Below are 72,089 nucleotides of genomic sequence, written 5' to 3'. Positions count from 1 at the left end.
GCCACTAAGCCACTTAAATGTATTTTATTTGTATTTGTCCTTTTACTTCTATTTCATTTTATTCAAAAAAGGAAAAAAAAAGAAAAAAAGAAATTATTCTCAGAGCCATTTACCGTAAATGTACAGTGAAGGTACTGAACCCACTAGCGTTTTGTTGGGTGAGGAGTGGGGAGTCACTTATAAACTTCGAGATTTCAATAGACTTTTGGAGAAATGAAAAGATTATGTACATTTATGATGCCATTTTTATATTGATTAGGAGTTTATTTTTCTCTCTATTTTAACTTTGAAATTTGGAGCCAGACTAAGTTGAGAGGTGATTATTTGCTTTGATTGAATGGAAATTGCTCTTCTTGTGGATGTGAAGTTTACTGGTGGTTGTGGTCAGACTGAAGCAGGTTGGCATCTTCACCATGCCTTCTGTCACCCTGACTTTTGGTTTCCATGAAGACAGGCGGACGACCGACTTCACATAAACTCTGAGCCAAAGAGTTGTGGTTGCCATGGCATTGGATCACTGCCTTTATCTGTGTCTCTGTCTCTCTGCCAGAGTTGTGCCTTGTCCCTCTCAGCCACAGTTTGACTGTTATACTGTTTTCCAGCCAACACTCCAAAGGCCTCCTCTCTTCAGGCCTCCTCTACCTTCCACTAGAGGGCGCACTGCCAAGCAAACTACACTGGGAAAACTGGCGTTCTGGTTTTACTGAGGATATAAAATGTTTTACCAGAATCCACTCAGTGGCTCTTGTGTTCTTCTTTTTTTTAAGTTACTATTACTTGATGAAATGATGTGTGTGTGTGTGTGTGTGTGTGTGTGTGTGTGTGTGTGTGTGTGTGTGGTGTGTGTGAGGTGAGTGAGAGAAAGAAAGAAAGGGTGAGAGAGTGAGAAAGGGTTAGAGTTGAAAAGACCTCACAAGAAAAGATGAATTCCTCATATCTTGGGTAAAAGAAAAACATTTTGTAATTTTTAATTGTTTGATTCATTGCTGTTAGAGTTTGAATGAAAACAAGGCTTGAATTGGTGTATAGTTTAAGGTTAAGTTTGAACTGGTTGCTGGTTAAATGTCAAGTTCATTCATCACAAACATGTAAAGAAAAAAGGAAAATGAATCTACCTGAAATTAATTAGTCAATGATGAGTGAGACAAAACAAAGACAGGAAAAAACAAAACAAACACATGACACACTGGCCCTCCTATCCTACATGGTCTGGCTTACATGGCACCTCAAGAGTTACATTACACTCACTGCACTACAGCATACAAGTTAAAATGGCTGAAACCCTGGGTGAGCCAAAGGCGGAGAGGGATCCTCCACCGGGATGACTTAAGAGAGCAATAGGTGTGAGGACAGCTGGTCAAACAATAACATGGACAAAGGCAAGAGAACATACTGTAAATCCCCCTGTATTTAGGCAGGGGACAGATTAGAGAAACCCACTGGATGTAATTGCACCTTATGTCCACCAGGGAGCACCAGTGATCCATGTACGTGGTTCTGCTGTCTCCTTGAGCACTGCTCTCTCTCAAATCTGCCACCAGTTACAGAGAGAATGCAAACTGCAATGCAATTAACCTATTTTAAATACTCCTTTATTATCTCAGTTTTCCCTTAACCATGAAACAAGGTGGGGAGCCGTGATTACGCTGCCTCTGCAATCCTGTCTCTTATTTCCTTATACATGCAGCTGGGAAATATAGCAATATTATAGCAATACTGTGACGTGAGATGAGATTGTCTGGGCTTTTTGACATGATAATATTGTGTTATGGCAGTTTCATGGGCTTATTAGTCTAACTCTTCTATTATTTGCCTCTGCCTGCTTGATCATCACATCCACTAATGACTGTTTATCAGAAATCTCACATGTGTAAATATCTTATCAAAGCATCCCTGCAATATCTACATAATATCAACACTGAGGTATTTGATCTGAAATTTCATATTTGTCCATATTGCAAAATGCCACTCACAGGTGCAGAGATTTGTAGTATAGACCCTCACTATCTTTTCTTCTATTATAAATCAGAACCAACTGTTGGAGATGTTGATGCTTTTTTTTTTTTTTTTTTTTTTTTGTTCTGATCTCAACCTTTAGCTGGAATCCAAACACAGCAAGATGTAAAGTTTGACTTATAAGCCTACGAGTGAAAAATATGACATCTGGTATTTGTTGGTGCTGATTCGGCAAAGTCACCCTCTTGTCTCAGAGCTGATTATCTGCACAGTTCACCCTCTTCCTCCTTTCATTTGCCTCTCCCCCTCGTTTGCCGCTCTTTCCATCTTCTCCTGATGTATTAGTTCGAGGCCGCTTCGGGATGATCCATATCTACCGTTAAACAGCCTTTCTTAACTTAAATCAGGGTAATCTTATTCCTTATCCACACACACACACACTCTCTCTCTCTCTGTCTCACACACACACACACACACACTGATGCTGGAGCATGTGTAAGTGTAGTGGTGGTGTCTGCAGCCCATCCAAAGACCCATTCTCCCAGGGCTTTATGATGCTAATGTACTCCACAGTCTAATAAATCCCTGTAGAGCTGCAAAGAGGAGATCTTATGGCTCACACCGATCACCACCTTTTCGCCCATATCCCCCGCATCACACACACACACACACACTGCTATTAACGCAGTAGAAGTGCCTGCCTTGCACTTCCGCGAATACTTGGGTGGCTGTTTAGCGAAGAGAGAGCGAGAGAGGGGTTGAGACAAATCAAACATGAAGGTGCAATTTAAGAGATGTTGGCAAGCTACTGCGGAGTTTGGCCCCGGCGTGGAGTGTGTGTGTGTGTGAGTGAGAGAGGAAAAGAGTGAGAATGAAAGAAATGAAGAAAAAGAAAGAAAGAAAAGAGAGCTGCACAGAACAGTAGAGCCATCCTGCCGGAGCAGAGGGAGCTTCATCGCCTCTTTTCTCAGTGGTTGGGCCTCCTGAACTGGGATTGGCAGTAGCACAGCACCCTGACCACCACCACCACCCCGTTCCACAGAGAGGAGGAGGAAGAGGGAAATGTGGAACAGGGCAAAGCAAAATAATCACTGAGGTTCTTTTACATGTTCAACAAACAGTGAACAAGGAGCTCCATTCAGGGCCGAGGATGGCTCTATCGGAGCAGGGGTGAAATTAAGGTTTTCTCCTTCTCCTTCTCCTTCTCCGCCCTCTGCTTCCTTCTCTTCCTCCTTTATCTCTGTCTGTCTATCTACCCCAACTTCTCCCCCGCACCCCCCATATCTCCTCCCGTAGTCTTCTTCTGGCCGCTGGGCTCGCAGTGTATATGAGCCCTCCCTCCCTCCCAGGGGAGCAGTGTGTCACTCAGCTTGAAGCCCAAGGAAGGGAGGTGAAAGGGGGCTGATTGAGCTAATTTAGCCCCTGGATGTGAGAGCAGGAAAGGCCTCACCCTGCGCTAATAGACAGACATCAAAATGGAGATGAGGGGGAGATGAAAGGAGGGGAGAGGAGTGGAGGAGGAAGGACTATAAAATTGAGACGACTTTTTGATGGATTTATCTCTTTTGTCCGAGGGGATGTAGAGAAAACTTTTATGAACACTCAGTGACATTGTGAAGTTGGTAAAGGTTTATGTGTGTTGCCTTGAATTAAAACCTGCTGATATTACTTATTGATCCATCCTCCTCCATTAAGATACCGTCAATCACAGCCTGCTTTATGATCTCTTCTGGCCCGGGCCACTTGCCGTACATCCTGCCTGACAGGCAGTCTGAGCCCACACCAAAAATACTGGCTTTTACCACATGGCTGAAGGTTGGAGACACTTTTTATGGCTTTTGCAGGCATACCTCTGTGGGACCTGCTGACCCACCATCAAAAAACCACTAATGAAGATGGCACGCTGACACAACATTGATCTCAGCTCAATAATTCATCAGCGCTTGAGTTTAAAGATCATTCTAAAGTTTTTGGGACATGTCTGAAACACTGACGACATTTTGTTTCTCACTTTTATTTCCGAAGTAACTATTTTTTCTTTTCTTTTTTAAAAATTTTTATTTTGTTTGTACACTGGGTTCAACTACATATTATTAAAGGTGTAATAATTTATCTTCTTGAACTGATCAGTTATAAATTTTACTGATTCAACTGCATTGATTTTCTGAAAGAAATAAACAGAATGAACCACTCTGACTTTGGTGTGAACTGATATGAAACCACTGTGCTTTGAATCATATTGCTGATCATTGTTTAAAAAAGAAAAATCTACAGAACACTATGACTTACAACTTTTTTGGTCAATAATATTCTTAAAATAAATAATAAATCCCCAAATATTTTTTGTATGATTTTTCTCACATTTCAGAACAAAAAAAGGAGAGTCTTACATTGCTGCACATTTATTTAGTTAAGGGATGTACCATTTTGGCTACATGACGCTTAATGAATCAGCTTTTACAAACTTGAAAAAGAAAAGAATTATGCATTAAATCATCACCTTGTGAACTGTAAATCACAAGATTCACAGCCACATATATAACCATATATTTACAGTCTCAAGTTGCCTCTTTTTCAGTCTGTAGAGCCATTCTCTCGATGGACAGGGCTGATCTATACCTGATCTCTGGAAGGATGCAAATAAAGGTTGTCACATGTTACTTTGGTGTGGCCTTTCTCTCAAAGGTCAAAACTGTGAACTGACAATTCCCCCTCAGACAGACAAGGCAACTCTCTGCTCCTGTCCTTCTTCCTGCCTGCCGTACACTCTCCCGCTAACTAACTTGGTGTCTGCGTCGTCGCCACATGCCTCCTGCCTGTCTTCATTCCCACCTCTCTGCCCCTCTTTATTCCGCCTTTCCTTTGTCCATCTTCCTCTACATATTTAATACTCGTCCCTGACTCCTCTCAACCCCTCATGCCGCTATTCCTGAAAGAAAGGAGCTCAAATTGGCTGGAGAGATGAATAATGTCCCCGCCATTAACTGTGGCATGGAAGGATCACTCTTTTCATGTGTGGTGAGGAGACGGAGAGATGAGCTTGTGAGAGGTGAGGCAGGTGGAGGTGGGGTGGGCTCTGGTGGGGGTCTTTATGCTCTTTTTCCAACTTTACTCAGGCTGCAGCTTACAATCCTACTGGGGAGGAACCGGTTGGGAGGAAGAAAAGAGATGAGATGGAGCTTGGGAGTGTTTGCAGATAGAGATTTGTAGAGCCAGCCGCGGGGTCAGACAGTAAGATCGTTGCTGAACAATGTGTAGCCGTGCATGTGACTTAAATTAGTTTTATTTGGCTGGTGAGCGTCCTTGATTTGCAGGTGAGTGCACAGAAACAATTTCCATGGAAGATTTCAAAAGTCATAAACTCAAGCTTTTAATCAACACTGGACTTTCGTTGTACAGATGAAGTACATTTTGGAGAAAACAATGAATGAGACTGAACGATCACTTGATTTCCCAAAAATAAAAAACAGATCAATTTCATCAAAACTGCATGCTAATTCTTTGTAAATAAAATTTGATTTATGAACAAAAAGTAAGTCTGCATTCTTTTATGTTTCCCCATGATACCCGTGTGAAAAGATCATTTCCCCCCCTTCTACATGACCAGTAGGGGGAGTGAGTGGTCCATAACAAAGCCCACCCCCATAGGGAGACAAGACAAGGCAGGCCTGACTGACACATTTCTTAGCACTGCTGCAAATTAAGATATTGTTTGAAACTGCTGTGAATTTCATCCATTGACAGAGGGTGTATCTGGTGCAAGGTGTGTAGAATAAAGATATGGTGGTATCTCTACAGTTGGAACATAACAGGTAAGCTGTCGGTCAGCTTTTTCAATCATCCCAGATGGAACAGAAACACTGTGGTACTTTTTTTTTTTTTTAGCTTTTTGGGTAGGGATTGTTGAGTTGTGCTTATTATCACTTATATAGATGATACTTTGGCGTAGAAATCATTTTTCACATTTTGGCTCATTAAACCACTCAAACCATTTCTGTAGACAGAATTGAATTGATTGTTAGAGTGAATTGAACATGGCATCCTCATTGGAGGTTTATTCGAAATGAGGGATTTGTCTACAGGACAAAGGGTGGAGCCTCAAATGATGGACAATATTACTGCCCTTGATGCCCAGAGAACCATGAAGATTACTGACAAACTAATGGTCTGACACGCAAGATCCAATCTAGCCTAAGCTTCTGAGATCTATTTGTTCATTTGCTGTGTTTGTTTCTCTATCTGCCAATCCATCCAGCCATCCACTCATCCATTCATCCGTCCGTCACACAAATCCTCTTCCATTTGTGCGCTGTTGTTCTGAGAGAGAGAGTGTGAGCTTGGCGTGTTTCAGTGAACTTACAATCTGAAGGTCGCAAAGATTTGACTTTTTTTTTTTTTTCTCTTCCATACCTCCCTGAAAAGCTGCGTAGATTATACAGCCTACAGCTGTTATCACATTTATGCCCTTCTTGAGGCTTTTTTTTATTCTCATCCTCACGTCTCTCTCCCCCCTCTTTCAGAGACCCAAAGATAACGGCACGCCACATGACACCATTGTCCTCCCTCTCTCTCGTAGGTGGAGATTTAAAGTTCTGTTTTAAAACTGCCACTGTTCCAATCCTACTTAACCCCCCCTCCTCCTCCTCTTGTCTCCTCCCTTCCTCCTGAGTATACTACCTAACCCTTCTGAACTTCAGTCAGAGTTACTGAAGACCCACAGTACACTGGGGAGTCGGATACACCGCTGAGAGAGAGACAGAGATAGACAGAGACTTAGCTGCCTGCTATTCCACCACTCTCTCTGGTAATAAGAAAAGTTTCTGTTCTTTTCTGTGTTACAGCAGAGAGATAAAACTAGGGATCACTCACACTCACGTGCACTTTCTCTCACACAAAAAACACACTCCTGCATGCACACAAACACGATCACTGACATGCACACAGCAAAGTGCACAAGTGCAAAGAAACACACACACACACACACACACACACACACACACACAAATCCAGGAATGCGCAAAATGGAGACACAATTGAGACAAATATGCACCCATACACACACCAGGTTCACCATTTTGCACAAGGCTTTCTCACTCCATTGCACTCACTTTTATGGGAAAAAAAGAGAACAGAATTGCAGAAGGAGAAAAAGAAACAAGTTTAGTCTGTAAACGCCTTGAAAACCTGGTTCAAATTAGAGGGCGATTTCCACAAAGGTCAATGTATTCAGCTGATATCCTAAGAGGGAGGAAATTTAATACCCTTTTTGGTTGAATTAATTAATTATAATATTAGGCTAGCTCAAGGGGTCCTTTTCTTCAGTGATTAAGTGAGCACATATCTTTAAAAGACTGTGTTGGTCTCAGGGGCCCTGGGCTTCTGAACCTTGGGGTGGAGCAGGGAGGGATGTATTAAACATGAGAGGACGGAGATACACAGACCGGTCTGCTCACTTCCATGGCAAAGCTCGCCATGTTCCTTATTTAGACCTTCAGTGGAACTTGTCTTTCTTCACAGCGGAGCTTGTCTCTCACCTCTCTGCCCTCCTCTGGTCCCCTCCGTGTTCGGCTGCGCAGTCGGCATGTCCTGTCTTCGAAATGATTTTTGTGTTACTGCTGTGCGTGCATGGCTGTGCCTTTGCATGTGTGCATGTGTGTCAGTCTAACACTGTGCAGGCATGTGTGCATGTATGTATGCGTGTCTCCATGAGCATGTGTTAACCTCTGGGCGCTGACTTAGCGAGGAGTGTTCACGCCTCCTACCTGTCAATCATGCCCATTGAATGAGTGTGCATCTTATAAAAAAACAGCCATTCCTTTCTCCTACAGAGGCTGAGCATGGTGACCTGAGGAGGGGTAGCTTGATTAAAGGGTAAACAGAATACCGACAGAGGACCTAGTGGGATGCTGCTGGAAGGGTTGGTGAGGTTGAACAGAGTTGAATAAAACCACTGATCACTAGATGCCCTTTCACCTTCTGTGCTTTAGTTCTCATGAAGCCCAGGATCTCATTTTGCTGTGTATAACTAATTTTAAGAACACGCAATAAAAATATTATTATTTATATAAACACTTCATAACGAGCTGTAAATATCAAACTATGTACCAGATAAGTTCATATGATCAATATAGTGCTTTATTTTTAGTGTATATTTTGGAACACACCTTATAAACAAATAATCAGCTTAAAAGGGGTCAGTGGGGAAAAAGCAGCTCTGACTCTTTGCGTCCTGCTTTTATGGGCATGTGAGGCTGTTGGTTTAGGTTTGTGGTGCATAGCTAGCAAGTGCATGTGAACACCCACACCCACACACACACACACACACACACACACACACACACAACACAACCGAAGGCATCCTGCCCCTACTGCCTGACCCCACTAAACATTCAGGTACAATTAATTATTCCTTCCTGATCTAACGAACGCAGTGCACTGATTGGACACCCTGAGGGTACAAGGGCAATATTTTAAAAACACTTTCTGGTCATGAATTTTAATCACTTCAAATGTATTGATAAATTATTAATTAAGTGACTTTAAGTGATGCCAGGTGGGCATAATTTCAGAAGGAATAGTAAAATGCTTTTGGGGCTAAAGCGCTGTGATGTGGAAGCAGTGTGAAGGAGCTTGTTATTTTTCTCTTAAAGCCGGCTGTTTTATTTAAAGGGATTTCTCACAGCGCGTTCCGGCGCTCTACGGGCTTATTTGGTCAGGCAGAAAGGATCTGCCATTTTGCGAGAATTAAGGACATTTTTCATTCTTTGTTTTATCTCAGCTGTAGGCCTGTACTGGTAGTCTTCTCCGGATCAGATTTTTGCCGGATTGAAATTCCTCTCCCGTTTGGTTAATGTGGCCTTATTCCCTCACTGCTCCCACATTTTTTTGGCATCAATATTGAAACACATTTCTGTAGCAGTTTCAGCTTATGTGTCTGAAGTCATGATAGAACCAATATAGATAAGAACAAATGATTCAAAGCTCAGTGAGGCACACCATTCACTGTGCTTTTTACTGCGTAATTCCCACATTATATTAGCATAAATATTAGAATAATGTTCTGGATATTGAGACATTCAGATATTGTGAATATGAACCTGACTCTTGCCGGCACCCAGCAGGTACTGAGCAAAAATACAGTATGTTTGAGTGTGGGTTCCAGTGTGTCTGTGCCGGTGTCTGTTTGCATGTGTCTGCCTGTTCTATAGGTTAACCTGGCGAACAAGACCCAAGTGGGAACAGCGCAAATTACAAATTACCTCCCTTATTAGGCCTGACCCCAAATTTCCTCTCATGAATATTCATTATGGTGGCCACTCGGTGCACTAAGAAATGAATTTGCCCTCTCCTCAGAGTGGACTGTGAATAAGGAATGATTAATGGAATTCTGCGTGGTATGAATCCATCATTCCTGGGATGGAGGCTGGCCTGGTAATAAGGATCCAATTAGAGCCACAGTGGGTGGGACACAGCAGGAGCCATGGCAAGACAGACCCTAACACCTACCCACACACACCTACACACACATACACACACGCCAACACACTTTGGACTCATATATTGCACTAACTCCCTGTATTTCTCATTTGCTAGCTCAAATTTCCATTACAAGAAAATTGAGAGTGTAAATGTACCAATTTACTGCAGGTAAGACTAACTTTTTTAACATCTCCCTTGCTTTGCCCCACTCCCTCTCTCCCCCTCTAGCTCCCCACCTCCTCGTACACCGCTCCTCTCAGCAGGGCTGTTTTGCCTGGGTTGGCACCTCTACCTTTCCTGGTTAATTTCATGTTCCGGTGCGTCCTGAGACAGCTCATCCTGCTGCCAAATATTTGTGTTGGGAGGCCAGCTAATCTGAGGCTAGGTACACACACCTATCCATACACACACACACACACACACACATACACACACACACTAGCACATGGTTATCAGTGTACGGGCAGCAGGTGTGTGTGCTGGAGGGTATGAACATGTGTGAATGCGCATGCACAGGTGATACTGGTGTGTATCTTCCACCCTCTTGACCCCTTGGCCAGGTTACAGTGGATTAATCGTGCAGCCATGTTTACTGCTGGAGTGCGACTGCAGTATTTACAGATGAATGAATGTATGGAGAGATGAAGGGATGAGGTTATTGAAAGGAGGAGACATTTCCACTCTCTATCTTTCAAAAATGAGCAGAGCATAAAGGTGAGTTGGCCCTCATTTACTTCAGGTTTGAGTGAGCGCACTTTATAAATGCAATTTATTGTTCTCATAAATCCATCTAAATTGAAAATAACCCATGTTTCACCTGTAGCCAATGTAAATTCCACTTCCTGGAACATCTTTATTGTCTGTTCATCTCTTTTCTTGCTTCACCCAGTCCTCTCCCTTGCTTTAATGAGGTGTTCTGTTCCTTTCCTTAATAAACTAAAACCTTTTAGATGAATTACATCTCTTTAAGATTCATCTTCAGCACCGTGGCTTCTCTTCTCCTTTTATGATTGTATTTAATCCACATCACATCTTTATTCAGAACAAATACCCCAGTATGACACCTCTCGGAGCGCAGGCGGAGAAGAGGAATGTTCGGCAGAGGTAGAGAGGCATGGAGATGTGCCAACGCAGCTCAGCTCGCTCTCTGATGATATCCTTGATAAGACTTTTAGCTAATTACCGACTGCTGCCTGTGAATGCAGCCACAGTGAAGAGAAAGGCAATGAACCTGCCTGCTAGCTCAATGGAGAGGCAGCAAGAAAAAAGAAAGGGGACGCGGCTGTTGAAAGAGAGACAGATTAACATTTGTTCTTTTACATGCCTCTCTCTGCCACACACACAATAACTTTGCTTATACTAATTAACAATTAGCAAAGACTGGCTGGCTAATTGTGTTATTGCTCCTAATCAAGGGGCTAATTACCAGAATGTCAATTTAGATTTAATTACTAAGTGCTTTGTTAATTCCCACTGAGCATAAGTTACCCTTTTTTTCTCTCTCTCTCCCTCCCTGCCTCTCTCTCCTTCTCCCCTCCTTTTCCCCTTGTTCTACGTTGAACCTTTCGTGTGTTCCGAGGTCCTGTGTTGGGATGGGGGGAGTGGGTAAATAGAGAGATAAATGAGGCAAGGTGTTTGAGCAGGGGGACCAAGAGGCAGAGGCATTAATGAACAGCTTTACTGCTGGGCCTCCAATTAGCCAACTCTCTCCCACCAACATCACAGAGACGAGAGAGATCCACTAAGATCCACTCCGCCCCCCCCTCTCCCTCACTGTCCCTGGCTCTCCTCAGCCTGCTTCAGCCATCCACTGCACTAAAACCTAAACCCACTAAGACTCACTGTGAATCAGCAGCGAGACCAGCCAAGTCCTATATTGTTCTCCATGGTCTCCTTGGACATCATTAATATATAAATGGCTTGCTGTATTGTATTGCAATTTATATTGCACTTCGTTTTGTAATTAAGCTAGTAGGCTACTGCTGAGCTGTTCATTGTGTAGTGCTGCCTTTTCTTTTTTCTCTTTTTTGCTCATGTGTAATTTAGATTTAGCAATATGACTGCAAAGATGTTTATTACTAAAATGGCAGGTGTATGCTTTTACTTAGTTTGACTGTAGTGCATTTTAAAGATGTCACAAAACGCTTTGAATTATGATTTTTTTTTTTTTTTTTTTTTTTTCCACTTCTTCTTTGTTCTATGGGCTTTCTCACCGAGCTCAGGGCCTGGGCACTTCCACTCCACATTAATACTACAATCCACTGTGTCAGTATACATACTGAATTACTCTAACAATATGTAATACATTTGTTAAAACCATTAATCTCTCTGTTTGTTGTATCATCATTCAACACCGTCCAATATATTCAGCGAAAGATGAACAGTAACCATCAGCAAAATCATGTCGCCTGCAGGATGCTTGAGGAGATATTGTTGTGAAAGTTGCTTATCTAATGCCTGTCTCTTCAGCCCATTTTGCAGGCATCTTGTTTGACCACTGTTTGGTGCTGTTGTCTTACTGTTATTCATCCCGTGGACCAGTGCTGATGGAGTGTGAATACACACATGTGTGTACGCACGCACACAAACACGCACGCACACCTCAAAAAGAGCAAGCGCTTTCACTCTCCTTTCTAACTGCCTGGCCCCTCATACTCCTGCCAAAATACCATAAGACAGGGTATAATATATATAATTATCCCCACTTACATTAGCCATTATGCCAGTGGAGCATTGCCTGCAGAATGACACACGACCTGTCAAGACTTCATTCACGCCATTAATAAGCGTCATTAGTGTCTGCTTTGAATACCCCTCTTGCACACTGCAGTCATTTCAACATGTCATAGATTTTAATTTGAGGGTAAAAATAGCTGTGAGGATATTATGCACTCTTCCAGCCAGTCTTTGTGGTGTTCTGATGGGGAGGAAGTTCACAGTGTGACCTTGGATTTTCTCTTTATTGGAATTAGAACCATTACTGTTCTTTAGTGCTTTGGGCCAGCCACTAGCGCGGAGGCTGCCACGCCTGGTGTGCTACCCTTCTTTTGTGATGCCCATCAACAATATTCCAAACCTGAATTTTAAACCATTAATTTGTCATAAATGACACTGAAACAATTGATCTGCATCATAAGAGGAACTGTAACTTACGTGATTTGCCCTGAACTATTTAGAAAACATAATGCACTTGAGGAATCTGATCTTTGTCTTTGAATGTGTTTTGGATTTGTTTTCGCTTCTCAGATAGTATTTCAATTTAGAGTAACATTTTCAATTCGAAATATTCTCTAATTGTGACTTTCTATGCTCATTTTGCAGGAAAATAAATACAAAAATCAGGGAAATTCACAAAGACACCCCAATAAAAATAAATCCTGGTTGCCCATGCTGCTTTAGTTTACATATGTGTTGGATTTAGCAAAATGATGCCAGCTGTATGATATCATTGTGCTGAGGCAGCTGATACTGGTAGACTCACCTGCCCCACTGGGTACCCAGTGCTACAGAAAGTGTGTCAAATTTGGGAAAATTGCTTTTTAATCTACTGAGTATGCATGTGTTCCCATTGCTTTTTTTAAAAAAAATTATTTATTTATTTATTTATTATGCTAAACTGGTGCCAAATTTACATTTCTGCCCAAAATTTAGTTGTGTCCTTAACTCAACACCCCTGTATAAGTTATTACCTTACCTGCAGCAGTTTTACATATTTTTAAAAATCTATATTCTCTTGGGGAGACTGTATATCATAACAAATAGGTCTTTCTCCTTGTACTATTCTTCATGCCCTCTTTTCTGTGCCGATAAGGTGTTTAGAGAAAGTGTGTGTGTGTGTATGTTCACAGTTCAGTGTATCTCAGAGGGTGTGTCCTTGTTACAATGTGCTCCTGTATGTGTGTGGTGCCTCAGCTCCAGGAATGAGAGACACGGGGGACTCCCACAGGTATGGTTTTGTGTGTATGTGTGTGTGTGTGAGAGAGAGGGAGATAGATAGATAGATAGATAGAGAGAGAGAGAGAGAGAGAGAGAGAGAGAGAGAGAGAGAGAGAGAGAGAGAGAGAGAGAGGGAGAGAGAGACTGGAGACTGTCCCACAGGTATGATATTGTGTGTGTGTGTCTGTGTGTTACTGTCCCACAGGTACGGGGTGTGTTTGAGCCTCCTGACAGGCTGTGTCTTTGATCGTTGGTGAGTCAGTCCTTGTTTGCCTCGCCTGTGTGCAACTGCTGTAGGGGCTAATTAACCAATGAAAAGACTTAATCACTAGAGCCTGCTGTCAACTGCACACCTTGGCTTGCTTTCAGGAATCTGTGAGAGAGGGGGAGACAGTGGAGTTAGGGGCTCGTTTGGGGGAGGGAGGAGAGCTTTTTGGATAAGAGGCTGTGGCATCACAGCACTTGAAAGTGGTGTTTGTTTCATTTGTTCTACAACAAGTATCTATGGGCTCAAATGAAATGACGAATTTGGCAGATCAAGCCTGTAATTAACCGCACAGTCTCTCTAATAGGTGTACTGCGGGAAAAGAATGAGAGGAGAGGGGAGCGTGGTAAGGGGGCAGAGAGAAAGAATTGAAAAGAGGAAAACATAGCCATTAATCCTGAGCGGTGACCCTTTTCGGTCTCCCCCTTTCCTCTGTCGCCAACAGAGACAGGAAGAAGGGGGGAGGGTGTGGAGGGATGAGGACATGGACAGTGTGGGATGGCGGTACGACGGCCAGTTATGACCGTTGTTTGGGGGAGAGTAGTGGATTTGAGAGGAAAGGAGATGATGGGGAGGGACGGCTGACACACCGAGAACCTCTCCTCCACATAAAGAGCCAATTAAAGCCAGGAGAAGCCTCTCCTGTTGTCCCAGCAGCTCCAACACGGTGGCCTCTTCTCCTCTCCGCTTCCCTCTCCACTCACCTCCCATCAGCCACATGGCCTTATGGCCCTCATGCTGTCATGGCTGCCCCCAGTAAACAAGCATTACATAACATACACAAACCCCTGTGTATGTGTGTGTGAGAGAGAGAGCCATGGTGGCCTGCAAGTGCCCCCCTGAAGTTTACTTTTTATCCACCAAGACCCATAATTAGAGAAATAGCTTCGAGCACAGAGCCGAGTATTTTCACCCTAGATTTAACCCTGTTGTTCAGCTCCAAGAGGATGTGTGTGTATGTCTATATATGTATGCATGTGTGTGTGTGTGTGTGTGTGTGTGTGTTTTAATTGGTTTGTGTTGTCAGTGCATCTGCTCAGTGGTGTGATCTCTGTCTCTATCTCTCCATGCAGATCTCCCTGCCCTCGACAGCCCTCTCTCCTTCAGCATTATGTCTAAAGAGGTATTTTTTCTCCAATGTCCTATTATGGCCAACTGGAGAATGCTGTGTAAAAAAAAAAAAAAAAGCATGTTTGACTCTATGGGTTGGAAGGAAACAGATTTCTCCTGTTGACAGAAGTGTGAATGTGCTGCCAGCATATACTGTCAAATTAACAGTGAAACAGTGTTTCTTATTCAAAAATGTATAGAAGTTTATTAAAACTTTAATGTGATTGTATTTAATGAATTAATTTCATAGCATTAAGTGCACCTATGACCTGTAGTTTCTAATTACATTGTAATTCATAGAAAGAATTAGAATTTCCTCCTAATATCACTTCTCAATATAATGTAGTCCAGTACAAGACCTCTGCAAACTACAACCTCCGTAATAATCCTAGAATTAAATTTATAGATTCTCCGGAATGTCAGCGAGAACTGAACATTATACATTTTGTAAACACAGAATTTATGGCAGAGCTGTCACGTTGTACTGCATTAGATTGTACAGGTGGACCTGATAAAGTGGACACTAAGTGTGTGTATAAATATATATATATGTATATGTATATATATATATGTCTACCCCGTCCCCTATTATTAGTGACCAAGTGATCTGATATGTGTGACGTGAGGCGGCGTCACTGTTGAAGATAGTGTGACAGACAGACAGTCAGGGCATGGCTCAGCTTTGTGGGGCTTCCATTTATTAATGCTGATTGCCAATTTCACTGACAGGACAGTAAATACACACACACACACACACACACACACACACACACACACACACACACACACACACACATTGTAAAGCTTTATTTGAATCCAGTTATTAAAAAAAAGAGAAATTACAGAAAAATGACATTTGCAGATGTTAAGCATAGCTCAAAGACAATTATGGATACAAAAAGCATTGTCTGTGCCATGTGTCTCTATTCCTGCAGACTTTGTAAAGAATTTTTTTCTTGATATTTTGCTGTGTTAAGTGCTGACACCAGGCCAGTTTGTCTGAACTGGCACTAAAGGATGACCTATCTCAAGGATAAGGATTTTCCATCTGCTCTTCACCCACAGAAATAGCCTCAGATGAGTTGGGGAAAATGGAATAAATATGTTTTGTAACACTTTATTGACTGCTTGACAGCCCAAAGCATATTAAGCATGAATGACTGTTGTTTCATGGCCAATCATAAATCATTGCATTCGGTTCAGCGGTTCTGATGTGAGCAAAGAGAGTTAAAGAGAGAACTGGAAGGTTGCTCCAAGACATGAAGGGTCAGATGAAGTGCTCCACTGATCATATCAATTTAGCTGAGCGGTCTGGAGAAGGGGGGAGGGGTGGAAACATGGAAAGGGTAAGTGATCAGTGGAGGATTGAAAGCTTCCTCAAAAACAAACACTTTTTTTTTTTTAGTTTGCAAATAGCATAATTTTTCATTGAGGCTATAAAAATTACTTAAGGATTTTTTTTTTTTTTTATGGCTGGGAAAGTGTTCGTGCACTCTTTGTAGATGGAGTAAAATTCAACACTAACAACAGTGACAACCTCTGCCCACATTATTACGCTATTGATTTTTTTTAATACCGAACCTCTCACCTTCAGCTTTCATGTGCCAGTGGAACTGCATCCAGTTCACAGCAATGACATTATGCAGGGGAGTCTGTGGCTCAACACGAGGGAAAAGAGAGAGGGAATGGGAGGATTGGATGATGGGATTTAAGGAGAAAAGAAGGGAACCCATTTACGGAGACAGACAGATAAGAACAGATGATGTAGAAGGGAGGACTAAGTGGAGAACTGCGCTAATAGACGGTGTGGGAAAGCGATGAGAAATGAGTTGTAGACTAGATGCCCCCTTCATTTCTCTCTCTCTCTCTCTCTCTCTCTCTCTCTCTCTCTCTCTCTCTCTCTCACTCTCTCTCTCTCTCCTTCAGCTCTCCTCTGAATATGTGTGACTGGCAGGGATGTTAAGTGCCGTTTGACACTTAAGACGGAGGTGACTGTGTGAAGGCAGCTATCTGAGTGAGAGGTATTCTGTGTGTGTGTGTGTGTGTGTGTGTGTGTGTGTGTGTGTGTGCGTGCGTGCGCGTGCATCTGGAAGAGGTTGTGTAATGAATTGGAGACATGGGTCCGATTAAAATGACTGTTAATTTCTCCAGGGAGATGGGAGCCTGGAGCGGCATGAATCACACGGCTGCCAGGATGACTCACCAGCACCATCACCTATCCTGAGACAGAGAGAGGGATGGACAGAGGACTGAAAGGAGGAAGAAAGGGAAGGGAGGGAGGGATGAAGACACACAGATGGAGGAAAGAGTGGACACGGGACTGCAGGGAGAAATGGATGAACACTTGGGTATTTAGACAGACAGGCAGAGATGACGGGGTTGTTGGAAAATGGAAAATGGGGACATAAGAAAGGGAGAGGGACAGAGCGGCAGTAGTGGCAAGAGTGCAAGAAATTGCTAATCAAATAGAGGTATTGGCTCTTTGCTGATATTTTACTTAAGTACTACTGTAAAAAAATCTACTCAAGTAAAAGCAGAGTTGGGGAGGAACAAGTTACATGTAACTTTTCTCCTTAAATCCCATCATCCCATCCTATTCCCTCTCTCTTTTCCCTCGTGTCAAACCACAGACTCCTCTGCATAATGTCCTCACTGTGATGAAGATGCAGCTCTACTGGCACATGAAAGATTATTATTAGAAAAATAATCAGAAAGTAATCAAATGCAATAAGTTACATTACCTGATGAAGTAATTAAAATAGTTAGATTAGTTATTACATCTTAACAGGGTAACTTGCAATTTGTAACCTATTACATTTCATAAGTAGCCCAAGTAGACTGAGTTAAAGTAAGAAGTAGCTTATTTAACATATACTCAGAGTACAGTTACTTTTTAGAAACAATGACTTTGTCAGATGGACTGTTTTCCAGGATATTCTAAAAGAACAAGAGAACAAACTACGGTAGATTATTTTATTTGGACATTTCGAAATTACATAAAAAAGTGCACCAACAAAGTAGAACCAGTTCCTCTCGTCTCTGCTGACCGACTTCATCATTTGTCATTTCATGATGTACCAGTTTTTATGTTTTCACAGAGCCAACAAAATTTGAACTCTGTAAAGGATTAGAGAGACGTGGCTAAACACAATACTTCAGCAAAAAATCTCTATATCTATATATAGATATAGAGATATTTTCTAACCAGTTATGACTCAGTTGACATTTTGTACTACTGGCTTATTGAGTGATTGTTTGACATGCATAAGCCCTGTTTGATTACACTGTAACCTGTTTCGCAGCCCTGAGCTGAAGCGTCGCTCAATACTGGGCCAAATCCAGAATTTTTTGTCCCTATCAGCCATTTGGACCCCAAAAGGTGAAAAAAATAGGAAAAAATAGGTCCCAGGTTGAAAAATATTGGAATTACCTCTTAAGTAAAAGGAAAATTACTGGCTGAATGTAAAAGTACACATAAAAGCTGTGCAATAACAACATGTAAATATAATTACACTTCCACCGTTGGTATTTAGACAGAGAAGAAGGGATGATGGGGTTGTTTGAAAATGGGAAACGAGGGAGAAGAGACAGAGGGGTGAGAAAGACAGAGAGGGACGGGCCAGGGTGTACTGTATGCGGGGGTATAGTGGTATTCGTGGTTATGAAGAAATGTAGACGCATAAGCGGTAACTAGAAGAAGGGGGTGAGGATGAACAGAGTCATATGAAAGGTCTCAAGAGCAGCTAGGTTCAGTCTCTCTCTCTCTCTCCCTTCTCGCTGTCCCCACCCCTGTCTCATGGCCTCAGAGTAGGTGACAGCAGCATGGCTAAATTACCTCCCACTGGCACTCAAATTACACAGGGCACAGAGAGAGCCAGACAGAGAGAGAGCAGAGATGCTTGTGAAAAGAGTGTCCGCAGTCACATTAATGCAATTTCTTCCACGATCCCTCCATTCCTTCACCCGCTCCCCAGCCCACCCCAGGATAATGAGGTAGCGAACGCTCTCCCTCCCCCCCATCGGGCCTACCTGCTATGCACAAAGGGCTCTGAACGCTATTTTTGGAGCCCCTCTTCTCATTTATTTCCTTGATTTGGTGATGATAATAATCATTGTGGCTGGAGGTGCCATATTCAAATTAACTGCCATTCCTCCGGTGCTATCGGCCCAGCATCACCCTGCTCGCAAAAGCGTCCCTGCACCTCCTCTGTCAGCTGCCTCCACCCCTCTCCTCCCCTCCCCTCCCCTCTCCTCCCCTCTCTCCCTCTCCCTCCGTCTCTCCTGGAAGCAATACAAAGAGCATTGAAGCAGCGCCGCCTGATATGTTTCCTTGTTGAGCTTATTCAAATCAGCTGTTTGAAAACTAACCTTGTTTGCATTGTAATGTCTTGTGGCAGAGCATTTACAATTGACAATTTACTGATACAGGCCTGTAAGAGGGCTGGGTGCAGCGGCGCTGTGAATATGAAATGAATTAGATTCCTGCCTGTAGTTATTCAGATCACATTGTAACATGATAGCTTACATGAGTGGCTTTGAATGGAGGTCCAGCTAAATAAATTTGATTTGGAAACGGTGTGTTTGGCAGATTGGCCCCCTCGCCAGGTGCTGCCAGGGATAAAGCAAGCAGTTTATTGTACATAATAGGATGCGAGAATTTTTAAATATACATGAGTTCTATTAGGCATCACTGGCGCTGGAGGAGGCACAAAAGGCAATGCTTGCTGAGAGGAGGTGAGGGAGCTACACAGATCCATCAGCATGATAAAGAGATGTGTGTGAGTTTGTGCATGTGTGTGTGTGTGTGTGTGTGCGTGCATGTGTGCAAGTGTGTGTGTGTGTGTGTGTGAATTTTCTGTAAAAGAAGTCATCGTGCTGTCACTCTCACTTTGCACTTTTTTAGGAACAAAGAAAATAAAGTGTTTCTGTGAAACAAAACACCTGGGGGATACCTGTCACTGTGGAGATACTTCTTAGACAGTACAGAAACAGGCATGTGAATGTGTTAGTGTGTGTGTTTGTGTGTGTGTGTGTGTATGTGTGTGTGTGTGTGTGTTTGCATTTTGCATATGCACATGTGCGTGTGCGTGTGTGTGTGTAGGTTTAACCTAGGGGTGGATGAAACCTGGGCTGATGATGAAAACTTTTTTTTTTTGTCATAGTATATTGTGTAGACTGCTACCAGTGGAATCTTAAAAACTCCAGCAGCTCAAGTTTTCAGAATAAGTAGAACAGGAGTGATTTCTCCAAACTGTGACAGCTCCATATGTGGGCATCTGTTTGTGCGCTGTATCTACTTGAGCTTAGCAGCTGCTGTGGGTAATCCGAGCTGGTCGAGGCTAATGGTCGACTTGTTTTCTGGTCCAGCTGAGCTCTTAATTACATGATTGAGCTTGTTATGGCCTAATTAAAGTGGTGAAACCCAGGGCAGAGAGAGAGAGTGGGAGAACGAGTGAAAAGGCAAGAGAGTAAAAGAGAGAGAGAGAGTTGGACCACAGCAAATGACTCTCTCTTACTTTGGTCTAACTCTGCTGTGTTTCCAACCTCCCTCCCATTAAACTGTTAACCCTGAAGGTCAGTGTCTCTGCGTCTCTCTCTGCCCCAGGCTGTTTAGGATGAGCCCGGAACTGCAGCCACAATCAGCAGGCCTACATTTCAATAACACATATTATCATTTAACCTCTAGTTGTACACATCAAGGTGGCAGAGCTTGTTCCAATTCGGGAATTGGTGCCGACAAGAAAGTTAAACACAAAAACAAAATTACCAGTGAGTTATTAGAGCCTGAGGAAAAGAAAAGTTGACTCGTTTATAAGTTTGTATCAGAAACTAAGACACCGAGGGAGGGAGGGAGAGAGAAGGGGATGAACAATGTTTTTGTTGTTTGGTTTTTAAGAGTATACTTTTGGGTCAATTAACAATAAAGATCAATTGATATCTCCTCATCCTTTCTTCTGTGATTTTTAGCCCGCAGTAATGAGATAAATATTTATGAAGGCTGAAAGTCCCCTGCCTCTCCTCCTTGTGTCAAATGATCGGCATGATCAAAGGCTCAGCCCAAAAACACACGACACACTACAAAACATCAAGGCTCTGTTGGCATTGTTTTTCTACTGTCCCACAGCTCAGACACAGAAAACTGCACATCAACCCCCCGCACACACACAACACACACACACACACAATCATCCTCCCCTTCACTCCCCGTCTTCCTCCAAAAGAAAAAAAAAAAAAAGGACAGAGATAGGTTTGGGACCAGTGCACTGTCGCTTTAAGATAAAATATTCTATCTTCTACATCATAATTATCTCCTTAAGGTAGAAATATTAGCATATCCACCAATCTTATTATCTGAGAAATTGGCTCATTAAGTCGGCTGGCTCCCCTTGCGCCCACCTTGTTCTCCATTGTCCATATTTCATCAGTGAGGAAGGCTGCTGAGGGGCATTCTGACTGACAGGAGGCACACAGGACTCAGAGCAGGCCTCTGTGGGGAGCGGCCCAGACCAGCATATAGGCTGAGGGGACAGCACTCAAATGCTCTGGGAGCAATGGGAGGCATCCTGCTGAACACTGCTGAACTGAGATCTGAGAACAAGCTCTCCCAAAAGACCAGGACAGACTGAGACGTGTCCTAGTATGGCTGCTTTTAGGCTCCAGTAACACCATGTGTGGTTTCAGAACTTCACAGCGTTTAGGTGTTAATTTTGTGAAAACTGGCCAATAATGTTTCCAGTGAGCTACAAGTTGCTGAACATGTGTACATGACTGAGTTTTAATTTGTTTCTTTTACCTAAATCTGTTTTCTCTCTTTTTTGTCGCTGTTGTAGGTAGTACTGTATTTGGCACATAAGCGTGATATAATATGTTTATGGTTTATGTTTATGCATGTGTCTGTTTCTTTTGGATCTCAGGATTATCAGCAACCGCATTCGCAGAGTCTAATGGGGATCCATCCAGTAAACACATAAACAAATAAACATAGTTGAACAGCAATATATTTCTGTCTGAACAAATCATTTAGTCTCATATTCAGTTTTAAAAATCTTGCTTTTCTTGAAATACATGGGGGAGAATATGTGCCAGTGAGATGAAATAATCCCACTTATTTCCATTGCAGTTTCACTTCTCAGAAAATTCATGTCTGCCTTGTTTCAAACAAGGCAGAATAAGGCAAATCAGCCTATTACTATCAAGAAAATGACACTTGATTCAAGAAAATTCAAAAAAAGAAATTAGCATTGGAACCAGCTGGGATTATTGCATCCCGCTTTCAGATTTTTTCACTTTTTTTGAAAAAAGGTTTCATTCAGAGTGAAATGAGACTAAATTATTCAGACTTTTTTTCCTTTCCCAGTGTCTGACCTTCCTCCTTTCTGGCTGTGAGGGAGACTTGCTTGTGTGACCCTGCCTGGGGATGTGGGCTAAACCCTGGACAGAGACAGTGTTCAAAGCCCAATTTATGGTCTTAAAGAGCAAAGCATACATTTGCTTAGTAATCAGAAAGACACCGTTTCCAAATTACATTTCCTGTGCTATTAGATATTAATGAGATGCCGGAGAATAGCCCTGGCCTCTAATCTGCAGGATTTAATCCCTGGAATGAAACCTGACACCCGTGGAGGCTAATGAAATCATCCTTTTAATACAGGGAAATGTCCTCCATAAGCCTGCAGCTTTAGAGAACCGTGGGGCGCACGGCACACTGCGCAGCGGACAACACGGCCTGGGATAAGGCCAGGCAGAGGTGGAGGGAGAGAGGGGAAAGAAACACACAGAGCTCTTAAGAAATGACTAAGTGGGGCATACTTGGATATTTAAAAAAATACAGGAATTGAATGATGGAAAAAGAGAGCGAGAGTATGTGAAATGGGGGAATAAGTGGGAGTTTGCAGAGTGTCTGTGGTTAGAGATGAGCCACTCCTTTTGACATTTCTGTACAGGAGATATGATGTGGTTTCACACAATACCAGAGCTCTCCATCTCTCTCTCTCTCTCTCTCTCTCTCTCTCTCTCTCTCTCTCTCACACACACACACACACACACACATACACAGTCTGTGGCTGTGTAGGATTGAGTTGTTAATTAGAATCCTGGCCAGGCCAAATGAATTCAGACCTTCTTCCTTCTGTAATGGTGCTGCAGACCCCAAGCTGTGGGCTTTAATTCTTCTCTCATCAGTCTGATGGGAAAATCACCTCACTGCCATTCAGCTCTGCCACTCATTAACCAAGCCAAGTAAAGGTGATCGGCACAATGGACAATTTTATTATGTTTTTTTTTTTTTTTTTTTGGACGGCATACATATGCACCCAAATCAGCCTGTATTAACCAAAAGAGCCATATCACATATCTAGAAACCATATTGCCTTTTTTTCTCTTCATTTTACTATTGAAAAGGCTCTCTTGGCATGAAATTTGAATTAGCATAGGAATGATTTGAGACTAAAAAGGAGAAAGGAATAAAAACAGAAATCCTATCTAAAATGGAGTGTGTGTGTGTGTGTGTGTGTGTGTGTGTGTGTGTGTATGCATGTGTGAGTGTAAGTACCTAAATACTTAGGAGGGTGCGGTTACTCTGCTCATGCGTGTGCATGTGTGTGTGTGTGTGTGTTAGCAGGCCATGTGTGGGGCAGAGGGGGGTCGAGTTGCGATATGCTTAACAGCCAATTTACAAAGGTCAGGTGAGTGGGATCAAACGGGTGGGAAGATCACACCTCACACTCCTAAATGAGAAACAATCATCCTTCCAAAGGTCACCGAGACAGAACCAAGGATTAGAATAATAGAGCAGGCCTCTTGCTTCTCTTTCTTCTCTCCATCCTCTGCTCTCGACAAGGGGCCAAGTGAAAATAGAAGAAGACACCTCTCTTCCCTCTTGACTGCTTCTTTATCTTGACCATGTTGTCTGGCTCGTGTGTTCATAAATCACTATCAACATCACAAAGGATCTGATCATTTACAGGGGACAGCTGCTGACCACAAGTCAAAATTTCTCCTCATAATGCATATTCATCATATATCGTCATAATGTTCTCCTCCTGAATATATTTAAGTCCAAAATCTGAAAAAGGAATTTGTTATTTTTTTAATTATGAGTAATATAATAGTGAGTGTCTGTGTGTGTGTCGGGGGGTATTGTACAGTGCGCAGGTGTTCTGATTATACTGTTTTTTCTATCGTCCTACTGTGAACATTCTTAAAAACATCCCTACACATGTCCTCCTTCAGTGCAGAATGAATGCATTTTTTAATATAATATTAAAGATATTAATATTAAATATAATATTTCCCAAGTTTGCATCTTTGCAATCCTTTTGGGATCCTATAAAAGGGTTCATTTTTAACAGATAATTCAGGGTGATTTAACACCAAATTTTAAACAAAACAAAACAAAACACTATTTTTTTTTTTTTTTTTTAAATATTAATAATAATAAAAAGAGTTAAACGTTTCTAGTTCAGCTCAGTTGACAAGACTCTAGATGAATGAGCCGACAGGGGAAACATGCAGACTGGAGCTGAGCAGTGAGACAACAACAGGGGGCAGTATTGGGTCATACAACACCTGACTCAGTGTCCATCTCCCTCCTCTTTCTCTCTCTGGCCAGAGTCCAGTCTCACCACTTCTCAGGATTAATTACACTTTTTCAATTAATGTTCTAATGAGAGCTGCTAGTGCAGAAGTCTGATAAGGCAGTTAGGGAATGAGTGAGAGCACGAGAGAGAGAGAGAGAGAGAGAGAGAGAGAGAGAGAGAGAGAGAGAGAGAGAGAGAGAGAGAGAGAGAGAGAGAGAGAGAGAGAGAGAGAGATGTATTAACTACAGTGATAGATGTGACATGACAAAAGCTGATAGAGTTGATAGACTGTCAATACTGAGATCAGCTGGATCAAGAATTGGCTGAAATGTACACACAGTGCACAGGCCACTGTAAATATACATTTATATGCACTGTACAGTTTGTCTTTACAGTATACACCCACACACACACATACAGACATGCACACATATTTGTGGAAAGGAAATAATGTCTATATGTATAAAAATGGGATTAAAGCACACAAGCATGTTGTGGGGAGGATACTTGATTTGGTGACGCAAGCCCACACATCTGCAAACTGGGTTTCCACGGTAATGAGCTCAACTGGTGCACAGGGGGACCTTTCACAGACACACACACACAGACACACACACACACACACACACAGAGACACACTACACTGGCATGCACCAGGGGACCTGTCAAATGTAAATTAGTGCCGTTGACGTGCCACAAAATGCCCCGAAGGTCATTAATTGGTCAGTGATTGGAGGTTGGCATGTCATTTATGTGAAGATAATTTGCATAAGGCAGTAGAGTACTTACCCCTCAAAAGCGTTTCACATTGCAGAATGTGTAGGATAAAGCCTGCAGTAACGAGGCTTCTTCTTCTCCTGGATAGAGAAAGTACTTCTGAAGGGACACAGATCAACATTTCACCACAGTGTGGTACCTGCAAGACAGAGCGGCCCATAAAAGCAGGCATTCCTTTTTTTATCTGCCGTTCAAAATGTAATAAATTCAGCACATTTTGTCTGTGGTAAAGGTTATTTTTTTATGCATCAAGGCCTGAATCATTGAAATGATTTCACCAGAGGTGCTATAATTCAATAAAACATTTTTTTAAATCAGTATTAAAATATTTTTTAATCCACTTGTTTACCAGCAGAATGAAGGTAAGACTTTGGAGTGAAATCTGGAAATAAAAAGAAAAAGAAAAAAAAAAAAAACATTTTCAATTCAATTTCAAAAAGTATTCAAATGCTGATTGTGAATATGCACGGCTATCTAGTTAAACACAATACTTCCACATCATCATTTAAAAAAAAAAAAAAAAAGTCACAAAAGGAATGAGTACAGTTTAAAGGGAAGAAAATGAAAATCAGTGGAGATCTAATGAATTTTAAAGGAGCTCATTGTTCAAGAACCAGAACCAGATTGAAGGTCATGAAAAATGGAAAATCTCTGACTTTTTGTCGTCATCCTTTTGAAAGCGTAGAGGCTGACTGTTCTTAGAGGACAAAGGAGGCGATATAGTGTGTGTGTGTGTATGTGTGTGTGTGTGTGAGAGAGAGAGAGAGAGGGAGGGAGGAGAGAGGAGGGCAGGGGGAAGAATATAGAAATATAGTTTTTAATTTGGAAAAATGCTGAATATGATTCTTACTTTCACTAATCAGAACAAACCATTACATTACATTTTGCACTTTTAAAGATAATAGGAATTAATAGTGTCTTGTCTGTATATGCATTAGTTGGGAGTTTGTTAAATTAGAATACCATTTTCTCTCATGTACTTACATAGCCTTCACCACAGAGGAGAGTATGAAAGTATGAGTGTAGGAGATTGCTTTTTTCTCTGCTGTAGCTCTCTCTCTCGCTCTCTCTCTCTCTCACACACACACACACTCTCTCTCTCTCTCTCTCTCTCCCTCTCTTTCATTCTCTTCCTCTCTTTTACTCTCTCTCTCTTCGTCTCATTGCCCCATAACCATGGAGCCGAGTTCAAGCCACCATTAAAGCGTTAAAAATTTAAATAATAAAAAAAAAATCTTAACGCTCTTTTTAATTAAAAAGGATCCTAATAATCCACATCATATTATACGTCGCAGATTCATCGGTCAATTTAATAACAGTGAGGCTTTTGGATCTTAATATCTCTGCTACCAGGTTTCCTTCATAACTGAGAGCCCGTGTTAATTACAGCAGAGCCTAATGGTGGGGAATATTCAGGGCCTCTCCATGTTTTGATAAATGGCTTTCCACTAAGATTTATTCCTAATTATCTCATTTGTCTTTCTCCATTACTTTTTATAGCTTAAATTTATGAAGTCATTAAGACGTTAGTGGGCCTGATAATGATTAGGAGAAGGAATTGTATGAAAGTGAATTATATGAAAATGATTATGGCTAAAGGAGTGTTTAAAATGGGGGCCGCGGAAGCCTGAACGTGTGTGTGTGTGTGTGTGCGTGTGTGTGTGTGTAAGAAGTACATGGCTTTGTTTGAAGGTGGCACATGCCACACCCCAGACCCCCCCTCCCGCCCAGCTGATGCTCCAACCTTACACCAGTGGAAATAACCATGATTAAAACATCTTTGTCACCCAACTCATCGCTCTCCTTGTCTCCCTGTCTCTCTCTCTCTCTCTGTCTCTCTCTGTGTCTCTCTCTGTCTCTCTGTCTCTCTCTCTCTATCTCTCTCTCTCTCTCTCTCAGCAGTTGTCCTACTCTCCTCCACCCTCTTGTCCCCCATCACCTCATATCTCTGCTCCCTCTATCTGTCTGGTCTGACTCCGCTAACGCAGGGTAATGTTCTCTTGGAGTAATGAGAGATGATCTCTCTCTCTCTCTCTTTTTTCTTTCTCTCTCTCTCCTCCTGTCTCTCTCTAACACATACCCACACATACACACACAAGAGAGTTTTTTCCCCTCTGCAGCCAGCTTTTGTTTAATTTCATTTGTCTTTGAAGATAATGAAACACATAAATACAAAGGCCCATGTCTTGCATTTGGGGTTTTGGAATTATGACCATTTTATAGTGCGAGAGCCGGCTGGCACAGTGACTGTAGCTTCATCTGTTTGATGAAGGCTTTTAGCCTTAGCACAACGTGAAATGGCAGTCCATCCATCTCCCTATGCCCCTCTCTTACCAGACACACCGTCTGTTTCAGGAATTTTCCACTCTGGGTTAGAAAGTTTAGCTTTTTGGCAACATGCTGACTTCCTCTGTTTTTGCTCTGGTCCCCTCTTGTCACTCAGCGGTCCTCTCCCCTCCTCTCTGTCCCTCTTCCCCCCGCCTGCCCACCCTGGCAGGCTGTGTGCCACAGATCATAAGAGGCAGTGCAAGCCCCAGCTTAATGAATTAATTATTTGATTATTTAATCACCCAGATGAAGAGCGTCTTTAACACTGATGTTAATTAGCCAACATCTGGGCCAGTCAGCGGGCCAGCCACACAGAAACCCAGACAGGAATACCAACACACACTCTCAGCTGTCTCAGCCTCTGCATCTTTTTCTCCACCGCCTATCTGCCTTCGATGGAGCAAACAACTAGGTACTGACCTTAAGTCTGTGATCATCATAAAGCAAACAACCACCAGTAAAAACAAAAATAAATACAGTCACCTGAGAAGCATTCATTTGTTTCTCTTCCCTATATATCTATGTATTTTACGTGACTTTGATGCTGTTTACTTTGATGTGCACCATGCATTAATGGCATCGCTGAGTTTAGATGGTTTCAGCCTCTACCACACTCCTTCCCACTTCACTATCTGTCTTTACATTAATTCTCTCTCTCTCTCTCTGTGTCTCTCTCTCCTTCTCTCTCCCTCTTGCACCTTCGCTGCGCCCTGTTGTAATGCTGTCTCTTGCCAGTGGGAGGAGCAATGCCTTTTCTTTTAACATAGCATGCGTGCTCACTGGTTGGTATCACTTTACTGAATAGCAGCGGCGCCGCCCTCGGAACAGTCCACAGTATGATTACTGATAATGTATGCATGAGGTGTGCAATATCTGAACAACAGCATGTTTTTCAGTGTCTCATGCCGGATAACAACAGCAGCAGAACTCAATACAATGCACACAAGCTATAAGCAAACCTGCATGTCTCCTCATCTTTTGTGATTGGACAACAATAAAACCCCAGTTGACTGTTACGCTGATTATAATCTGTTTAGACAAGCCCTCTACCACTAAATGAATGGATTTCCATGATCCATCACTAGTATTCACATGTAAAGTAAAGTTGAAGGTCATGACTGTGAGTTTGTCTCTCTCTCTCTCTCTCCTTCCTTCTCTGTCTGTCTGTCTCTCTCTCTGTGTCTCTCACTCTCTCACTCTCTCTGTGTGTTTAGGAAGAGCGAGGTAGAATGAAAGAGATGTACCCGTGAAAGACAGCAGACAGTGAAGGAGGCATGGAGGAGGAGGAAGATTTTTGTGGCCCTCTGGTCTAATTAAGACCACTCCAGTCTGGGTGGTACTCTTTCACACCAACAGCCCCTCATGGAGGAGGGAAGAAGAGGAGGTGGGGTGTATGTGTGTGTGTGGGGGGGTAGCGGGAGGGATCCCCTTTAATTGCAATCATCCTGGCAGCACTGCAGGGATCTACATGCCATGCATACAATTAATGTACAAAAGACGAGAGGCGAGGAGAGGAGAGGAGAGAGGAGGAGAGGAGACGAGAGGAGAAGATTTTTCGGCCTTCTCTCTCTCTCTCCCTGCAGTCTTGCCATCCACACATGTCTGTCTACACTGCCAACCCTACCCACACATAAACACACACACACATGCACACACATGCACACACACACACACACACACACACACACACACACACACACACACACACACGTACGCTCTGATTTCAGTTGACCAGTTTCCAAGCTGTACCTCTGTTCTGCTGCTGTGTACAGTCTGTGTTTGTAGCTGTATTTGCTGTGGGATTTGTATGGGCTCTTTGTCTGGGCTCTAGCTTTGTGTGTGTGTGTGAGTGTGTGTGTGTGTGTGTGTGTGTGTGTGTGTGTGTCTCCTGGCAATGTGTTGGCAGCAGCATGCTGCATATCTTGATTTGTGTGTGTGTGTATGTGTGCGTATGTGTTTGTATGCATGCTTTCTGTGTGCTACCGGGGTTAATTGAGACACGCAGCTCATCTCTGCCCTGATGAGGGTCAGAGCACAGAGGCAGATCTGCATCGCATTAATCTAACCCCAATTTATGCTGCCACACACTGTCACTTGCAACCCTGCCCCAACAATCACACACACACATGCACACACACACACATCCATGCACAGTCACATACACATACACAAACACTCATACACACTCACCCATACCCATTAATTTATCCCTAATTTGTGTTGTCTTCAGCTCTGTTGATGAATGACATACAGACTGGTAACACACACACACACACACACACACACATACACACACACACACACACACTTGGATTCATCATCACAAGCACATATGTGCAACAACTTCCTCCAACTCCTTCACACACACACACACACACACACACACACACACACACACACACACACTCAAAACGTCAACATCTGATGTAAAGTTGCTACCTTATCATTTAATCTTTTGATGTCGGAGCTGTGTGATCTGTGTGAACGCTGTAAAAAGCAGATGAAGCAGAAATCCCCAAACATCTTAAACCTCGCAAGGACCATATTTCTTCACACCACACACACACACACACACACACACACACACACACACACACACACACACACACACACACAAACCAACACAGCATCTCACATCCATGTGGCCCCATATTATTCCTGCATAAGTTCCTTGCAGAATGCTTGCATGACAGAAGCTAAACCCTGCAGCACCCGGAGAGGGAAGGCAAATTAACCAGCTTCACTCCAACACTGAGGGACCATTAAAGTCGAAACGCCTGATCTCCCTGGCCAGTTTTTCTCTCCATCCTCTCCCTTGTTCCTCTCTCGTTTCCTCACACTCCAGCTGGAAAGGTTAACCGTGAGAGTCTCTCAGAGACACTCCAGCAGACACACAAGTGATCTCTCCTTTAATTGGCTTTTCTACTCTCCTTCTCCTCCTCTCTTCTCCCTAGCAGGTCAGCACCATCCACCGCAGGGCTCGACAGAGAAACACACACACAAACATACACACTCACACAGATCACGACACAGGGGCAGTCAGGCTGAACTGAGGACTTGATGCAGGGGCGTCAGGCAAGGTATCTGTGCGTGTGTCTACACCTTTAAATATCTCTATCCTAACAGTCAGTCTGTCGTTAGTAGTACAGGAGCAGCGGTGTTGTCTAATTGAGCTATCTGGCTCTCAGGCCTCCATGGTCCTCATCCATGAAGCAGCTGACACTGCAGCTCTGCTCCTCACTGTCAGGGCACATGGGAAATTCATAAAGACAACAGTGACAGGTGTGGAGCCATTATCAGCCATAGCACTGCACAGAATTTTATCCATTTGACAGCGAATACTAGAGCCTCTTTCTTCTTACGGAAACTGAGTTTCATATGGTCGCGATATTGTGAGGTTATAGTTGAAGATATGCATATTTATGATATGGGAAAGCTACTTTCAGATAGACCTTGGGCTTAAAGGGAGCTTTGCCAGTATGATTAAAGAGACACACATATTCTGTGTTTGCTCAAGGCACCCTGTAATGCTAGCTATTGTGTCAGAGATGGATTTGAGGTTAAGCTGAACTCCTTCCACTGAAAACAGACAAGAGAGAAGTTATCCAATCCTGTAACTTCTCATCACATCTGGAAGAAAAAAAAAAAACTTAATTGTGTTCCACTAAACTCAATCTGGCAGCTAGCAGATCTTAGATAGAAGAGAGAGAATCACAGTGTGAAATGAGCTACACACTACGCGGACTTAGCCGTGGTAGCCTAGAATCAGAACACGATGACTAGACAACCCCATTCGGGACAATTGCATCCTAGACTGAGTTACTCCAACTAGTCTGCTCCATCTCGCTCTACACTCTGGTCTCGCCACAGCTATTATCCACGGGGCTCAGTATGTGAGAGGACATCATTACCAGCTGTCGGCAGAGCTGAGAGGCCTCCAGCCCTATCTCTGCTACCGCCATTCTATCAAATGGCTTAGTCCAAAAAGGACCAGAGCCAGGCCGGCAGCTGAGAACAGCCTCATTCCCACCTGACATGGAAACAGATAGGACACAGAGATAGCTGTGGCCTGCTGGTGGCTTTCTAGCCTCTGTTAGGCTGATAATGGAGCTGGGCTCATGACTCATCAAGCCAGAAGTTTAGATGCTCATTGTCTGTCTTTCTTACCAGAACTGAAATAACCCTTTCCCAGAACACAGGAACCTTTATCCCTGTTTCCACTGGAGGAACCAGTCTCTCTTTTTGCCCCAAGAGTTGAGTTCCTGAGCCCTGAAATGCCCTCTGCAACTGAGGTAGTTCTCTCATATTTGATGGGGAACGTCCTGGTTTTTTTTTGTGCTAAAAAACTGGTTAAATGTGTGATGTAAAAAGTGCAAAGGTATCACCCCGCTGTTTTTAAAAACAGGAGCAAGAGACCGCAAATACTTTTAAATCATTAAAAGATCATCATCAACATCCATCAAGACGCTGGTCGACAAATAACTGAGAGAAAAACATGTTGTTCATCTCCATTTGCAAGCAGTTTCCTCTTCTTAGCTTTTGCTTTTATAGCTTCTCCAGTTTTTTTTTTTTCTCCAAAACCAAATGCAACATCACACAGGCACAGAAGTAAATAACTGTGAACATACTGTAAGGACAGTTTCAGCAGCTTCCATGTTCACTGTCACATGCAGACTGACTAGACAGCTACTCCTTATTTGTGGTAGGTTTGCTGTTCTTGGAGTCAGTCTTGTATAAAGTATTTGAAAGCAATACTTGAGTAAACGTACAAGTATCTTACCAGAAAATGACTTTGGTAGAAGTTAAAGTCACCTTTTAGAAAATTACTTGAGTAAAAGTCTTAAAGTACCTGACATTTACTGTACTTAAGTATCAAAATTAATTTTCTGATATTTTCTGTACTTAAGTATTAGAAGTAAAAGTAAAAGTATTTAAACAAAGTGAGCGTTTAGAATTTTGATAATGAATTTATTGTGGCTTCCTTACAGTAAAAGCAACCTGGGTACAGGAGAAAAAAGCTTCAACTTTTTAACATTACCGTTAAACTTTTGTCACCATCAACAGCTCTCTCTGTCTCTCAGCCTCCCTGTTTGAACTTGGCAACTGGCAACAACACAACTGTCATGAGAGCGAGTTATTATTTGAAATTATAAAACGGGTGCTTCCCATGCTTACATGTGATTGGCTGAGCCGCGTTCCATGCCGTTGTAAAATCAGTGTAACCCACTGGCAGACCGCAGCACAAAATATCCCTGCGCCAATATAAAAGGACATAGCGTTGCCTAGCAACCAACTACTCTGCGCTCAACTTACTCGTTGGGTAACATTTGTTTCAAGACTTTTGTAAACAAAATGTCAGACTTTGCAGTGAATTTTGATTTGCTGGGTGGCCTGAGCCTGGATGAGTGGTTGGAGTTTGGGTTTTCGCCGGTGTGTTAAAGAAGCTCCGCCGAGAAGGACGTGACAAATCTTCCCACCACTAAGCCATAACCGAGGCAGACTGCCAGAAGATGAAGCACTTTCAGGCACTAAGTTCAAACACACCTTGGGGGCTTGTCTCTAAAGTCTTGTTTGACGTGCAGCTTCATATGGGACGCAGGGCAAACGAGGGAAACCGCAAATTAATAATCATGGCATTCGCCACGACGAAAATGGCCTAAAATATGTCACGCTGTCTTTCAACGAATGAACAAAAAAATCACAAAGATGCTGCCGAAAAAAACATAGAAAGCATACAGGGATCTATATATGAGCAGCCGGGTAACCCACTGTGTCCGGTGGCGGAGCTTCGTCTTCTCACTTGGCGGCCGTGGTTGAAATGATAAACAGGAATTACGTCACCAACTCAACTTTTATTTTGTAGTAACGAGTAACGAAGATGGTTGAGAGAAATGTATCGGAGTAAAAGTACACATTTTATTTCGGAAATGTAGTGGAGTAAAAGTAAAAGTTGTCAGAAATATAAATAACGAAGCAAAGTACAGATATGTGAAAATTCTACTTAAGTACAGTAACGAAGTATTTGTACTTCATTACATTACAACACTGCTTGGAGTGCAGTTGAAATGCAAACATACAAGAACTTTGGGTATTGTTCCTGGAACTCTCCCTCAAGAGCAAGACCCAAGAGCTCTGGCCCCCAGGAAGTTTTTGGTGGTAAAAGGGAAAAAGCCACACTGATATCTTTGATAATCCATTGCCGCACTGTTTAAACTGAACCACAGTGATGTGTGTTATGTCGTTTAAAGAGTTGCTCGGAATGGATGGAAGCCTCTGACTCTTGAGAACATTTATGAGGATGACCGTGTTCTGTAACCAGCGGTGAACTGTAACACACTATAGCTCACAGTGAATTTATGGAGCCATTTTATAAAGCATATGCATGAAACTGCTGGGCAGCCAGCAACACTAAGTGTTTGATTTCAGGTTGCCTTTTGTGCATAAGAATGAAAGAAGTGGTTTGTAATGTTGCCTTGGAAAACAATGGTTGTGACTGCGGTGCTTTTGATGGAGAGCGGTGATGTGATGCAGTTTGACTCTTTGAAAGCAGTCGTCCTCTGAGGTGGACGTGTGACAGCAGGTGGGCAGCTACACAAGAGCAACAGGCACAAGAAAGGAAATGGGCTCTGACGTTGTCATGGTGACGAGAGCACTGCGACCCAAACACGCTCCGGCCTATTACCCCAACCCACGCCGCTGCCCTTGTCCTAACCCCCTTCCCTTCACACTTGCTAAGGTGTGGGGCGTGTGCTGAGGTCAACTGGACCAGATCCTTTTGAATGTCTTCCATCACACCCACCCACCACGCTGTCTTCCTCACACACACACACGCACACACACACACAAAGACAATAGTCCACGGCCCTCTCTCTGACACGGGACAGGAAATAAGTGTTTATGTGGACGAGGCGCCCCTTCCTGTGCGCTCCCTGAACACCGACTCCCAGCTCCGTATGTGTTTGCTGGCTTTCACCTTTTCTCAAAAACACTAACACCCGATCTAACACCGTCTGGTTGTCCTATTTCTTTTTGGTTTCTCCTTCCAATCTACTCTTTCTCTCTTTCTTATTGCTTGCTTGCCTTTTTGTGTCACTCCCTCCCCATTTTCTTCTCTTTTACTGGCTGTGTAATACAATGGAGTTTTGTTACTGGATTTTACTTTTATGGGCACTTTCACATTCGTTTTTTTTTTCTCCAGATGACTCAATTAATGTGTTCACATCGGGTTTTTCAACTGGCAGCTCATGGCTCCAGTTCTGCAGTATAGGTCAATAGTGAAGTGGACAGAACTGTGTGAATCAAAGCCAAGTAGAGATCTCGCAGAAACCAGAGATGTTGTTTAGACCTGTTAGGTGTTGACTCGTTGCCATTGCGTTCTCCCTCTCTCTCTCTCTCTCTCTCTCTCTCTCTCTCTCGCTCTGTGTGTGTGTGTGTGTGTGTGTGTGTGTGTGTGTGTGTGTGTGTGTGTGTGTGTGTGTGTGTGAGCACAAGGCGCTAGTCTGTGCTCCCTGTTTGCTTAAGGTGGCATGAGTCAGCTCAAACAGGAGCCTGTTTTTGTGTGGCCTGCCAACTGCCTGTCTGACATTTAGTTAGCTTGGTCACACACGTGTGCACGCGCACACACCATACACACATACACACACACACACACACACACACACACAGAAACACACGCTTACTTAGCCACAAGTCAACATCACTCTGTGCAGCCAAACTACCTCTTGGCTCTAAGTCCGCTCAATGTTCGCTTTTCAACGCTGTCATTTTCTGAGCTCATATTTCCACCAAAAATAATAACAACTAAATAAATTCTCTTTTTAAATTCACATTTTTCACAGGGAAGCAAGATTTTCAAGTACCGAAGGAAAGAGTAAATAGTATGTGGTCAGAATGAGTCGTAGATTTAGGTGAGATGTAGATGCAGAATGGGGGGCTGAGAACAGGGGACTATTGTGATCGTTGAGTCCTGGAGAAAGTTAAAATGGGATTATTTGTTGGACTAAGGACAATTTGGTGGCTGAGGCGGGATGGGAGAGAGCTGAGGGCTTGGTCTGAGGTTAGAGTCTGGGGTTGAGAATGGGAGGATGTTAAGGGGCCAAGCCCCTCTGTCTGTTCTTCCCCTGTGCCCCTCCGAGCCACGTTGTGGGGTTATGAGCAGCCAGAAGGGCCTGGTCAAAGGCCAGAAGTTGCATAATGGTACCATAAACCAGTGGGGTGCCATGAATCTCCTCTCCTCTTCTCTTCTTTATTCTGATCTTCCTGTCTTTCTCTTTTGTTTACCATTATCACTTTAATCTCCTCCTGTTGATGAATTGCTATAAAGACTTATCTTTTTATTTTTTTAAAATAATGTCTGCACTGTCAGTGGAAATTGATATCTAAAACACATTGATAGTTGAACGCAGTGTAAAGTGCTTAAATTGAAGGTTTTTTGTACATCTGTCTTAATGTGTTGTTGAATTCCAGTAGACAGGCATTCCCCTTGATTAACCAATTTGAGTGCATGACTTTGTGTACACCTGACTTGAAGCTGATATTCTTGGGCAGGTATGTGACGCCCAAGCGCAGACTCCTTTTCAATCCCAATACGTGTCAAATAGCATTAGTAGTTGAGATGCAGAGATGCTATTTTCATTGAAAACACACTAAGCAAACTAAGCAAGAGCTTGACTGACTGTCTGCACCTGAAGGAGTTAAATAATTCTAGATGGAAATGAGTGCATAGGCGCTTCATCAACCACAACATCAACAATAAACATAGCATAGCAGGCAGAAGCAGTGAAAGTGCTAAGGCTGTCAAATGTCTAAACAGAGTTCCTAAGAACATCTGGCAAAGGGACTGCTGATGAAAACTAGCCTTTTGGCTAACTTTGAATGCTGATTAATTTCCTGTTGATTAATGATCTAATGTCCTTTCTCAAATAAACAATAAAAATAAATTAATGATAATAATAATAATAATAATAATAAAAATCCAATTTTAGGCATCAAAACAGTTAGAAAGGTAAAAATTTGATCAAAGTAAACATATAAATCTAAAACTAAATCTATGTTACACTTTTGTGACTTTGGTGATGGCAAGAGGTGCACGCTCAAGGCTGTCTGTCTCTGCATTTTACAGTAAGTGTAGCAGAGAAATACATTTGAATCATTTTGAATCTTTGTAAGACATAATTGCTTTTTTTTTTTTTTTTTTTTTTTTTTAATTTTTGCTAAACAAAAATAACACTTGAGAACTGTTTGTCTCATTCGGATGGAGAAACTCAAATTAGCTCTCAGTTTGCTCTCAAAATGCCAGGTTCATGTGTTGGATCCCAAACATACATTAGAATTTGATTGAAAAAGAGAAGTGCCAAGCTGTACATGGCAATTTTGACTCTACAAGCGATGACACAGTACTCTCTGAAGAATTCAGAAACATATTTTATTGTTGAAAATTAATTTCATTCCCCTTTAACAGCAGAGAACATCTTGGCTAGAAGACAGGCTCATATTAGTTTTGTGCAATGCTTTTTATTGCAATATGTCACTCTGCACACGGATTTGGGCTTTGGACTATCACCAAGCTATTGCATTGAAAACACCATTGAGAAAATTAGCAGATCAAATTAGCACTTATTAATTATCCATTATTAATGTGAATTATGATGTCTGTGGGATGTAGGGTTTAAGTTCTCCTGTTTTTACAAGTCCTGTGCACTGAGCCAAAAATGAGAGACTTAAAAAAAGCTGCCAAACAGGAGGAGTACTCTTTGCTAAGAGAGAGCCAGCATTTATGCAATGCTTTCGTGAGCCAACAGTGGGTATCTGGCATCTCCCACCCACACAGATGAAAGCCAACTCCTAAGTGGCAGTGTCTGCTCTGTATGCACCTCCCCTGTCTGACACAGGAGATTGGCTCTGAGAGAGAGAGGGAGAGAGCAGCTTGAGTGCCAACATTGCCATGCAGCTCTGTTTGCATCATGTGTGTTATTGTGTGCACATGTGTGTGTTCATGGTATTTGTTAACATGACAATCATTATGTATTCAGTCTGGAGTTACATCTCTCCCATCTTTCAATTTATCCCCTTTTATTGTTCTCCATTTTCCTTTTACACTGAATTCACAAGCAGCTGGGATGGATAAAGCATTTTAATCACCCCTCACTGATTTCTACATTTGCTTTAAATTTGCCTGCAAGTTAAGACAAGGGTAAAGTTATGGTTGTGGTTGAAATTTTCTTGAGTGGATGTGATCAGTGGAGTTTTTACCCAAACTCCTCCAGCTCAGTTACCTTCATGTTTTCTGGATTCTCTTTGACTAGGTGTCAAGGCCTGGTTTTTGTTCCATTAGCCAGCTTTCCACTGTTGCACCAAACGTGGGCATGCGAGTCTGTGCCAAGGTCAGTTGTGTTTCCATTATCACTTCCGATCTTTGATTGTGCCTCAGTGGGGCTATATTGGGGCCAGTTTGCAGGTGCTAATGGCCCACTGAATACCCATGGGCCAGAGAGGGCTAACTGAGGTCTGAGGCAGAGTTAAGGGCTCACCTGACTTTGGGTGGGGATATGGGTGCAGGTGATGAGTACAGATGTCAGTGCAGCAGCTTGCAAGGGTAGCAGAAAAATAACAGAGAAAAGAAAAATGGAGAACAACCAGCGGTCCTGGTCAAACGAGGACATTAGGGCTCTGCTCACCAACTGGGCAGAGGATAATGTCCAATGTCAAATCAACAATGTTTGCTGAAATGAGGATGTTATGCGATATATAGTGAGAGAGCTGGCTGGGGATCCAACACACACAGGGACAGGTCTGCAAAAAACTGAAAAAACTGAGCTTTCACTACAAGCACTTAAAGCTAACATAGCCTTAGCTCGCACTAGTACAACACTGGAAAGCCAACTAATTGTAAACCAACGGTTGTGGACAGTCTTTTATATATGATGATTTTGAAAAACTGAGGTCTATAGAGCATGTTGCTTTCCACCAATAGAATAATTTCATCATTTTTAAAATTTGTATTTTAATTTCTTCTTTCCTTGGCACTCATTCAGGAGTGCTTCAACCTCAGGCAGTCTTAACCTCAACTTTTACAGTGAAATGACCAAACTGACCCCAGATCAGCATGTCAGATTGATCTGCTATAACTTCTCCTTTTTGCCACAGGCCCACAGATGTTGTCACACAGCGGTGCATGGCCATTAAGCCAAATGACTTTACTCGTTGTTGCAGTGAGATCTATCAGGTGATTATCAGTGATTCATTATCTGACGGAGGCTCTCACACCGGAGGGATCTGGCTCAGTAGATTAATCTATCTGTCATCGCCTTGTAAGGAAGATGTATGGTTATTATACAACAAGATCAAAGAGGAGGGTGTGTGTGAGTGTCTATGTGAGTGTGTGTGTGTGTGTGTGGAGTGGGGGGGGTTGTATCAGCACAGACAGCACAGACATTTGTAATGAAATCATCAGTCCATGCACACCACATGTTGATAGTCTCGGGGTTTTTGTGTTCCTGCCCTTTATGGAGTAAGTTATAAAAACCTCCTTTTTGAGTCAGAGTATATCTTTAACTGCACTGCAGAGCTGTTTCCTGGACTCATCCCATACGTACTGACTGCTTCCAAATACATAACAGACAGTATAGGTCATATTATAAGACTTACACATGCAAATGGTCATCTATCCTCTGCCGGGGCTGTGCTCCACCCACTCTGACTGCACAGGCCTACCGCTCTGCTGCTGCTGCTGCTGCTTCCGTGAGACCAAAGCAGAAACAAATGTCTCAGTCCTGCCAAGTGTGTGTGTGTGTGTGTGTGTGTGTGTGTGTGCTCTCATAGAGAGCCCACTGGGCTGTGGTTCTCTCAGTAGTCCTGCAGCGGCAGTAACTCGATACAGTACACACACATTTTTGTTGCTGATCCAAGCTTGTCTGCTTGCCATGATTTTGGTTCAGTTCAACTTGTTGTAAAACAGTGCTGTGCACCGTTAAAGAAGAGAACATGCAATCAACATCTAATGAACACAGTGTGCCATGTTATGAAAGATGGTTATATGCCCTTCAATAAAGTTGATTTGTGGCTGTGGATTTGTCTTTGATTTGGCATTTTAACAGCTTTTGACCCTCTTTTAATGTAGGTGAATTTTTCCCAGTGTTTCGACGTATTTAAACAGTTCAAGCAGCTGAAAATATTATCTGACTTGTGCCTGGACTCTGCATCCCCATTCCAGAGGTGATAGTGTACTTGGTTGTTACATAGTGCTGTCAATGCAATCTTTTTTGTACTGTCTGTCTCCTTCTCTGTCTGTCTTTCTCATGTGGGAAGAAAAGATGTTTCTTTGTAGGGACACACTGACTCACACAGCTGCTCAGAAAAAAAAGAAAATCACAAAAAAACTGTGTGCTGTGAAGAGAAGGAGAGAGCGAGAGAGGGAGAGAGAGAGAGAGAGAGAGAAGAGAATCATATAGACTATGTGCATGTATATGCATTCTACCCACAATCACTTAGTTCCACATAGTTTGGTGTACACCAAGGCCCTCTTTCCTCTGATAGAGAGCCAGGAGTGACGTTAAAGGTCTCTAGTTCCAGAGTTAGTTTACTGGCACTTTCAATCCATCTGTTTATACTTCTGCAGTGTATGCAGATTACTGCTAACTTTATATCCAGACAAGTAGTTATCAACTTTTTTTTCCTCCTGACTCTTAAAATCATATTTGCAGACATGACACTGAACTCTGCAACACTGTACAACTACAAAGAGGTGATTTTGCCCATTAAAAACTGATTACAACAGTGTTAAAATAAAGAATGTTAATATTTGCAACAAAGGCTGAATATGTAACAGCCCTTAAAGAGGACCCAAACCCTGAAGTAAATCTCACAGTGATATTTCTTCATTTAAAATTAGAATGTTTTCTTTAAGGGTATACAAGGCTTTTTCAATACCAAGTTAGAGATCTGCGCCATAATTGCTCTCAGGACCATAAATTCAGCTGTGGACTCCATTAAAGTTCATGGGAGTTTTGTACTGTATACTTTAATGAGCATGTAAGTTATGGTCCGCTTTTGCTCACTGAACTCTGATATGGTGTAACACAGAGTTTTGGTACAATTATTTAAGATAATATCCAGCACATAAGCGTGTGATAGAGTTCAAAACTGCCCCCCTCTTGGTCTTGTGCGTCACATATGAGTTGAAGGGTATTTCCAAGCTGTTGGGTTCACTGAAAAAAAAAAAAAACAAGACAATAGCTTTGAGCTCTCTTGCAATCACAAGGCCCTATTGTGTGAAACTGCAAGAAAAATATGTGCCGAAGAATTGGATCATAGTTTAAACAACTGTTGAGATGCATTGACAAAACTATACACTGACAAAACCAAAATGGTAACAATTATACTGTATGTAATGTTAAAAAAAAGTGCTTTTGTGCTGTGTAAAAATAAGTTTAAACAGTTTTTCAATATATAAAAAATGTTTTATCATTTAATGTGGATCATCAAAATCTAACTTGTGTGCTACTGCTGCAACAACACTGACACAGGTTAGACTAGGGGTGTAAGACTCACTGCATTCTTTCAAAAGAGGCATCCCGGGGGCTGGATTATTTTTTTTTGCCAAAGTCAATATGACTCAAGTCGACAAATGGATATTCGAGGCTACTTTCTGATATATCACTTTTAATCATCAGTTTGTAGCCTTCCAATCAATGAAAGATTGCATGTTGGCTCTTGAAAACAATACATAATGTAGTATTTCATAAAGCAGATTAAAGAAGAAATGCAGCAGATATAAAGCATGCAGTTTTGTCTTTAACCTCCCAGAAAAAAACACTGCTCTCTCCATCTTTCTTGAAATACTGAATTCTACATTCCATGTCAACCTTTGTTTTTTTGTTTTGTTTTGTTTTGTTTTGATAGCATGTTTGCTAAACTAACATAACACAGTAATGGTCAGCGCAGCAGCTAGCATGATCGTTTTTCCTATACTGTCAGGCAATTAAAAAAAAAAAAAAATGTATATTTTTATTTAAAAATATGTTTGTTTTTTTCCCCTTTCCCTTTCATCCAGGTAAGATGTGCTCACTGGCTAGATTTTGCCTACAGGCTGTATCTCTGACATCTCTGGGTTAGACATAAGTTTGCATGCACAGTGAAAGATTACTTTCAAACGCTGATTGCCACTGGGTAGAGTCAGGTGGGTCACGTTTCCCTGTCAGGTGTAGTGTTACTGAGAGAAATTTGAATCTATGCAAGAGTCAGAGTGTGAGTCAAAATAAGCCTGAGCTCCATTTTGAAGTCTGGTATGAGTCCAGGTCTAAATCCAAGGGTCACTTCCAGAGTTAGTATGAGTTAAGGTGTGAAAATTTGAAACCACAACTGACTGTGAGTGTGAAAAAAGGCTTTGGACTGCAATGCATGAGTCCAACTGTGAGACCAAGATCCAATTCAGATGTAAGTGGCATGAACCTGAGTGTGGATACCGATGTGCCTCTGAGTGCAAGAAAGAACTGACGTAGCTAGCCCAACATACAATAGGCCACAGTGTTCTTTTCTTTGTGTCTGCCAATGTCAAACTCAAACACATGATCAAATGCCAAAAAGCATGCACAAATTACATATTCAGTCCAAATCATCAAAAAATAGACACAAAGGCAACATGATGAAAGCCACAGATTTCAATGAATTACAAAGGATGCCAAATAGATGACATTGTATTAAAGGTTCCTTGAGAACGCTTGAACCATAAGCCCTGCAGATCTTGCCACAGCTCAAGGTTATTTGGTCGCCGTCTCATACAATAGTCACATCAGTAGAGTATCAGGCATATTGTATGAGTTCTGTGTCTGTTGTGGCATTCCTTTGACCTGAGTATTAATAATAAAGAGAGTATTTCCTTCTCTAGGTGTCTTTCTGACTTCACCGGAGAAGGGGAGAGCTGTGTTTGGTGAGAGCCAAAGGCGAGTGGCTTGTCATGTCATGGGTATTAATTTATGATTTCCATCCCAGCTTCTGACCTCATCACCTCCATTAGAATGCAGCCTTTGTAATTTCATGGTTAATATTCAATAGCCACTTGTCCCCTGCGCCTGCTTTGTGCATGTGAAATTTCTGGAGGGGGTGTATATCATTTATGATTTGTTGAGGGTGTACGTGTGTGTGTGTGTGTGTGTGTGTGTGTGTGTGTGTGCATGTGGAAAAGGGAAATGAGAGTCAACTCCAGCATGGCTTCCTCCAAAACAGTTGCAGATGTCCAAAGATGTCCTCTCTTTTCACTCCCACTGAGAAGCTTGAATTGGCTCTCTGTCTGACCTGACTCAATTGAATTGCCTCTCTCAGATATGCACATTTATCTCTCTCTCTCTCTCTCTCTCTCTCTCTCTCTCCCTCTCTCTCTCTCTCTCTCTCTCTCTCACACACACACACACACACACACACACACACACACACACACACAAATTCACACATATACATCTACACAAGTGTATGCACACACATGGATTCACAGTAGCTGACCCCATTACAGGCAGTAGCTTCAGGGCCAAACACTGAGCCTCTTATCAATGACCTCCACACAGAGTCTTTAAGAAACAGCAGCTGGCCAATACCTCACTCAATGGACTGTACGCATACACCTACAGTATACAGTATGCTCACACACATAAGGAGGACAGGGCTTATTTTCAAGAAATACGTGAACCGATCTCCCCTATAAAGATGAGTTGCAGAAGGAGATGATGAGGATGAGGGAAGGCAGAGCAAAACAGAGGAAGCAGGAGATCTCTAACAGAAAAAGTCCCCGGCATTTCTTCACACACTGATGTATTGGCCCAAACAGGCATTCCTGGTGAACGACTTTGGCAACCCTTTAAAAAACACATTAAACTGCTCTGTTCTGCATGAGCCCAGTTGTTGCTCTGTTTTCTCCTATTTTTTTCTTTTTTTTTCTTTTTTTACTCTGTTTTCTTTCTGTTCCTCTGAGGCCAGATACAGCTAATCTTGTAGGGTTACGAGAAAATCTTGAAATGGTAAGAGGATGATTGCAACATTATATTTATGGATGAATAATGAAACGCTGCAGGGTGAAAGACAAGCTTTGGCCAAGGACAACAAAAATGAGACTAACATACTGTAGATGCACCACTTCTCAGTCATTTTATTGAACAACAAAGGAGTAAACACTACACACATTGGACTTGAGCCCTCGATGAATGTTTCAGCCAGAGCATTAGATTTATAAATTTATTCTCACTCTACGCCCATGAGATATTGCTGAATAGCCTGTGTTATATGGCAGGACAGGACTAGGAAAATACAGATTACACAAACAGTGTTAGGGATGAGACAACACATAAAATGACATGATTTAAAGGACTTGAAGTAGTATTTTCTGACACACTGGCAATCGTGTCTATCATTAAAAAGGGAAATATATTCTGAATTGTTAGTTAAAGGAGCATAATGGTCCAATATTGCCCGCTTGCCAACAATTGTGATCATATCAGAAATATCAGTTGCAAAAGTGTGTACAAATTATGCTTTGGTAGCTCACAAGTCGAGACAAATCCACTCCAATTCATTCCCATGTGCAAAAAAAGCAAAAAGCAGTTCTGTGAAGTTGTAACACATAGGTCATTTTGTGCATACTCTGTCATTCCTGTTTTCCTCTTATAATAAGATAATTTCACACATTAACACTAAATGTGTCCCAAATGTAGAAGAGGTATCAATTACAAGTGCTCCCTCAGTTTCTAGTGTATGTGTAAAGAACGTGCAACTTTCAACCAATCACTGACCTCCACTATACCTAAGTTCTGCCCTCTGAGCTGTCAATCAACAACAACACAACAAAGCCAAAGAGCGCCACTGCACAGAATTTTAATGTGCCTGGAAAGAATTGATCAAGAGCTCAAATTTTAATATTTTTCAGGTAAATTTAGAAAAAGTGCATGCCAGCAAAGTATTCACAAGTATTCACAGATGGAATTAATTATGTGTAGCAACTTTCACATTTTACAGAGCAGTTTTTACATTTTTTTCAACATAAATGGGAATGAATTGAGCAAAGTTAGCCTTGACCTCTTAGCAACCGAGGCATATTCTGCACTTTCACGAAAATCTCTGTTACAAACTGGGATGACCCCAGCTACTGGCAAGAAGTCAAAATAGTATTTTAACAGACAAAGGGGATATATTTTCCTTTTGAATGTTAGACAATGTTGCTGAAATGTCAAGAAATACTAGCGCTGAGTTTGTTGACTTAAACATACAGTACATATCAATCTATGTACATATAAATGTATAAACCTGGGAGTGGAGAGGGACTGTAATGTCTGTAATGAAAGCTATCCTTATCAGTCTGATCCATTACTAATTCAGCTGTACAGTAATCACCAAGTAATGACAGAAGACTAGAGGAAAATGGATGAGAGCAGCCATGAAAATTAAATTTTCCAGCTCACCATTTGTGAGTAAATGTAGTGGCATCTAGATAGGATAGATAGTTTGAATGGGATGAATTGGAAAAAGCGAGTGATGACAAAGTGGTGATGTTTGATTGGCTGGTCCTGCACCATTCTTCATTTTTTCTTGTTTGCTAATGGACATTTAGTCTATTGAAGTTCTTCAAAGTTATATAAGGTAGCCAAGTCAGGGCAAGTAGAGATGCCAAAGTTGTAATATTTGTTTTTTTGTTACAGTAACAGCATCATGTAATTCAGTCATTCCCATTGGTCAATAAAGTGAGCAAAAACTATTTGTAGCCATTAGGGAATGGTTTGACACACAGGGTTGCTGGATAGATGCTATAACAAAGTTGTTTTTACAGGCCAGGGTGCAGTGGGACTACTTACGTAGCCTAATAATGAGGCTACATAATAAGGCTACAGCCTGCAGCCTTTATGAAAATAAGTTGTTAAAAAGGAAAGCCTGGAGTTCACATTGTTTATTCTGTATGACACAAATGGATTTTATTGCGACACCCAGGACAGCAATGCAAATTGCCATTAAAAGGGGATAGTGTAAACAAAATGACATCATCATGGGGTCCAGTCTATGACATGTTAGCTGTGCTGGGATTAAAGTCAGCCTACTGGAACAGCTGGCCAGCTTATAACATCCAAGATTTGAAAAAAAGGATTAGGAATTCATACAAGGTAATGGCTTTGAAATTTCTGTGATGAAAGTAATCATAAAAAACAACCCTGAAAACACTGAATATAGAAAATACTGAAAACAAAAATGTTTTCTTTCAATTATGAATACATTGAAGGAATAGAAATATTTGAACACTCAGATGAAGTCCTGTCTGGTACAGACTGTCTCAAGACCCAAACAAATCATATTATTGCGATATATCTGCAATTGCTTTTGCCCTATTTGAGCCTCATATAATCCAGTTCTCCCTTCATATATCTCTCCATAGTACACAAAATTGCATTGTTCCAGAGTTTTCCAGGATTTGCTCTCAAAGGGATTCTGAACATGAACTATGTTCAGTCTCACATCAACAGACATGAAGATATATAAGTTCTCCTTGACTGCATTAGCTGAAAAGCTTGCATTTTCTGCTTGGGTGTTATCAGTTTGATTATAGCCTTAGCAAATGTTCATAATCAACAGTGTTACATTTCAGCCTTTGAAATAGGGTTTAATTAACCATAGCCACATAAGCATAGCAAAACCCTGTCTATGTACAAGATCTAGGTCTCAAAACTAAGGTTCAATAACAGCAAAGTCTTTGGTATTTCTGAGAAAATATAAGGATTGCACTAACAGTATTGGATCAGAGAAAAGAGATTGGTATCAAGTCAGTTTAAAATGCACAACAGATCTAGGTGACATCTCAAGAGGTATTGGGTTGGAGAAGGTATGCGTCTGAGCATATGAGAGTGTGAGCCCTGTTATCAGAAGCGTACCATTCATACAAGCATATGGATCTAACTTAGCATAATAACGTAAGATTTTCACTCAGGGAATTAAATTAGATGTTGAGCAATGTCTGCTTTACAGAGAGCCCGGCAAAACCTGATAACACAGAAATGTGATTTTCACATTAGAGGAGAAATGCAAATATCTTAACTAAAATCTACAAAACAAGGATTAATAGAGATTTGGTAAAGGCGAGGAATCTACTTGAAAATACAGGCCTTTAGCTAAGCCAAGGCCATTTGTTCACATAGCAAGAATGACAAAATAAATGAAATGTATTCAAAAAGAGATGATGCCTTCCAGTCCTCTACCAGCTTTGACCATTCCAACCAGGAATGTTCCCAATATAAGAATTCACTGAATACAGCCAAAGCCCCTCAATAAAAATGTAAAAGCAAACAAGATGTGTAACACTAAATGAGGAGAGGTTTTTGATAAAGAACTCTCTCCTTTCACATGTTAAGAGCAGAGAATGTTTCCATGGCAGACACTATCCAACCACTGGATCTGTGGTGAACTGTATGTCCAACACTTACAGTACTCATTTGATGGGACCCATCTCCAGGCTGACGCATAACTCTCACATATGATTCTTCTCTAAATAAGCCCTAAAAATGAGGTGCATAAAACAAAAGAAATGTATCTGTAATATTGCCACTGGCCACCATTAGTGTTTCCTCTATTTAGTACACTGAAACAGGGACAAAGGACTGCGATGGAAACAGCCTCCGCATGGACTGTGTGCCTTGCAAAAGCAGCCATATGCAATCAAACTGAACGGCTTTAACCTTGCCAAGGACAGAGGGACAGACTACATTTCTACTGAGATCTGAGCGTCCATTTTCCCATTATGCCGCTGCTCTTATCTCCAGAAACACTAAAATCCGGTTAAATGGAGCCATTTTCTCATTTGCCTTTGGAGGTCATTTTTCATGCTTGGGGAACTCCAGTCATTCAGAAGGCACAAGGGGCTCCATTGTAATAAGAGCCTGTTCAGTGAGGGTCCAGAGGCCCAGTTCGCGCAGCCTGACAGACACTCCAGGACCACAGCTGGAGCTCACTACGCACCATGCACCCTGCCACTTACCAAAGAACCAACAGCAATGACAAGTGTGCGCAGGAAATGCCAGTGCCCCTGTCTATTGACTGATTGAAAAACGGAAACGTTCACCAGTGACTGCTCTCAGCATTAGGTCAGTTCTGTTGCTTGGAAAACCCTGTAAAAATCTTTGAAAATTCTGAGAAATTACCGACCAGGCCGGCCAATCTAGTGTAAAAAATAGAGCCCAGGCTTAGCTAAGACAACAGAGACTGGACGAGGCACTTTGGCGCGTTGATAGGACACAAGTCCAAATCATTCCTGGGCTTGCTGCAATACGTAGCAGACATCTGCAGTGCCCCCATGGTGGTGATGGTGGTGGCGGTGGAAATAGTAGTAGAAGTCTCAGGAAGAGAAGCAAAGGCCGCAGCACTCCATACAGATTTCCAGGCAGTCTGCAGACTCACAGCAGGCGTCGATGATGCCACAGTCCATGTCACAGGGCAAGTCACAGTCGCCGCACTCCTCTGATGCACAGCAGCAGCAGAAACACGAGTCGTCACCTGCACAGGAGCCGCAGGTGGCGCAGTCCAGCACAATATTACATAGAGTCAGGAACTCACAGAACAGGCAGGCCAGGATACAGTGAACACAACAGTCTGGAGAGAAGGAAAGAGATAGAGAAGAGGAGAGAGAGAGAGAGAGAGAGAGAGAGAGAGAGAGAGAGGAGAGAGAGAGGAGAGAGAGTGAGAGCAGAGAGAGAGAGAGAGCAGGAGAGAGAGAGAGAGAGAGAGAGAGAGAGAGAGAGAGAGAGAGACACCAACAGAAACAGAGAGGATAAGGAGAAAAATAAGGAGAGAAAAGACAACAAAGTGTAGATTAGCAATTATGGGACATACAATACGATTGTACAATATTCTCAACAACATACGCAGTAAGGTATGTCAAGTGATCTGGAGCTAATAAAAACACCCAACAGGCTTTGGAAGGTTTGGACTTTGGACCAGTGCCTTATGGTCTACAGCTATGTATCCCTCCCTCTCAACAAACCCCAGACACTCTTTTCATGTGTGTATCTCACCATCCTGTGCCTCTGTGGGGATCTGGGAGCTGTTGCTCTTGGAGCTGCTCTTGCTCCTCTTGCTGCTCTGGGAAGTGATCGAGGGGTTGGACTGCAATTTCTTGGTGTGTTTGGTTCCCGCCGAGGAGGATGAGGAGGTGGACGAGCCGCCTCTTGGGAGGGAGCCCAGCTTCGGCCGCTCATGAGGGCCCCCGTTCCTCATCCCGTTGGAGTGGAGTGCATGTGTGTGAGGTGTGTGCGTGTGGTGCAGACAGTGCGTATGAGGGGAGTGGGTGTGTGTGTGGTGCTTGGCTCCGTTGCGTAGCTGGCTGCTAGGCTGTGTTCGGCACGGCTGGGTGTGGTGGAGAGGCGTGGATCTGGCTGTTGGCTGACCTGGGACAGAGCAGGGACAAGAGTACAGGAATTTACAATAGGCTGAAAATAACCTCCAGTTTTTTCATTAAATTAAATTCAGTTAAGTCCTTTTTAAGTGGATAGTGCAAAAGAACATACTGCAATGTATAGTAAGTAATTCAAGTATTCCAACATTAGCAGAATCACAGCATACAAGTATTAGTGTGCAGGTATTTCAAGGTGCATGGGAGTATAGGATGTAGTTAATGGGGAAAGAATTTAAAAAACTGTAAAACTGAGTATAGGATGTGAATGACTAGTGCATGGAACTAAAGTTACATGATAATATACCGTATATTAATAAGCAAAATTTAAAGTGTGCATGTGAGTGTGCAGGCACATGCATTTCTATGTGAGCAGCATGCCTACCAACATGTGTGAATAATGTGCAGCACAGAGACAGGACTAAGACCCCTCTCAGTGTGTGCAGATTTGTGCTGATGCAGCACCACAGAGAGGGAGGTTCTGGGAAATTGAGTCAAATGGTGCAACCTATCCCGAAGGCAAAGGCCCATGGGAGGGCCTTGTGTTTACTGAGCTGACCCCTGACCCCTCTTGTCTAGACTCTTACACAACTTGAAAAAGATGGCCTGGGAAAGATAGGGCAAAAGAGAGAGATTGAAAGACAGAGAGGCAAAGGGAGAAAGAGGAGTACACGATTCCCTTCAGTATCTGAGATTTTTAAAGAATATCATCAGCAGTTTTGACACAATATATATCTTGAAAAACAAATATTTATGCACAAGCACAATTTGTTGGTCTTGGTTAGATATACCACTCCTTTTACCTCCTTATGCCACCAAGCACTACCTACTTGTGAGAACGGCATAATGAAAAGCACACCTCTGCTGCCAAGCCAAACACATACAGTGACAAGAACCTCTTCTTGTCACTGACTGTAAAATGGCAGCGTGGCTTTTATATATTATGGTTGTATTAAATACCATTCTATAGAGGCCCTAAATATTTTCAGGACCTGAAAGTACAAGATGTTGAGAGGTGTGGTGAGACTTAACAAGACAAGTTACAGCCTAACAGACTCAAAGAATATCAGAGGAGAAACTCTCTCTGTCTCTCTCTAACACTCTCTCTCTCTCACACACACACACACACATACACTCAAGGAGACACAAACAAACAAAGAGTGTGGTCCTGAGCTACAGCAATGAAACATGACTGGCAGTAAAAGCGTCCGTTCGATAACCGCTCGGAGACAGATAACCCAACTGGGCCTGTTTTGATTGGCCGACAGCCGCAGTCACACAACCAATCCAGTGTTATTAAAGATTCTTTCATTCAGCGTTTTCTAACCTCGCTCCAGATGTTTGGCAGGCTGCAGGGCCAGTGTGTGTTTGTGCATGTGCAGATGTATGTGTGTGTGTGTGTGTGCCTGTGCATGGCCAGTGAGAAAGAAACATACTTTCTCCTCTGAAGTATGTCAAAAGTCAATACCTGCTGCTCTGCTGTGTTATGTCTCCCTCTCTTCGTCTCTCCATTTTGCCCCTTTTTGCCTCTCATTTCTCGGGCTCCATGTTAATCTTTTGCATGTTATTTCAACACACTGTGCTGGGCAGCATGGGAGTTTGAGTTTCTGAGTTTGAAAGACGCAGGGTGTAGAGAGAGAGCAAGAGAAGGGATGGTGTCCGCCGATTTTTTAGCATCCTTTTTAAGTTTCTATTGTTGTTCAAGGCATTCTGTCGACAATACCCACAACTCTCAACAACTTTTCACACTGTATTACTGTTAGAGACTGAAAGAGTATTTCAAAGACGAGCTGTAAGTATATTGTGTATACTGTCTGTGTGTGTTTGCACATGTGTGTGTCAGTGTGTGAGCAGTGAATAGCCGGATTTGGCAGGCAGGCAGACGGACAGAGACAGAAAGAGTCATGACTGTCTCCACACAGAGCTCGAGATTATACAGCAATGCCTGTTCACACACACACAAATATATGCACGCAACAGTATGTGCAGACTCACATCCATGCGCACTCACTCACACACTCACACACATACACAAACAAGGTACCTTTGTATGAAAGCAAGAAAGTAAGGGAGAAAAAAAAAAAGAGCAAAATGGGAGAACTAGGTTGCTGCTTGTGCACATTTGGGGCAGGACCCATGATGCATGGGTGTGACTCATAAACACAATGATTCAGCAGCCAGTTAAAAATAACAACAAATAAAGAGCTAAATGTCTTTGGGGTTAACATGATGAGACTGGGAAACCGCCAAGAATGAGAGTGTGCATGTGTGTTGAGTGTGCATGGCTGTATATCTGCATGTGAGCGTGCACACGTGTGTCTGGCAAGTGAGCAAGCATGAGTGAATCACTGTCTTTTGAATGCAGCAGTGCTCACTTGTAACCCCCCCAACTACTTTCCTCATGTCTCCCTCCCAGACCAGAGAACTGCTGTTCATCCTTCTCTGTACTTATCCTCTGGTGGAATGAGTCACAGAGCTGACTGAGAATTGTCTCTGTCTCTGTCTCTGCCCCTGCTGCTTAATCCGTTTCTATACCTCTTCCTTTCCTCTCACACTCCTCCGTCTCTTTCAGTCCAACAAAACTGCCTAAGTCCTGACTCCAACCCATGTAGTTTGTCTGTTGCACTTTATATATTATCTGCTGACATGATATTAAACATATGACACTAAAGGCTAAGATATTTCAACAAGACAAACTGTGGCTAAGCAAACAGTAAACAAGACGGATAGATGCACAGCTCTACCACCTCGCTAACCACACACATGCACAAATGAATGCACAAAAGCATGTGCACACGCACGCACGCACGCACGCACACACGCACGCACACACACACACACACACACTGATTATATATTGTTTAGTACACATGGGTGTATAGGTAAAAGGGATAAAACATAATTTATGATTCCAAAACACTGTCTCCACATGCTCAGCATTATTTATTTAAGTGTAATGTGACAGTCATTAATGTTTTTGATGAAATGAGGCAGGCTTGATGCATTAAATGGCCTTAATGCTCTGAAACATGTGTAAAGTATCTGTCCACCACAACTTCCCAGAAACGTCTGGTACTGTAAAATGTGATTTAGCTGCCTGAGATGAGGGAAGCTATTGCTTCAAAGCGAGATGTAAGCGAGCCAAAAATCCCAGCCAACTTGGGGCCAAATGTACCTTTGCACCAAGGTTTATTGGCCAAATAATTTTCTTAAGACCAAACTCCTAGTTATCAGCTAACTGGTAGGCATACCCTCTTGCATAAAGCCAGGCGTGTTGGCTAAAAAAAAGAGAGAGCGAGAGGGAGAGAGAGAGAGAGAGAGAGAGAGAGAGAGAGAGAGAGAGAGAGAGAGAGAGAGAGAGAGAGAGAGAGATTTTTATTGATATGTTTTCGAACAGGCAATGAGTATAATTAATTAAGCAGGACTGCCAGCTGGTCTGTGCAGGAGTTTGCCCCCATCCTAACTACGGTTCTCATATTTCTTTTCCGTTTTGCTCCTAACATGTGCAAGGTATTTTGCTGATGTGTGTGAGTACTGACTGTCTTTTGGTGACTCTGTGATGCTGTCATGAAATGCCCTTGTGATTATGCTGCAAACCACTTTCCCCCCTGGGAAAAATTAAGTATCTATCTATCTCTGTTTGATTCCTCTCTATTTAAATTTTGCTTCACTTGCTCATAATCATACAAATAAAAAAGCAAAACTGTGAAATCAACATCCACAATCACTGAGATATTAATGCATGCATTTCAACAAACATTGCTCTTTTGTTTATTTTGCCAAAGAATTAATTTTAGTGCAATTCCAGCAATATAACATGATAAAGACATCTCAGCAATGGAAGCTACTGGGCCAAAATAGCAAGTAACAATGGTCTAAGTTTATGAGCTTTAAGACCAGCTGACTGTGTTCCCTGGCACACACACACGTCGCACCAAAGCCCCTTTCTCTCCCTGTCCTTGATTAAGGTGCCCTCACTGCCATTCATTTATTGCTTTCAAATGTTGCCATGTGTATTTGTTTTTGACATCTGATAAAAGCATGAAAATGATGCAAAAACATGAAAAAATTAAAAATTAAAATTTGATCTTTATTTATATTCTCATGGAAACTGAATCACGTCAACTGGACTTAGTTATATGACTGGAAGACATTTCGCCCCTTATTGCAGTGGCTTCATCAGTTCATGCTGTTCATTAGACTAGACTGTTGGTCTGACTACCAGTCATAGGAGAAATGTCTTCTAGACATATAACTAAATCCAGTTGACCTGATTCAATTTAAATGAGATGCCTATGATCTGGACGAATGAGAATATGTGCAGACATTATTTATGTATTGTTTCTGATTTTTCAAAATTTTGCTTGAAATTCTGACACATAAATGGAAACATACAGCAGCTATTAGTAGCCTATATATTTGTGGAAGAGTGACTGAGAGAAGGCACGGAGAGAATGACAATAACAACATGACACTAATTTTATTGTTTTTATGTCTTCCTTTGTCTTATGTTTTTACAGCTTCCTTTGTTTCTACATATCTTACTGTTTCTATCTTAATTTGTTCTGTCTCCATTCTTTGTTTTTCAACTGATTGCTTGGTTTTATTATGCAGTATATTTGCACTTGTTTTTAACTGCCTTTTTTATACTCTCGTTTTTTCACCTTATTGTAAAGCACTTTGAGTTACACCCCCTCTATGATTATTATTATTAGTAGTAGTAGTAGTAGTATTGTTATTATCATTATTATTGTGATTATCATCATCATCATCATCATCATCATCATCATCATCAGTAGTATTAGTAGTAGTAGTAGTGATAGTAGCAGTAGTAGTAGTAGTAGAAGTAGTAGTATTACAGTAGTAGTATTGTTGTTATGACACATAACACTAATCCTTGACCCCAAACATCACTCACCAACCATCAAATACTCGTCCCATCAAACATCTTATCTACACATGACCATTGACACGACCCCAGTGACATCACCAGCTCCACATCTGGCCTTCCCACCACTCGGCTCTGTGTCACTGTTATCTCACTGTTGGTAAGTATGTGTGTGAGAGTGCGTCAGTGTTGGTGTGTCAGAGGGGAGGCGGAAAGAGAGAAAGAGATAGATAGCAAAGGGCAGAGAGTGAGAAATAGAAAGAAAAAGAAAGATTGAGAGAGAGAGAATTTGCAGACACAGCAGAGGGAGGTGCAACCGGAGGTTCAGCACAACGACTGGTCTCTAATTAAAGCTCCTGTCATAGTCCTGTTAGATTTCCCACCAACAGCACTGGCCCAGCAATCACACACATCCTCTGCTCTAATGACAAGATTATAACAAACAGCTCCACTCAGCATTTCCCTTTACACACACACACTCATACATGAATAGATTTATTATCTCATTTCTCACATGAATAGTTTCCAATCGTGAAAGAGCAACAAAGTGGAAGTGTCCTATGGTTTTTCTGTGATCCTGTGAGTGATGCAGAACTTGTGTCATTGGTTCCTCATGCATGCAAACATGTGTGTAAGCACTTAAACATCTGTGAACTATAGTGTAGCCTGCTGTGACCGTGACGTCAAAGCCAGCAGTGGGCCGGGGGCGTGTGTTAATGACATCACTGACAAGAAGTCGCACTGTGTGCTGGTGTGTGTGTGTGTGTGTGTGTGTGTGACTGAGCTCATACTGAATTGACTGGAACACTTCTGAAAGACACATCAAGAGACAAACACATGCAGAGCACCCCTCCCACCCCCCATACCCCTCCTCCTGACACCACACACACACACACACACACACACACACACACACACTCTAACAGCTCTCTCTGCACATTGTTCTCAGACAGCTTGTCATAGGCCCTGGGCCAGACACATGCTACAGCCATGATGTCATCACTGCGAGACAGAGCATATGGGCTGCGGAATTTCTCTGTTTTTGCTTCTGTTTCCTCACACACACACACACACACATGTACAAACACACACAAAGACGCACAGACACAGATGTCACATGCAGCCATGACTTCATCACAGACCTGAGTCACTCTGTTTTATTATATGTTTTAGCTGTCATTATGAAGCCAGAGACACAGATGATGATTGATTCATCAGTTGCAGCTCACAGAGACCATGTTTTAACAGCAGCCGCACTAATTGTGGCTTAAGTTATGAGGCCTGCAAATTGAGACTAGCGCTGGCACAATTGCCACTCTTACAGACAGAGAGACAGAGACAGACACATAAACATAGCATCAAGGGGACAAAGGTATATGTCAAGCAGACATACACAGGAGGAAGGGACTAGGTTTACCACTTTGCAATATTTCATTTGCAGTTTAGTGTGCTGAAAATGTACGATTGTGTAAGTTATAGAGAGAGGAAGCTATAAGGGGTGAGGGTAGGGGTAGGAGGCACATGAGGAGGGAGGATGGATGGATGGAAGCAGGGAGAGCGAGGGAGGCGTTGAGGATCAGTGTGCATGGCCGTACATTTTGTCCAAGACTTGTTGCGTAACTCTCACTGCACAGCATATGGAGCTGGCGGGTTTCATAGACTTTATGGGGATGTAAAATAAAAGGGAGTGGGAGAGAGAGAGAGCAAGAGAGAGAGAGAGAGAGAGAGAGAGGAATGTGGGATCAGACCTAGACTAGTCAGTCTCACAGCATGGGACTGAAAATACACATGCTCCTCAGACGGGACAGGTAGAGCCACAAACACAGACGGAGACAGCGGACATTCACACACCCACTCACACACAGCTCAAACAGATCCCATTCACCTACTTATTCACTTCCTGACTGTAACACCAGGTTACTGAGTTACCACAAACTAGCCATTATGGTGGGTTGAGAGTCTCTCTCTATGTGTGTGTGTTTGTGTGTCTGTCTTGGCCAAGACAGGCCAAGTATTCCCGTAAGAAACCTCATAGTAACACATTCAGCTCGCCCAACCATCCCCTCTGTCTCGTCGTTTGCTTACAGTGTCCCTCCTTTTCTTTAGAGGGACAGGAAGGACAGATTTAGACCTCTGTGGAGCAAGCGGTATTTAAAATGTTTAAAAGGCTTCTCAGTTAGTGGTTATACATTAAGACAATATAGCTGAAGAGTTGGGGTGTTACTAAGGTTGGGTTTGTCTCTTTGTTTGACATTCTGCAGATTTTAAATTGGAATGAAAGTGAGAAGAATATGTGTGGTGGGGTAATAAGAGAGCATACTTGTGTAACATTTGGTTTTGACACAGAAGACTGGATTGAGCCCTTGACGGCAGATCTAAAAGCAAAAGAGAAGAGAGAAAGAAAGGGGAAATACACACAGGCTAAGACATCACTGCTGGACTGTGCTTTTAATGCAAGGGAGGAAAATGGTCTGATCTCATTTTCTATTATTTCTCCAATCTATTTCTACTGTACATGTTGTCAGGGCTGACGGACCGCATGCAGCTTTAGTGCAGTTCCTTAATTTTACTTCTCAAGGAAGACATTGTTGTGCAGAACTGCTTTAGTTTCAGATTTGCATTTCAAAACAGCTCAAGCACAATTGTCATAATGTCTAATCTGAGAGAACACAATACAAGAACAAGTGAAAAAAAGAATCAAATTATTGGATTACCATTTGCATATACCACTTTGTTGGGTTGTTCAAGCATGCTCTAACTCTAATTACAATATTTCCAACAGCATGTAGGGTGGGTGACATTTTTATCCAGCAGACCAGTGTTTATTTCTCAAAACTCACCACTGACCTATACTGGACATACTTTCAAAATGTATTTTTAACTTTTTAACTTTTACTTTTAACCATTATTACTCAATAAAACAACCAAAGTTGAAAGCTAACTACCATTATGTCACATAGAGAAACTGTTTCTTGGCCCATAATATTTCCAGAATTAACCCCCATGCCCTTGCCCCCATCCTAATAATGGGGGTTTAACTTTGGAAGGCTGTGTGTAAATAGAGAACAAGTAATATGAAAATCTCTCGTCTCTCCTCCTGACACACTAAGAATCGTGTACCAACACGCTAACAAGCTAGTAAGATGCTTACAAATATGCTTGCTCACTTTCACCATAATAGTTGCTATTGCTATTGCTTGTTTAGCTGGTGTTATGCCGTATGACATTCATTTGATTGGCCAGAGAGCTAATGATTGACAGATGGTTGATCCAATCATCTACCGCATATTTTTGTAAATGCCTGTTCCAAACAGTTTGAACCCAGTGGTGCCCAGACTGTCTTCTGTGGAGTGAATGGTAACAAGATCATAGTACGGCTGTGCCAGGCTAAAGGAGTTGGGGAAAGAGAAGCCAAAAACTACACTACCAGCCAGATTCACCTGCAGTTGTCATGGTAATACCTTAACAATCCCAGATTCAACAAAGCAGAGGGAGAAAGAACAAAATGTGGAGAAGCAGAGGGAGGTGGAAGAAAGGAGGGAAGGTGTTTCATTTCAAGTGTGGAGAGTTGGGTGTAAACTTGCTCGTGTTGGGAAATCACAGCCCTAACCTACTTAGCTGACAATGTAGATATTTCTGTGTGTGTGTGTGTGTGTGTGTGTGTGTGTGGTTACCTGACCTATTTCTTCAGGGTGTATAAATCTATTTGTTAAAGGTCAGGACAACATGACTCATCAGACCAGTGATTGGTAATGGAACCACAACACTCATCAATCCCACTGTGTGTGTGTGTGTGTGTGTATGTGTGTGTGTGTGTGTGTGTGTGTGTGTGTGTGTGTGTGTGTGCAAGAGTGTGTGCTTGTATTTACTCACAGGTGATACTCTTGCTGGGTGTTGCAAGGTCCGGGTGTGAGAGACTGTTATTGTTATTGCCATTGTCACCACCGTCGAATATCAACACTTCTGCAGTGACCTTTGACCTCAGTATGAGGGGCTCAGTATAGGTATTGGCCACATCTGGAAACACACACACACAAAAGAAATTAGAATATCAGTTTTCCACAACACGTCAGAGGCTGGAAAAGTTTATTTTAAGTTTCAGTTCAGCTTTCCTCCCTGACTGTCTGTCATGGCGATGTTACAGGTATCATCAACAAGCTTCTAGGAAACGTCTCTACTGCCATGTCATTTCCCATCCACCAGCACTTAATTAGTTTAAAATGAGTAGTTGTGCTGACTGCAAAAAAAGCAGAAGATGTGTGTGTGTGGGTGTGTGTTTGTGTGTATAGGTGTGTGCTCTGTCCTGAACTTGCATCTGGAAACAGTTAAATCAAACCCCTTGGGACTGTTTAGGGGTCTATGTGCATGCTTGTGAAACCTGGAGACTCTATGTGGGTCTACGTGTGTGTGTGTGTAAATGAGTAAGTACATGTATATCTGTGTGTGTGTATGTGTGTGTGTGTTAAATGTAAACAAGAGGATGCACATATGAAACATACAGAAAATATGTGTCTGGGTGTTTTATGCGAATACTGGTACCATGCAGTCTTCTAATGAAGCTGCTATTATGCACGCACACACACACACACACACACACACATACACACACACAAAACACACACAGACACTATACTGTTTATAAAAACAAAAACACACACACAGTGCACAGAGGCCTTCAAAAGCAGGGCAGGCTTGGGCCTCTGAGAGGTGCACACTCATTCCTGGGCAAATGGGAGCCAGCTGGGTTTGATAAACACACATACACACATGCACGCACCACATACACACACACACAAACCACGTCCTGTACGCGGACTCAACACTTCCCGGTTATGTTTATTTACTCTATCCGCTCTCCCTCACTTCTCTATCTGTCCTCTCTTTCCTGTCCCTGCCTCTCACACTCCTCCTCTATAGCTCACATTCCCTCGCCTCTCTTCCAGATAAATTCCTTCACATGTTTTGCATAACTCTACAGATTAATTCAACCCTAACAGCCAAACATACACACCCAAAAAAAGGTATAGTGGCTTTAAATTAGAGTTGCTGAAAGATTACGCAAGCCAAAGCAGAAGAGCAAAATGGCCTCAGCAATTTTGTTCTATGACCAAAAACAAAAACAAACAAACAAAAAAACAAAAGAAAAAAAGAGGAGACCATGGCATACTGAGACACTGTTGAGAGTTATTTCTAAGATGCATACAAAATACTGTATGTGGGCGACAGGCAGACATGTTGTTTGTCTATGGTGATACATAAATATCTAGATGTCAGGCTGTTATGTTCTTTTTCTATTAGCTTATTTCAAACCTATTTAAACTGCTTCAGAGTCATCAGCTGAGCCGCTGCTGAGAGCTGCTTTTACCAAGGACATCACCTCTTTAGTTTGTTAGACCGCATTGTACATTTGCATGCAGGTCTCACATTACTGTAATTTTTAAAACCCAGAAAAAGGAACCATGCGCTTAAAACAAATGAATCAGTTTTTAGATTATTTTAATTAGATTTCACTGATAGTCTCACAAATCATAATTAGGTGAAAATAAACTGAGTACTTCCACAAAGAAAATAACTCAGTGTTCATGAACAAATTTTATTCAGCAAATGACAGCCAGCTGGTGAACTCACAAAAACTGTTGCTTAGCAGCAACTGAAGATTGACGATGTAGCATTTGATGTAAAAAACAAAGATGAACCCAGAACCATCAAAACAACCTATAGCAGGGCTTTATCATTTTATTGATGCCATATCATGATATGACACTAGATATCTTCTTGGATTTTATATATCGTATTTTTGTGATATGGTGTAAGTGTTGTCTTTTCCTGGTTTTACAGGCACATTACAGTAAAGGGATGCAATTTTCTGAAGTGCCTTTAAGTGCTTATACCATCACTAATGACTGTTTACCAAATATTTCTTGTTTGTAAACATCTCATGAAGTAACAATATGGAGGCACTGGGTCAGAGATATTATATTTGATTCTGTCAAAATCACTCAGCCCTACAACTTAGTGAGGCTAACCAAAAACAATACTAAAATACCTGCTAATATTAACAGATTAGATTAACATTATTGCCACTATCTCCAATTTAAAAAAAAAAAAAAAAAAAAAAAAAAAAAAAAAATCAACAAATCTAGTCTGAATAACTTTCTTATGTAAAGGTGATTTAACCTTGAAGAAAAAACAGTGTCTCGGGCATCTGGGGCATCTGGGGCATCTGTGAATTCATGTGCACTTTCATCTATTTGTGTGTGTGTGTGTGTGTGTGTGTGTGCCTGTGTTTGCTTGTGTACATTTGTATGTAATGGGACATCTATGCGTGTCGAGGTTGGGAAAGATGTAAACAGGTTTGGGAAGTGCTTTCTGCTTCCTTCCGTTCTCTTACACAGCAGCTCTCACACACGCGCGCGCGCGCGCACACACACACACACACACACACGCCACTCCATTGACTCTGCGACTCTGTGACTCTCATACTATCTCCTTCTATCTAGTACTGACTATCTCCATATGCATTCTGCAGTGTGTGTGACTGTGTGTTTGTCTCCTGCATGTGGAAGCTATTTCTAAGGCCGAGTTGTCCATGTTGTATCCATTAGTCTCAATCAGCTTGCTTCAGATATGAAAGCCACTAGTGAGAACTGTTGCCCTCACTGCTGCCAAATGTCTACTTTAGAGATATGTCTGTGTGTAAAGGCAATGGAAATGGCATGCAGCATATATGATTATTATCTTTCCAACAGTTCATCCATCCATTCTTGTTGCGATTTCTTTCACTTATATTGGAAAGCTCTTTTCAAAACAGGGTTACAAAGCAGTTTACAAAAGAGCAAATCACCTATTGATTCACCTAACCACTCATAAACCTAGTCATGCATTTATAAAAGCTATCCATTCAAACACCATTATATTATCATTACTCTAATCCATCTGAAGAGGCTATTTACATTTCCTTTGGCAGGAATCAGTTATGACTAATGTTGACTTTTTTCAAATATTGTGAAAAGTCATTAAAATCATTAAAACAGAGTGGAAGTAGCTGAAATACAGCTCAAACGGCTGGATAAGAGCTATAGACTGTTTTCTAAAACACTTCACATGGCATCAGAAAAACCTTCCTTCTCATGTTGTTTTATACTTGCTAGCAGCTTCAACTGCAATTATCAGTGGTTGGCCGATTCAATGGCCGATGACAATATTTAGAGAGCTACAGATGGTGGCCAGTGGCTGATGTGTAATGCTGGTATCATGTTGTTGTTGTTGTTGTTGTTGTTGAGGATGTTTTTGCATCTGATAAAATACAACAATTTAGTAGTAGTAACAAATTAGAGATAAAAACTGTTAAAATTCAATGAACATGTATTCATTAAAACTAATGTTATTGTCTGCACTATCTCTGGTTGCGTAAGTAGATCTGCACACTTATTTTAAATAAAAAATGAATCAACTAAATATATGTCCACAGGTAACAAAAAACCATAAACTTTATTTAAAAAACAACTGAGAATGAAAAATAAATAAAGTTTTAGTTCACTTAACAACAGCACTGGCCTCGTAAGCAAAGACATCTGCCGGTGCTAATTATCTCAAAATGCCAGATATCATCATTAGCGATCCCTAACAACTATGTCACTATCAAAGCCACACCAAAGCTCAGTATGGGAAAAGTTTGGGAAAGTAACGGCTCTGCAACAGTACTGCTGAATCATCTCTAACAGAGTCCTGCTGTTGCTATAAGAGAATAAGCTCCACATAAGTGTGGCAGAAGTCAAACCTCTGCCCTCATGTTGCAACACCAGTGCAAAAATATGCAGCTGATTTGCTTTACCCTAATTTCAGCATGCAGGAATGACTTAACATCCCTTAAAATATGTATTCAGTCATCTAGTCAGTCAAATCGCCCGAGCCCCCTATCTACCCATCTATCCATCAATCCATCCAGAGCTGCAAGTAGTGATTAGTTTGATTATCCATTCATCTATCAGTTTTTTGAGAAACTGATTAATAATTTGCTCTATAAAGTGTCAAAAAATAATGAAAAATGCTCATTGGAATTCAGCACAGCACAAAGTGATGTCTTTAAATGGCTTCCTTAGTCTGACCAAAAAAAAAAAAAAAAAAAAAAAAAAAAAAGGATTAGTTTTATGATGATATAAACAGACAAAGGTAATCAAAGCTTAGCATTTCAACTACTTAGTGAAACTGAAATCAGCAAATCTTTGGCAATTCTACTGATAGCTGATTTAAGACCCCATGGACTGACTTTTTTCATTTTATGCAGCTCCAGGATGTTTGGGTGGGACATTGCGCAGAGAAGGATCATTCAAGTGCAAACCAATAGGACATCAGTTTGGGAGAAGAAAACAATTGTATTTGAATGAATAGGTGGATGAGAGAGCATGTTTAAATATTTATCAAATTTTTACTGGTTGAAATTTGAATGCACACCTACCCAGTGCAGGATGATGTCACTATTTAAGATACTCTCTTGTACAGGAAGTAGAAGTCATGTGAGGTCATTTCATGGGGACTTTAATCAATTATTAAAAGTGCGTGCATGCAAGTGTGTGTGTGTGTGTGTGTGTGTATGTGTGTACTGATTAATTTTCTGTTGACTATGAATCAACTATTCTTTTCAGCAGTTTGTCATGCACTGCAGTCTCATATGGATTCTGGCTGCTGACGGGTGTCATGGGTTAAAAGTGTGTAAGTCTTGTGGCTCTCAGTCAAGCCTTCTCTCTGTAAATGTTCTAAACCACTATTGTTGGAGCTAAACACATCCCCACCAAACCCCAGTGCCATCCAAGTGGGCCTTTAACCAATCGTGTGCTGGCAACAGCATCAAACCACCAAACCGCCCGACCTCAGAGCCATTTCTGAGATCTGAGAAAGATGAGCCTCTAATTCAAATCAGACCAGGGCAATCAAGAGCCGCTGAGTAGAGCTGGCTGTGTGTTTACACGTGTGGGTGAGTATGTGTATTTGTTTGTGCGTGCTTGACTGTGTTCACATTTGTGTGAGCGTGTGTGTGTGTGTAAGTATGTGTGTGCTTGCGTATGATTGTAGTTTGGTGTATGTACACGTGTCATTGGCCCTGAAGGGGCAATCTAGAGGAATCTCAGTCCCCTAGTCAACACAACTTTAGCCATTAAAGCGGAAACACGCAGATCACACAGGAACATCAAAACAATATGAATGCACGCTCGCATGCACACGCACACACACTCACGTTACACACACATACACACACTCAGGTTATATGAGCAGGCAGACAATGTGGCATCAGGTGATTCACATCTTGAATCACCTGAAGGGGAGCGCAGCCCCCACCCTCCTCTGTAGGTCTCTGAGGAGAAGTGGTGGTTTAGAGAGAAAAGAGCATGGAGCTGTGTCTCACTGTCAGTCCCAGGCTTTACCTGCTGCCTTTCAAACTACCTCACCCCTGCCTCAAGAGCTCCACTAATACTCCTTTAGAAGTGCCACACTGTTTGAATGAGTGTGTGTGTGTGTGTGTGTGTGTGTGTGTGTGTGTGTGTGTGTGTGTGCATGTGTGTGTTTGTATGTGTGTGTGTATGTCTTTGCCAAAGGGATGTACACACCCATGGGACCACCTCTCAACACACACACACATACACACACACACACACACACACACACACACACACACACACACGCTCATGAATGCACGTGCAAGGAGTTAAGAAAGTGAAACTTTTATCATATAGCAGCAGGATATTCTGCAGGGTTCAACCTCTGTACGTGCTGCACTTTATCATACTTCACAGTACTCAATACACACACACACACAAACACACACACACACACACACACACACACACACACACACACACACAGGGGTGTGTACATTCACACCCCACTGACTCATCTGCAAATACACAGAGATCAAGATAAAATTTCAGACAATAGGAGGGAAGACCAAACAAAAGATAAGATGGAGAGCAAGGGAAAAGCTTAATGTTCAGCTGAGTTAGTTGAGACAAAGCAGTAGTAGTTCTCTGGCCAGTGGTAATGACTGGAACTGATTGAAACCACACACCACCACTGAGGTCCAGGATGAGGGATATTACAAAGAAAAGGACATAATAGCGGAACTGACAATGACAAAAATGGCTTGAATTTGATCTGCATCCCGTCACAAAACATACACACCCATACGCACCCATCCCACACGCACTCGCATGCTGTAAGAACGAATTGAGATAAAGACAATTGCTCACTGAAACCTAGCCAAAAGTTGAGTGTGCATTCACATGTGCGCACACACACACACACACACACACACACACACACACACACACACACACACACATTCTAGAGAGGGGCTGTGAGAGTGCAGCGCTGGAATATGTCCAAAATCAGAGATTATAGCTGCTGAGAGAGTGAAGCAGTGTAAGCTCATTAAAGACAAAAACTGTCTGCTGTTGAACAGGCTTAAGGGGAATTTAATTGTGCTACTTTGTGTCTGAGATTCCTCTGGTTCCTGGGAAAATGTGGCTGCTCCACTAGCCGAGTGCTACATTGTTGCATCTAAACACAAGAGAGGCCTGACAGATCTGGATTCCCTTAACACGGACACACACACACACACACACACACACACACACACACACACACACACACACACACACAGACACAATGTATATGAAAACAGGAAACACAGAGGATGCGCCAGACAGTAGGAAATAGTTATAAAGCTCAGGCTGCTGAGCCTGCAAATGTCTCATTGTCTAATTGATTCATTTCCAGTCGCAGTTTAAAGTTTAAAGCTGCATTTTAAAGGTGCAATAATCATAATTGACAAGGGTCAATTTAAGCGAGTACAGTTTAGATTAAACTGACAAATATGTGTAATAAACAGATAATTTAATAGCTCAGTCTACATGATAGCATAGAGGCAAGACACACACCACTTGTTGCTTCTCCTCTATGGTGCAGAGAATCACTCCCCTTTAAGATCCAGCTCAAAAACAAATAAAATTCCCCACAACATCGCCAATGCTCATGTAATATTCTTGGTAACATTATGGGAGGGAATTTTATGATTTTTTTTTTTTTTTTTTTTTTTTTTTTTTACCTGAGTCCATATAGTTGTCACAGTCACAGTGAGTTAATGAGTGAGTTAATAAATTATGTTCTAATTCTGGATTTTTGTCAACTGAGTCTATGTGCTCTTTTTGTTTGTGATTTCAGTTTTCATAGCCTCAGTTCCTTAAATGTGGCATGAGACTAAAAGCAAACTATCCACTGAGTAGGCCGGGAACATCACAGCGTCTCTGTGTGTCATGTACAGTATTTCACCATTTGGTTTACTGCATGACACGTTGACATCACATAAGAAAACACCAGGATGAAGACAGAGGCTCATGTAAACATTTACAGCAGGCTTCTAAACAGGCTACAAGGACATACACAAAGCTATAGGCTCTCTATGCACTCTATACATTCCCTCCTTGCACTGCTTTGTAGCACTGCCTTCCTTTGGACCAGAACCAGAGCTTTATGGCACCTGATGTCGTTCTTCTTTCTTGAGTAGATCTTTGCTGGTGGTATAAAAATCTCATATGTATGTCGCTTTGGATAAAAGCATCTGCCAAATTGTAATTGTAATTGTTACTGTAACTGTAAAAGCACACATACTGAGGGTTCGACCTCTGTGTTGCTGTGACATAACTGGTCCCCTGGCTCAACAAGTCAAGTTTGTAGTTTGTAACGTCCCATCATGTTGACTCTAGCTGTCAGCACTGTTTATGACAGGGAGTGTGAGGAAGGAGAGAGAGAGAGAGAGAGAGAGAGAGAGAGAGAGAGAGAGAGAGAGAGAGAACTGCAAGCAGCAGCAATAGTTTCCCAAGTGTTTGCGATGTGGTGAAGAAAAATAAAAAGCACGCTCATTTCGGAGTTCAAATATGCTGTAAAAATGCCTCAAATTGCTCCTACTTTATTTCAGTCTCTGTAAGAAACCAAATTAGACACAAGGACGCAAACAGCCTCGACAAACCTTTGGGACTAAAAAGAGACAGATAGACAAATAATAGCATCTATAGCAAGCAAGACATGGGAGATATAGAAAAAGACAGGGAGAACGAGGGAGAGATAGAGCACGTGTGGAAGTGAGATGTGGGGTCAGTTGACTAATGAAGACCACTGGAACTCAGATGCTGCTGAAAAGGTACAGCGTGAGTTTTGTAAAAATATATTGAGAGTTCATAGAAACTGTCCAGACCTTGGATGTAGAAGTTCTTCCAAGAAAAGAACTGAAGTTAAGACAAAGATTCCTTTTTTCATGTCCAAAATGAAAACAAAATGAAACAAGAATTTGTCCCCAAATTCGATTAATCATTCCCAAACATTCTTAACTTCACAAAAGACAAACTTGCATCCAACAGACAACAGTCGTACTGTGCAGCCTGTAAAATTGTAAATGCATGCTGCAATGTTACCTGTTTTATTTATTCATTTTCTGTAACTTTGTATATTCAGATTTGTTTCCATTGCACAAAATAGTGTTGGCTATATTTCATTGTCTGTGTGAGAAAATGTCGGTTTTGGCGACCTGTTTTTGATCCAAGCGTCACGCCAATAAAACTTAATTGAATAGAACTGAATTGAATTGCGAGAGAAAGAGGGAGAGACAGACAGACAAACAGACAGTCAGTAAGGCTTGCATGTGGTGATATTGTGTATGGCTCCCATATAAACAAGCAGCCTCATTGCATCTTCATGCCTGAGTGACAGCAATGGTCTGTGTGCTCTGGTAGAAAGCCACAACAGAAAGAGGCATGAATCTGTCAACACACACCATCGCTCAATGGCCTTGTGATGACTGAGCAGAGCCTCAATCACACACCCTCAAGGGAAAACGTGTTGTCCCCTGGTGGAGCGAGGATTGGGCCAATTCTTGAAGCTCTTTGGACTCATCTTGTGCATTCTGATTGGCCGACTGCTATTCCAGATGTTGCAGTGCTGCAGCGCTTATCTAAGCCTATAGCTGTACACCTTTGCATGCTCATTATAGTTAGGTCTGCCCTGGTCCGGCTGTGTGAAATAACCTTTAAGTACTATTGTGGCTTTACTTGGATTTCTCATCCTTCTCAGTCCTGTTTGATTCTGTTCCTGGCAAATATCTGATGTGTAAGTGTATACAGAATATTCTTTGGTAGCTTATACGTTAAGGCTAACTTACCTCAATTCATTCCCACTCATGTTAAAAAAATCTGAAAAAATGCTCTGTGAAACTTTTGAGCACCTACATAATACACTACACTATACTGTGGGTAATTCCTTCTTGTGAATACTTGGAATACATCTACTACTTTACTCTGTTACGTTTCCTCATTTATACCAAATGTGTCTGTGTTCAGCTCTCAAAGAGGTTTTTGGGTCCACTTGTTGGTACCTTCTAAGCGCTCCAGTGAGACATAGGTGGCAAGGATCTAGCTGCTTAGCTTATGCTTGGGCCAGGCCAAATTGTGCTCCTTGCATGCAATGAACAAGTGGTGCATGTGATGTGGCTCAGTTTATTGCTGACCTCCACTATAATTCGGCTCTGTCAATCACAATCACTCATAACAAAGCTGAAGAAGGCTGCAGAGCAGAATTTGAATGCACCCGAAAAGCATGCCTTACAAGTGCATTCGATTTTAATGGAGTCACGGTAATTTTATCAAAAGTACATGCAAGCCAATTGTTTACAAGATGGAACCCTTCTATGGTCAAATGTAGAGATCTTTTACAAACAAACAAACAACAACTATTGTATAAACTTGGCTCTTTTCTCTGTAATGTATTTCCATTGTTCAAATGAAAATGCCCATTGCTGATTAACCCTTTTTTCTTTTTTTTTGTTCTTTTTCTTTTTCTTTACCACGAGGTTGTTGAGACATAATGTAATTTGTACTCCACCACTATTGTGGTCTTTGAGTAATAAATCTGAATCTGAATTGGAATTACCTCTGTGTAGCAACTTTCAAGTTTGAGGTTTTTTTTTTTTTTTTTTTTTTTTTTTTTTTACATTTTTTGAACAGAAATGGGAGTGAATTGATGTAACTAAACTTTGATTTCTGGGCTACCAAAACATATTCTGTACAAATTTACGCAACTGATACTTGTGATGGACAGATACAGGCATCGCTGATGACAAGAAGTCAAAATAGAACCGGTATGTATGATAGTCCTTTAACCCGTCCTTTGACTGACACACACTTGGACACACACTGGCATGCAGGCAGATACTGTATGAAGGCATTAAGTAGCCTACACAGGCATCCCACCCATACACATATTTCTGTTCTGTTCGGGCCTCAGTAAACTCTATATGTGTATGCATTTGAATGTGTGAGTGTGTGTGTGTGTGTGTTTTGGCTGTATGTGTGTGCTCAACTGTTAATGTGTATGATGTGTACATACTGTAGGCCTGCACTCCAGAGGCAGAGTGAGAAGAGGGATGGTGGATAGAGCAGAATGATGAAAGCAGGGTCTTGTTGCCCTCTGAGGTAGCCTGACCAATCCTCCCCTCCCCACCCTGCTCTCACCTACATACCCTCAGCCTGCACACACACACACACACACACACACACACACACACACACACACACACGTACACACACACCACGCCAACCTGCCAGACACAGTCTAACTTTAGTGGGAGAAGCCACAGTTGTACTTTGTGTTGGCTTCCTGAAGCGCTAGCACAGGTAAAGTCAGCAGAGCCATGGGAACATGTCGGGGCACAAACCTCCTGTTTAATAACTCTAAAACTCTTTACCCAGGCATTATCATTAAATCTGATGCTGTACTTACACTCCTCATGGTAAACCACAACATAGCTGAGAGCACATGTGCGTGTGTCGATGCTGTGTTTTTGTAAATTCAGTCAAGCAATCATAATAGATTGGGTCGAGACATGTCTTTAAAAAAAAAAAATCTCCACCTACCAATGAAGATTTTTGTGGCAGGTTCCCATGGCAACAAGCCACTTTAAATCTCTGCACACTTCTCTAACTGTTAACCACACCTACCCTAATTACCCCATAGGACCTGAACTCTGATCTACAGTCAATGTGGTGTTTTTCTCCCTGAAACTTGAACAAGCATGAAGGGAAGTTTCAGCTGATCCTAGATGAGTCATCCAGGGACACTGCTGCCCTGAGCTGGTCCACATCCTCCTCTCTCCACCCAAATGTCACTCAGCTTGGACCATGACCAATCACACAAGCGGGGAGGGTCAGGAGGGGCATTCCTGAACTCCCAGGAGTCCCATTGCCAGAGCTGCATGGGCCTTGACCCCTCAGATCATCCATGATACAAGGCAACACGTCCCCCAGATAGGCCAATCTCCAATCACCTCAACACACAGCAGTTGTGACTGTCAGTGGCCTCTGACCTAATGAATGACTAGGCCTTCCACCAAAAACATACACTGAGCTTCCTGGGACTTAGTGGGAGTCACTGGAATACACACTCTGGACCTATCATTAGTGACTACCAGTTACTGGTATTAAGGCTTTAAAACACAACCATGAGTCAAGAGTATTCTACTTTGGAAAACTATAATCAACTTAAACACACTTTCACAATGGTGAATAATAGGGTGTATTCGTGTATTTGAGTAAGAATGTCTCCCATAGCTATGAAAGAAAGGGAAATACAATGCATGCTGCCCTACACACACAAATATACACACACCCTGCCAACCTCCTGCCATATAATGAGGTTCACATGCGTGAAAGAGTATGGAGAAGTCTCCCCTTCAGCACTAATCCACCAGCTCCTCTCCCTCATAATAAATGGATTAATCTCTATAATGTTTCTCTCTTTCGCAGCACAAACACACACTAAAAGACAACAAAGGGGGTTTAACAGAACTCGGTGTTAGTTGTGATAAATACTAGCCTATACAGGGCATGTTCAGACCCATCACAAAGTTTGCTCTTTCTCTCTCTCTCTAACACACACAGAGACATACTCACACACAGTAACACCCACACACCAGTGGGGATTGGAAAGAAGTCCATGTATGCGTGTGGTACCCTGTTCCTTACCTGTAGTGGGGCAGGGGTTTGGGTTTGGGCTGATGTTTTCTGTCTCTGTGGTGGAGGTTTGTGCACTGGGTTGCGGAGCTGGCGGACCGGGGTCCCCATCGTCAGGTGGCTCTGGGGAGATGGCAGGAACACTCCTCTCCTCGTCCATGGGCGTGGGCCTGGCTCTTGTGGGAGGAAGCAGAGGGGGCAAGGAGTGAGCCTGGGACGCACAGAGAGGAGGTGGAAAAGAAACGAATAAATCAACAATAGGATATAACTACAACATAAATGGGTCGCATGAAAGAGGTCTCATGGTCTTTTAAATTGAGCAATAAGCCACAAGGCGGTGCTTAATAGTGATAATAGAATAGCTGAGAGGTGTTGTTAGGCATAACTTGAAGTGACATAAAACCATCACAGCTACTCTAAAATCACTGTAAAACACGGGGTAGAGTGGCTTATTGCTTTTGTAAAACGGTGGTAAAACAACCTTCTTTTAGAGAGGAAAGGGAGCAAGTGTCTAATAAATCTTTTCTAAATCGATGCCACAGCAAATCAATGACAGATAATAACAACAATGAAATATTATTTTATTTTCAATACTATATTCCATGACTGGTAAGTGACATGAGATGATTTTTCCGTTAAATTAAGAGCCGTGCAGTCGCAGGTGTGTGATAACTGGGTTCTTCACAGTTCCCAAGTGGCTCAGCCAATCAGATCCGAGAAAAGTTTTCTTTGCATTCAACGATTAATTATTAAGACCAGACAAATGCTGCTTGCGTCACGTGCTAACGTGTGCTCAGCGCGCACCTCCCTGAGCAATCACCTCAGCTGGACAGCTGTTTGCTCGCTCCCGCGGCTCGCTCCTCATGCACTCTCCGTCCCGCCGCAACAGTTTGGACAATCTGGACTTATCGTAAAGCCAGCAGACATGGTGCAGGAGTGTTTATCAGTGTCACATCTGGTTACACAGCGACTCCTTCTCTCTAAAGTAAGCTATGGTAGGCTACTTGTAGTGAACGCCACTTTTCAAAAAGTGAAAAGTTTGGGAACTTTTGGGAAAACTGAAAACAGTCCACACCACACACACTCTTTCAAAACAGTGCCAACCGCGCAGGTATTAATATTCTTCATAACGCGCACGCTAAAACAAAACAAAACAACAAAACAAAACAATGTAAACCACCATTCAAAAGTAAATGACTTCCTATGAGAAAGAGTGCTGGCAACTAATTACAGGGATTTTTGATTCTGTTATACCCTTTATTATGTCTGTGCCCTGCTTTCCCAAAACGAGTCTCTGCATGCTCAGACCGAGCTTAACTCCAACCTGGAGTTCCTGTTCTGCCTGGATCTATAATACAGAAAACTAACATACAACAACAGTGCGGGGGGAAACGACTTAAACAGTCTGTTACCTTCTTGCTGGCCGGGACACAGTACAGCCGTTGTTTGTCTATTTCATTCTCTTACTTCTCCAGGTGGACTTCTCTCCCTCCCCGAACTACCCCGTCCTTTCTCCCCCCCACTCTTGTCACTTTCCACGTCCACGAAATCTGTCCTCGTCTCATGTAAACGTCCCAAACTCCTGGTTTAATGCATTTTTCTCCACCGGAGATATTTTTCTCTCCGCCTCTGAAGTTTGTCTCTCCTCGACTCGCCCCGTTCTCCAGCAGACCAGATGTTGGTAAGTTGCTGTGTCTCTACAGGCAGCTCTCTCAGTAGTCTTTGTTTGGAGTGCAGCTTTCCCAGCGTCTAATTAGTGTCTGCAAACAAAGTCCAAGTAGACCGCTTTTCCCGAAATTTATTTCAGTTCTGAACCTGAGCGGTCATTTGCTTAATTTAGATCTGTGAGATCAATCCGCGCTGTGCTCTCCTGTCTTTACTCTCACTGAACTTGTCTGACTGACTTCTGTGCTGCAGCCTATTGGACAGGAAACTACAGTCAGCGGTGATTACTGTGCTTCCTCCAGGCTACAAACTTAGCTGGGCCGAGTTATACTGTCATATAATTACCCCTTAACCCGAACCAGACACAGCAGTAACACAACAGGCTTAGATGACCCACTTCAGGGACCATCTGAGAAAGCCCATGATCTCGTCCATTTTATGTCCTTAATAATATTACAATTATGAAGGTAGCCCTCTGCGTGGGACACCAATCTGTGCAATCTTACTGTGTAATTAGAGCAGATGACAAACTGTATAAGAGCCTAATGAAGATATGTAGAGCCTATTGGGATCAATACCCAAGCACAGGATATTTCATTTACTCAAAAGTGAATTATACAACACATAGCTGATGGTATTATTTTTAATC

General features: G+C 42.1%; 2 protein-coding genes across 7 annotated transcripts in view; one reads left to right on the top strand and one right to left on the bottom strand.

Moving 5' to 3' along the window:
• The window catches only part of tfeb (transcription factor EB), a 32,777-nt gene extending 32,043 nt beyond the window's left edge, over positions 1-734 (top strand). For all 6 annotated transcript variants that reach the window (XM_030052183.1, XM_030052182.1, XM_030052184.1 and 3 more), the window contains one exon: positions 1-734. This exon is cut by the window's left edge and continues 2,990 nt beyond it. The gene's annotated coding sequence lies outside the window, so the exon portion shown is untranslated.
• A 44,511-nt stretch (positions 735-45,245) lies between these two features.
• Positions 45,246-71,639, bottom strand: mdfi (MyoD family inhibitor). Its single transcript, XM_030051990.1, has 5 exons — positions 71,188-71,639; positions 69,788-69,986; positions 57,597-57,740; positions 48,459-48,830; positions 45,246-48,036 (listed from the first exon to the last, which is right to left on the bottom strand). The coding sequence occupies exons 2-5, from the start codon at positions 69,933-69,935 to the stop codon at positions 47,783-47,785; spliced, it is 918 nt and encodes a 305-aa protein (XP_029907850.1). The 5' UTR covers positions 69,936-69,986; positions 71,188-71,639; the 3' UTR covers positions 45,246-47,782.
• Between the last annotated feature and the right edge of the window lie 450 nt (positions 71,640-72,089).

This window comes from Myripristis murdjan, chromosome 5, assembly GCF_902150065.1.
Source record: "Myripristis murdjan chromosome 5, fMyrMur1.1, whole genome shotgun sequence".
Lineage (NCBI taxonomy): Eukaryota > Metazoa > Chordata > Actinopteri > Holocentriformes > Holocentridae > Myripristis > Myripristis murdjan.
This window is presented reverse-complemented; position numbering and strand designations above follow the sequence as displayed.

Bases quoted from the DNA above. Each gene is read 5' to 3' on its own strand.
- mdfi (XM_030051990.1), bottom strand. From the start codon at position 69,935: ATGGACGAGGAGAGGAGTGTTCCTGCCATCTCCCCAGAGCCACCTGAC. The intron at 48,831-57,596 runs GTGAGTAAATAC...GCTCTGTCCCAG, and splicing joins ACCCAGCAAGAGTATCACCT to GTCAGCCAACAGCCAGATCC. The intron at 48,037-48,458 runs GTGAGATACACA...CCTTCTCTCCAG, and splicing joins CCCCACAGAGGCACAGGATG to ACTGTTGTGTTCACTGTATC.